Genomic DNA, 72,089 nt, shown 5'->3' with positions numbered 1-72,089 from the left:
TATTACTATGGGGAAGTACCAAATCTCCCAAAACTGGGTGGGAGAGTGCTGAGGTTCCTGCAGCATCGTGTTCAAACCTGACCAAGTAGATGCTCGGCAGAGCTGTAAAGCTGAGACACCCCGGGAAGCCGCTCAGGAAGAACCCACATACCTAATAGAGTGGGCCTGTACCTTCAGAACAGGCAAACCTGCTGATGAATAAGCCTGCTGGATAGTACGTCTGATCCAGCGAGCGATAGACTGCTTTGAAGCAGGACACCCAATTTTCCTGGGATCATAGATAACAAACAGCGATTTTCTGTGACGAGCCGTCCTCTTCATGTAGATCCTCAAACCCTCACCACATCCAGGTATTTAGAGGTAGCAGACGTGTCAGTAAACACCAGAACCACAATAGGTTGGTTGATATGAAATGCAGATACCACCTTAGGAAGAAATTGCTGTCAAGTTTTGAGTTCAGCTCTATCCTCATGAAAAATCAAATAGGGGCTTTTGTGAGACAACGCCCGAGTTCAGATACACGCCTTGCGGAAGCCAAGGCCAACAGTGTAACAGTCTTCCACGTAAGAAACTTAAGGTCCACCTCCTGTAAAGGTTCTAGCCAGTCCGATTGCAGAAAACGTAATACCACGTTAAGATCCCAAGGTGCCGTGGGAGGCACAAAGGGCGGTTGGATGTGCAGATCACCCTTTAAGAACGTCTGAACCTCAGGAAGGAAAGCCAATTGTTTCTGGAAGAAAATGGACAAGACCGAAATCTGGACTTTCAAGGAGCCCAAACGTAGACCCACATCCACACCTGACTGTAGAAAAAGGAGAAAACGTCCCAGTTGAAATTCCACTGCAGGAAATTTCCTGTTTTCACACCATGAGACATATTTTTTCCAAATATGGTGGTAATGTTTAGACGTTACCCCTTTCCTAGCCTGGATCAGGGTTGGAATAACCTTGTTTGGAATGCCTTTCTGGGCTAAAATCTGACGCTCAGCTTCCATGCCATCAAACGGCCCCTGCAGCAGAAGATCCTCTTGCAGAGGTAGAGGCCACGGGTCCTCCACGACCAACCCCAGTAGATCCACGTACCAGGCCCTTCTTGGCAAATCGGGAGCAATGAGAATTGCTTGAACCTTTTCCCTTTTTATTCTTTTAAGAATTATTGTGATCAGTGGAAGAGGTGGGAGCATGTATACCATCTGGTAAAGCCATGGAGTCACCAGAGCGGCCACCGTTTGTGGGTCCCTCGACCTGGAACAATAGCGCTTTAGGTTCTTGTTGAGACGAGAGGCCATCAGGTCTATCTGTGGAATCGCCCACCAATGTGTCAATGACTCGAACACCTGTGGGTGAAGGCCCCACTCTACTGGCTGGAGGTCGTATCTGCTGAGGAAGTCCGTTTCCCAGTTGTCTACTCCCGGAATGAAGATTGCCGACAGCGCCACCGCGTGTCTTTCTGCGCAGAGGAGAATTCTTGTTACCACTGACATCGCAGCTCTGCTCTTCATTCCTCCCTGTCAGTTTATTTATGTTACAGCCATCACGTTGTCCGACTGAACCTGTATGGCTTGATCTTGAAGAAGATGTGATGCCTGAAGAAGGGCGTTGTATATGGCCCTTAGTTCCAGAATGTTGATCGGAAGACTGGCTTCCTGACTTGACCATCTTCCTTGGAACTGCTCCCCTTGGGTGACTGCTCCCCAACCTCTGAGGCCTGCGTCGGTAGTTAGCAGAATCCAGTTTTGAATGCTGGACTGGCGACCCTTGGTCAGGTAAGATGTCTGAAGCCACCACAGAAGGGAGATCCTGGCTTTTGGTGACAGACGTATCCTCTGATGCATGTAAAGATGCGATCCAGACCATTTGTCCAACAGATCCAGCTGAAAGGGTCTTGCGTGAAACCTTCCATACTGTAGAGCCTCGTAAGAGACTACCATCCTTCCCAAGAGGCGAATCCAAAGATGCACCGAAATCCAGGACGGCTTTAGGACATCCCGTACCATTGATTGGATCACCAATGCCTTGTCCTTTGGAAGGAACACCCTCTGTGTTTCCATATCCAGAATCATTCCCAAGAACAGAAGTCTCCATGTCGGTTCCAGATTAGATTTTGGCAGGTTCAGAATCCACCCATGATTCTGGAGTAATTGAGTTGACAGGGCAATGCTGTGCAACAGCTTTTCCCTGGATGGAGCCTTGATCAGCAGGTCATCCATGTACAGAAAAATGTTTACTAGGTGCATGTGGAGGAGAAACATCATTTCTGCCATTACCTTGGTGAACAGCCTCAGTGCCGTGGAGAGGCCAAATGGCAGGGCCTGGACCTGGTAGTGACAGTCTAGTAGAGCAAACCTTAGATAAGCCGGATGAGGCGGCCAAATCGGTACATGAAGGTATGCATCCTTGATGTCCAGAGACACCAGGAATTCTCCTTCCTCCAGACCGGAGATCACCGCTCTCAGAGACTCCATCTTGAATTTGAACACCCGTAAGTACGGGTTCAATAACTTGAGGTTTAAAATGGGCCTTACCGAACAGTCCGGTTTCGGCACCACAAACAGGGTGTAATAATAACCTTGTGGTGTAGGTGAGGTGGAACTGGAACAGTGACCTGAGTCTGTACCAGTTTTTGAATTGCTGTCTGTAGGGTCAAACTGCTTCTTGAGAAGCTGGTAAGCCGGATTTAAAGAATCTGGGAGATTGAAGTTCCTGAAACTCCAGTCTGTATCCCTGTGTGATAAGATCTTTGACCCAGGGATCCTGGCAAGAAGTTGCCCAAACGTGACCGAAATAACATAACCGGGCTCCCACCTGCCTGTCTTCCAGGCAGTGTGGTCCACTGTCATGCTGAAGGCTTTGAGGAAACAGTCCCTGAGGTTTGTTCCTGAGAACCTGCAGCATCGGGTTTTCTGGGTTTACCTCTATTACCTCTGTAGGCTGTAGAGGAACCCCTGGATTTGAACGGTAGGCTTTCCATGCCCTTTCTGGACTCTGCATCCGCAGTCCATAGGTGTAGCCACAAGCCCCTGCATGCTGACACTGCCATGGCAGAGGTGCATGCGTTGAGTAAACCAACTTCTTTTAAGGCTTCCACCATAAAGTTAGCAGAATCTAAGATATGCTGCAAGAATAAAATAATATTGTCCCTGGTTAAGGAATCTAAACCATCAATCAGATTACCTGACCATTTAGCAATGGCCCGAGTGATCCATGCACAAGCAATAGTGGGTCTCTGGGCCACCCCAGCGGATGTATATAAAGATTTGAGAGTGGTCTCAATCTTGCGGTCAGCTGCGTCCTTTAAGGCCGCCGCCCCGGGAACCGGTAAGACTATCTTACGCGATAACCTGGATATAGATGCGTCCACAATTGGCAGGTTTTCCCATTTCTTCCTATCATCCGAAAGAACAGGAAAGGAAGAAACCAACCTTTTAGGGATCTGAAATTTTTTGTCAGGGCTTACCCACGCCTCTTCAAAGACAGTGTTTCATTCCTTTGAAGTGGGGAAAGTAGCTGAGGATTTCCTTTTAGTATTAAAATAAGCTTTCTCTTCCACCTCCTCTGTCTTGTCAGGAATGAGCAGGATAGTTCTGATAGCCTCAATGAGGGCCTGTATTTCCTGTGACAGGACAGCATCCCCCTCACCCGTGTCCACTTCACCCTCCTCTGGATCCGACATATCAGGATCAGTATCACCCTGCATGATTTGGGCCAGAGTACGCTTTTGCGGGCAAATGGCGAGGGCTTGGGGTGGAGGTTTGGAAGCTGGCTCTCTATTCATCAGGTCATTCATAGACTGCCATAAGAACTGTGTCTCCTTGTCATTATGAGACAGTTTAGTAGAAATATTAGAAATCATACTTTAATGGAAGCCAACCACAGGGGTTCAGCCCCACTGGACTGGGAGTGAGCACTATCCTGAGTACGGGGTAGTGAGTCCCCAGGGGATGATAGACATTCTGCTGTACAAGACACACAGTCCCTGGCAGGGCTGGATCTAGGGGGGGGGGGGGGGGGGGAGGGGGCGACCCCCCCCCCCCAACACAGTCATAACCACGCCCACTTTTGAGCCTGAAGCAGAACGATGTGCTGCAGCTTATACCACAGCAGCACAGAGGAGCCAGGAGAGCAAGGGTTACAGAGCATTTGCCCCTCACTTGCTGGTGTGTGGGTACTAGGGCTAGTAAATACAATTACCCCATAGCACAGTCACATGTACATAGTTCAATCACAAAGCTCTATCTCAGTCTCACTCAAAAAGTTCAGTCAGAATTGAGAGAGGAGGAGTTAGGATTGCAGATGGGAGGAGTTGGGACTGTAGAGGGAGGAGTCAAGATTAAACAGTAAACCCCCCCACCCCCCCCTAAAGATTAGTCTAGATCCGTCCCTGGCCCTGGACATGTTTGTAGAGGGACACACACACACACACACACACACACACACACACACGCACACACACACACACACACACACACACACACACACACACACAGAGTGACACTGGGTGAAAACAAAGTATATGTAGGCAGGATCCTCAGAGAGACACAGAAGCCAGAGCCAGCCACACAGCACCCCTTTAGCAATAGTAAAACTAAGCTGGGTCACAAGGACTAAGCACCTGAGTAGTGCTTACAGTCTTAACATTGCTCCCCCCCCTTCACTAAGACCCCCTGGTACCGCTGAGGAGACTTTGAGTCCTTGTGGAGGAACTCCGCTTCCCTGTGAGTGCTGTCTGACTGAGCTGCAAAGGGAAATGGCGCTGGAGAGCTGTGGGATCCGCTCTGAGTGAAGCCCCGCCCCCTGTAATGGTGCGCGGCTTCCCGTATTTTTTATACTGGCCCCGAGGTAAAAAGTGTGCCTAACCAGGTAAATAAACCCGTTAGGTTGTGCAGCCAGTGTGGGTATCATAGGTGGCTCAGCAAGCCCCTCACAGCGTGACCTGCCGCAGCGTGTGTCCACTGAGCCTCCCTGGAGTGCAGCCTGTGCTCAGAGCTGCGCTCCTACCCTAGTGCCCCATTCCCGCTGGCGACCCGCTAACCGGGATGTCGGAGCCGTACTCACCACTCTTCTGTCTTCAGGCTCTGTTAGGGGGTGGCGGCGTGCTGCGGGAGGGTATGCGCAACCATGTTGTATCTTGCGAATGGCTCCCTCAGGAGCTCAGTGTCCTGTCAGCAAAGAAACGGGACCATTAACTCTAAGGAAGTTGGGCCGTTCGGCCCCATAAGTCTGACGAAGCAGTCAGGCTGTTGCCTAAACAGCCCTGACTGAAAATAACAAATGTTGAAAATAAAAGTAGAAAACTCTTCAGGAGCTCTCCAAAGCGTGACCGGCTCCTCCAGGCACATTTTCTAAACTGAATCTGGTAGGAGGGGCATAGAGGGAGGAGCCAGCCCACACTATTGATTTCTTAAAGTGCCCATGGCTCCTAGTGGACCCATCTATACCCCATGGTACTAATGTGGACCCCAGTAAACTCTAGGACGTAAGAGAAATAAATGTCTGGTATGGGTCCACTTATTTTTTATCATGTTGCTTACTGTAGTCTTTCTCCAGAAACAAAAAATCCTCTAAATTGAAAACAATAAATTTTTTATGCCTATTTATGGATATATTCATCCATAAACAAAAATATCCTCAGTAGTTATAACATAAATATTTTCATTTACGTCTGAGTTTGCTTCATACTTAAAATAATTGTCTTTCACACAAACTAAATTTGACTGATTTTAAACTTTGGTGTAAAAGTTGAAGACGCACCTTGGTCACAGAGGCTCAAGGCACTGCATTCAGATTACAGATGAGCGGTCCGGATTACCTTGAGTCTGGACTGCTCCAAACAGGGTGATCCTAGCCACGTCCAAGCCTGGTTTGGGGACTTCCCGCTAGGCTTGGAATGTCAGAGCGAGGCCAAACATCATCGTCCCACGTCGGATTCTCGCAGGGCTTGGAGTGTATATAAGGCGCCATGGCCGGGACTCGCCACCATTTCAATGCATGCTCCCATGCTGCACTGTGCTCTGTGGTTTTGGGCTGTCAGTCAGAGAGTCCATCTAAGGGCCCAGGGCTGACAGTCAGAGTGTCCATCAAAGGGGCTGTCACTTGTGTAAATCTAAGGGGCTGTCAGTCAATGTGTAGTGTACATCTAATGGGCTGTCACTTGTGTACAGCTAAGGGGCTGTCAGTCAGTGTGTAGTGTACATCTAATGCTAGAGGGGGGGGGTTCATGATCTAGAGATCTGAGCTCAGCTTGTATATGACACTGCTGTGGAGCCATTGGGTGCAGTCACCTACTAACCATCATGCTGCTGTGTATTATACACTGCTCAAAAAAATAAAGGGAACACTAAAATAACACATCCTAGATCTGAATGAATGAAATATTCTTATTAAATACTTTGTTCTTTACATAGTTGAATGTGCTGACAACAAAATCACACAAAAATGATCAATGGAAATCAAATTTATTAACCCATGGAGGTCTGGATTTGGAGTACACTCAAAATTAAAGTGGAAAAACACACTACAGGCTGATCCAACTTTGATGTAATGACCTTAAAACAAGTCAAAATGAGGCTCAGTAGTGTGTGAGGCCTCCACGTGCCTGTATGACCTCCCTACAACACCTGGGCATGCTCCTGATGAGATGGCGGATGGTCTTCTGAGTGATCTCCTCCCAGACCTGGACTAAAGCATCCGCCATCTCCTGGACAGTCTGTGGTGCAACGTGGCGTTGGTGGATGGAGCGAGACATGATGTCCCAGATGTGCTCAATTGGATTCAGGTGTGGGGAACGGGCGGGCCAGTCCATAGCATCAATGCCTTTGTCTTGCAGGAATTGCTGACACACTCCAGCCACATGAGGTCTAGCATTGTCTTGCATTAGGAGGAACCCAGGGCCAACCGCACCAGCATATGGTCTCACAAGGGGTCTGAGGATCTCATCTCGGTACCTAATGGCAGTCAGGCTACCTCTGGCAAGCACATGGAGGGCTGTGCGGCCCCCCAAAGAAATGCCACCCCACACCATTACTAACCCACTGCCAAACCGGTCATGCTGGAGGATGTTGCAGGCAGCAGAACGTTCTCCTTGGCGTCTCCAGGCTCTGTCACGTCTGTCACATGTGCTCAGTGAGAACCTGCTTCCATCTGTGAAGAGCACAGGGCGCCAGTGGCGAATTTGCCAATCTTGGTGTTCTCTGGCAAATGCCAAACGTCCTGCACGGTGTTGGGCTGTAAGCACAACCCCCACCTGTGGACGTCGGGCCCTCATACCACCCTCATGGAGTCTGTTTCTGATTGTTTGAGTAGACACATGCACATTTGTGGCTTGCTGGAGGTCATTTTGTAGGGCTCTGGCAGTGCTCCTCCTGTTCTTCCTTGCACAAAGGTGGAGGTAGCGGTCCTGCTGCTGGGTTGTTGCCCTCCTACGGCCTCCTCCACGTCTCCTGATGTACTGGCCTGTCTCCTGATAGTGCCTCCATGCTCTGGACACTACTCTGACAGACACTGCAAACCTTCTTGCCACAGCTGGCATTGATGTGCCATCCTGGATGAGCTGCACTACCTGAGCCACTTGTGTGGGTTGTAGACTCCGTCTCATGCTACCACTAGAGTGAAAGCACCGCCAGCTTTCAAAAGTGACCAAAACATCAGCCAGAAAGCATAGGAGCTGAGAAGTGGTCTGTGGTCACCACCTGCAGAACAACTCCTTTATTGGGGGTGTCTTGCTAATTGCCTATAATTTCCACCTGTAGTCTATTCCATTTGCACAACAGCATGTGAAATTGATTGTCAATCAGTGTTGCTTCCTAAGTGGACAGTTTGATTTCACAGAAGTGTGATTGACTAGGAGTTACATTGTGTTGTTTAAGTGTTCCCTTTATTTTTTTGAGCAGTGTATAAACAATTTAGTGATGTGCACCGGACATTTTTCGGGTTTTGTGTTTTGGTTTTGGATTCGGTTCCGCGGCCGTGTTTTGGATTCGGACGCGTTTTGGCAAAACCTCACCGAAAATTTTTTGTCGGATTCGGGTGTGTTTTGGATTCGGGTGTTTTTTACAAAAAACCCTAAAAAACAGCTTAAATCATAGAATTTGGGGGTCATTTTGATCCCATAGTTGTATTAACCTCAATAACCATAATTTCCACTCATTTCCAGTCTATTCTGAACACCTCACAATATTATTTTTAGTCCTAAAATTTGCACCGAGGTCGCTGGATGGCTAAGCTAAGCGACACAAGTGACCGACACAAACACCTGGCCCATCTAGGAGTGGCAGTGCAGTGTCAGGCAGGATGGCACTTCAAAAAAATAGTCCCCAAACAGCACATGATGCAAAGAAAAAAAGAGGCGCACCAAGGTCGCTGTGTGACTAAGCTAAGCGACACAAGTGGCCGACACAAACACCTGGCCCATCTAGGAGTGGCACTGCAGTGTCAGGCAGGATGGCACTTCAAAAAAATAGTCCCCAAACAGCACATGATGCAAAGAAAAAAAGAGGCGCACCAAGGTCGCTGTGTGACTAAGCTAAGCGACACAAGTGGCCGACACAAACACCTGGCCCATCTAGGAGTGGCACTGCAGGGTCAGGCAGGATGGCACTTCAAAAAAATAGTCCCCAAACAGCACATGATGCAAAGAAAAAAAGAGGCGCACCAAGGTCGCTGTGTGACTAAGCTAAGCGACACAAGTGGCCGACACAAACACCTGGCCCATCTAGGAGTGGCACTGCAGTGTCAGACAGGATGGCACTTAAAAAAATTGTCCCCAAACAGCACATGATGCAAAGAAAAAAAGAGGCGCACCAAGGTCGCTGTGTGACTAAGCTAAGCGACACAAGTGGCCGACACAAACACCTGGCCCATCTAGGAGTGGCACTGTAGTGTCAGACAGGATGGCACTTCAAAAAAATTGTCCCCAAACAGCACATGATGCAAAGAAAAAAAGAGGCGCACCACAGGTATAGAATGTAGATGGATAGTATACTTAATGACGACACAGAGGTAGGTACAGCAGTGGCCTTCCGTACAGCTATATATAGTATACTGGGGGTCACTGTGTCAGCAAACTGCAAAACTAAAATGCACCACAGGTATAGAATGTAGATGGATAGTATACTTAATGACGACACAGAGGTAGGTACAGCAGTGGCCTTCCGTACTGCTATATATAGTATACTGGTAGTCACTGTGTCAGCAAACTGCAAAACTAAAATGCACCACAGGTATAGAATGTAGATGGATAGTATACTTAATAATGACACAGAGGTAGGTACAGCAGTGGCCTTCCGTACCGTACTGCTATTATATATAGTATACTGGTGGTCACTGTGTCAGCAAACTGCAAAACTAAAATGCACCACAGGTATAGAATGTAGATGAATAGTATACTTAATGACGACACAGAGGTAGGTACAGCAGTGGCCTTCCGTACCGTACTGCTATTATATATAGTATACTGGTGGTCACTGTGTCAGCAAACTGCAAAACTAAAATGCACCACAGGTATAGAATGTAGATGGATAGTATACTTAATGACGACACAGAGGTAGGTACAGCAGTGGCCTTCCGTACTGCTATATATAGTATACTGGTGGTCACTGTGTCAGCAAACTGCAAAACTAAAATGCACCACAGGTATAGAATGTAGATGGATAGTATACTTAATGACGACACAGAGGTAGGTACAGCAGTGGCCTTCCGTACTGCTATATATAGTATACTGGTGGTCACTGTGTCAGCAAACTGCAAAACTAAAATGCACCACAGGTATAGAATGTAGATAGATAGTATACTTAATGACGACACAGAGGTAGGTACAGCAGTGGCCTTCCGTACCGTAATGCTATATATTATATACTGGTGGTCACTGGTCAGCAAAACTCTGCACTGTACTCCTCCTATATAATATTATACTGGTGGTCCCCAGTCCCCACAATAAAGCAGCACACTGAGCACAGATATGGAGTGTTTTTCAGGCAGACAACGTATACTGGTGGTCACTGTCAGCAAAACTCTGCACTGTACTCCTGCTATATAATACAGCTGCTCCCCAGTCCCCACAATTAAGCAGTGTGAGCACAGATATGGAGCGTTTTTTTCAGGCAGAGAACGGATAACTGGTGGTCACTGATCAGCAAAACTCTGCACTGTACTCCTCCTATATTATACAGCTGCTCCCCAGCCCTCCCCACAATTAAGCAATAGTGCACAGCACAATCAAGTTCAACAATAACGGAGAGGACGCCAGCCACGTCCTCTCCCTAACATTTCCAATGCACGAGTGAAAGTGGCGGCGACGCGCGGCTGCTTATATAGAATCCGAATCTCGCGAGAATCCGAAAGCGGGATGATGAAGTTCGGGCGCGCTCGGGTTACCCGAGCCATACGGGAGAATCCGAGTATGGCTCGGACCCGTGTAAAAAGGGTGAAGTTCGAGGGGGTTTGGTTTCCGAGAAACCGAACCCGCTCATCACTAATAAACATAGAATTTGATCCACTTGTCCATTTAGTCTGCCTTGAGCACACGTACATGCACACTTACACACACACATACGGCACCCCCCCCCCCCTTTCACCCCACCCCCTCCCCGCGATCATCTAAAGACAAACCACCCCTTTGGACAAAAGGTTAACTATTGATTTATTACAAACCACCCATATGCTCTGCATATATCTGCACACTCATAAGGAGACCACCGGTCACAATACTGACTCCTACATCCCGCCAGCTCAAAAACCCGACAATTGGCATGACGACACCCATAGAGTGGGAATAGAACCTGTGGCAAGCGCAGCATGGCGATTCCGCAAGTAAAACAACACTGAAGCCAGTTCCTACCTTTCTTCTTGGTGAAGAATTCTGCAACATGATAAGCAACAGTTGCAATAAGAAACATAAAAACATACTTTGTAACAATATCAGATTATTGTTGATATTATTGCTGTTATAATGAGACTGCTGAACACCCTTTTCAGAACCCTTTGCATAGAATTGGGATAAGAAAAATTCATGATTTATATATCAGAACAGTAATATATAATATATTGAAGATGTTGCCAAATAAATCAACAGACGATTATTTGAGGATAAATCTGTTTAAAAAAAAATATCTTTACTTCTTCTTAACTTCTTCATTTTGTTTTTTGTTTTATTTCATTTGTGCATATACATCATTTTAAATATAATACATATTTTTTTAATGAATACAAAATAAAAATATTTTAACATTGTAGCAGACATCTTTTTGATGCCTCACTTTCTTGGAAAGTGTGTGTTGTGTTATGTTATTGAAAACATGCAGAAGTAGGCAGACACTGTCTGCCTACCTCTGCGACATCACAAGTTGGAGAGAAATTGGCTGGTCTGATGAAAATTTGGCTGGTTGGCTGGTCTAATGAAAAAAGTTGGTTAGGTGTGTGGTACAGCGCTTTAGTTGGACAAAGAATTTGTATGGTTGGTCATAGAACCTGTGGCAAGCGCAGCATGGCGAGTCCGCAAGTAAAACAACACTGAATCCAGTTCCTACCTTTCTTCTTGGTGAAGAATTCTGCAACATGATAAGCAACAGTTGCAGTGGTTGGAGGAAAGTTGGTCTGATGTATGGCTAGCTTTAGGGATTGTCAGAGTGTCCATCTAAGGGGCTGTCAGTCATTGTGTCCAGCTAGGGGGTTGTGGTGCTGTCACTGTCTCCAGTCCCCTAAGTCCATTACAGTGGTACTGCACTGACTGCGCAGGCCCCACCCTCTGCGTTCACAGTGTAACTCAATATTATTGTTTAAAAAAAATGTTTTGTATTATTTGTTTGTGCGCACTGCACTCCAGTACAGCATAGTTCCCCAGTGAATGTGTGTAAAAGTGGTAGACTCCACGCAGTGTGGGCCAAGCTGCTAGTTAAAAAAAATAAAATAATTGTATTTAAATTGTTTGTACTGTGCACTGCACCCCAGTACTGAGTACAAGTTGGCAGCTCAAGTGACACGTGGCACTACAATGTCTCTTTCAGTTTCTTCGGCAGCATCCGAGGAAAAAAACTTACCTTTCCTAGAAGACCTAGTGATGATGCAGATAAGTCAACACAACATTTTGACATCTGGTCGGGTCTAAATGAACTGCCCAGCATTTGTGACACCTGTACCATAACTACATCTGATATGGTCACCATCCAAAGAATGTTGGAGGATTATTTTCATGACATCGTAAAATTATTCTTGACACAGAGTCCCTTCGAGTACTGGAAGGAAAAAAAGGCAATTTGGAAGCCCTTGTACAAACTGGATTTGCATTAGTTAAGCTGCCCACCCTCCAGTGTGTACTCGGGGAGAGTTTTCAGCACAGCCTGCAACCCTGTCAGCGATCAGCATAGGAGGCTTCTTCCTGAAAATGTGGAAAAGATGATGTTCATCAAACTGAACTGGAAATTCCACAAGGAAGACCTTTCCGGCAATTACATCAAAGTACAGAGACTTCTGTAATGGTGGATTCCAGTGGGGATGAATTAATATCAAGTGAGGAGGAAGTACACACTGATGAGCAGGGATGGACTGGGGGCTGATATCGCCCCTGGCATGCACCTTGACAGGGGCATGCGTGCCGCTAAAGGGGGTGCGTGGACACTAGCGACAGGGGCATGATGCGAGTCAAGAGGGCGTTGAGTCGCAGCACGCCTCCATTTCCATGGAGATGTACAGGGGGCGTGGGAGCGTCCACAACAGAGAGCCAGGGGATGCGCTGAGCATGGTCTTTCTGGTACTCTGGATGACAGGACCGGCCCACCAGCCCATTGGCCCTTCTGGTATTTGCCAGAAGTGCCAGATGGGCAGTCCAGCCCTGCTAATGAGAGTGAGGATATAGATGGCAATGACGATGACATCTGGCCACTGTAAAGCTGTTGCCTTAAGCCGATTAGTAGCTTGTTTTGTGTGGCTCAAACAAACAAAGATCTTCAACCACAAATGTTGCATTCCCTGTCACTGGAGGGCTTGGTATGTTAAGTGTGCATGTTCTTTTTAATATCCAACATAAGGGTGGGTAAAAAGGATCCAAGGACAATTTCATCTTGCACCACCGGTCATTTGTCCCACTGCTGTGTGTCAGTGTTTCTTAGTTATGCTATAAACTGCTGTGTGTTTGTGCCGCTGCTCTGCTGCTTAGTAAACCAGCCACCCCGCTGCAGACTTTGGCCTAAAGTGAATGAAAATAACATTGTGAGCTGTAAAATGGTCAAAATTGTCTGCAAGTTATTAGAAATTTATGTTATTGAGGTTAATAATACTCTAGGGACAAAAAAAGCGCAAATTACAGTAAGTGATTTTAGCTTTTTTGTAAATTTTTGTAAAAAGTCCAAATTCAAAGCCAGTCACAGGGATTTGGCAAATCCAAACCCAAATCCAAAGCCAGCCGACAAATTAGAACCAAATCCAAATTTGGCAAAAATATGTACAAGCTGAATCATGGCAACTGTTAACATGTTTTGCAGCAGTAGACTTTGGCCTTTGATGTCCCACACTGAACCTGATTTCAGTGGGTACCTTGGACATGGCCCTGCACTTCAACGAAGGTAGTGTCTCACTTGGTCTTCATCTTTAACACTGCTCCATAGAAACAACATTGCTCCATAGGAACAGCATGCTCGAGCAATGGATGCTTTGAAATCAAAATAATTCTTGTCATTGAATCCAGACATCTGAATCTGCCACTAAATGGCATAACTTCTAAGATTGGTAGAGGTCCAAAGAAGAGGATCCCATGCACTAGTGATGTCAAAAACAGCTGTCCACTGTAGTGACCTCTATACATGAAAAGGTTAAAAACTAAATTATTATTACCCCCTTATTAATAATACGACAGTGTTGACTCTCTAATATTCACACTGCTGTTTGTTTGTTTATTTGTTGTTTTTGTTCTAATAGGCTATAGAACATACAAATTTAGTATTCTTATTTATGAATAAAATGGCTAATAATTCTGACTTTTTCTAGTAATTTAATGAGTGGTTTTGAACAATACAGTTTTATACATTGTACAAATTTGATGTGCAGTGTTGTAGCAAGGTGCCCCATGATAGTGAAGGAGGATAGCACAGAAGGAGAGGAAGTCAGGGATGCACCTCAGCTGTACAGGAGGGGGACTTTGCAGGATCTATCATCTGTGGTGCCTGGAAAGAGAAAAAGGATGGCACTGATGGGGAGCTGGGGAAGACCTGTTGGAGCTAGGTGGAGTGACTAAGTAGATGGTCTGAGTGCTGTGGGAAGATTGGTTTTGGTAGAAGACAAAGAGCCAGTGGAGATGCTCCATGAGAAATGTCTGCAGTTAGCAGTGGATACCCAAGAGGAGAATGATGCCATGGAAGAACTAAAGAGGTGTAGTTACTCCAGAAGATCTAAAGGATGAACGGTGGATGGCTTCTGCACTTTCTAAAGAGGAGTACCCCCAGTGGACTGAAGTAATTAGCCTGAAGAGTTCACAATAGAAAGTCAGGATTTATAAAGGAGATGTGCCCTGAACCTGTGAAAATGGAATGTGGGACTACAGTCTGTCCAGATTGGATAAACCCTCACTGTTGGGACTAACAAAGAATGTCATGAGCTTTTCAACTATATCATCATGGATTTGTAGGGACTGCAAAGGAAAAGGGGGTGCAATGTAGCAAGGTGTCCTGTGTTAGTGAGGGTACATGGCCTTCTCAGGAAGGAGAGGAAGCCCCAGGGATGTACCTTGGCTGTCTGCAGGGTGAAATCACAGGTGAAGAATCACCCATTAAGCCTGAGAAGCAGAAAAGGATGGTGCTGAAAGTGGCATGTGGGCAGATAGGTTTCGCCAAAGTCTCTTCTACGAATGGCTGGGGTCTGAACCAATTCAAGCACATGCAATTGAAATGCAACATTTTGAAAATGGAGCCATCCATGAGCCAGTCACGGCTTGCAGATGACTGGCCAATCACAGCTTTCTGTGTTATAGCACTGTCCCCTCAAGGCGGTTTGTATGAACTGTGTGGCCGAGGAGTGGCCAATTCAGGGAAGCACTGGAAGCAGAGAATAGCTCCTGAAGAAAGAAGATAGAGATGCCGTAAAATTAGGAAAATACTCACTGAAGAAAGAAGAAAATACACTGGCGAGATAAGTCACTGGCTAGAGGACAAGAAGAGAGATAGATCTGCAAAGAAGAGGAAATGCCACTTGTGAGGAAGGGTCAGGGGTAGAAGGCTCAAAAAGAAGAGTTTATGTGGAAACTCCGGTGCCAGAGGAAGTCTCTTTCTAAAGAGATGATGTTGTCTCTCCTCTGCCCATGTGAAGACTGCATCTCGCAAGCTGACAAGCTGAAAGGCCTAGCAGTGGAGCAACGAGTACTAGGCCCATGGGTACATTATAGCATTACCCTGTGCTGGTAATATTGCTGGTCTTTGTACCCAGGGCCAGTGCAAGGTTTCTAAGCACCCTAGGCAAAATTTGAGCTTTCTGCCCCCCTGAAGGGATTGAGGATCCCGGTGAAGCTGTGATACAGGACATGGGCACATGAGGGGCGACATGGGGACATGAGGCAGGTAAAAGGGGATGGAGGGACATAGAACCTAAGGATATGAGGGTGTGTGACACAGGATCTGGGCACATGAGGGAGAGGGGGGACACAGAACCTTGGGACATGGGGGGTGGTGACACCGGACAAGTACAGTACACATGAGGTGGAGGAGATGACACAGGACCTGGAACATGAGGGTATAGAGAGGGATAGGAGGGACACAGGACCTGGGGACATGGGGGAGGGGTGACGCAGGATATTGGGGGGGGGGGGGGTGACACAAGCCCTGGACACATTAGGGGGAAGGGGTGACAGTACCTGGGAACATGAGTGTGAGGGGGTGACACAGGACATGGGCACAAGATGGGGGAAAGGGAAGGAGGGACTTAGGACCTAGGGACATCAGGGGGGAGGTGGGACACAGGACCTGGGGACATGGGGAGGTGACACAGGACATTTACACATGAAGGGGAGAAGGTGACAGTACCTGGGCACATGAGGGTGGAGAGAGGGAGAGGGGGGACACAGGAACTGAGGACATGGGGGGAGGTGACACAGGACATGTACAGTACACGAGGGGGAAAGGTGACACAGGACATTGGGCACAAGACAGGGGATGGGTGAGGAGGGACATGGGACCTAGGGACATCAGAGGGGGAGGTACATAGAACCTAGGGACATCGGGGGGTGGGAGAGGTACGCAGAACCTAGGGACATCGGGGGGGGGGGGAGAGGTACATAGGACCTAGGGAAATCGGGGGGGAGGGAGAGGTACATAGGACCTAGGGAAATCAGGGGGGGGAGAGATACATAGGACCTAGGGACATCAGGGTGGGGAGAGAGGTACATTGGACCTAGGGACATTGGGGGGGAGGAGAACATAGGACCTAGGGACATGGGGGGGGAGTACATAGGACCAAGGGACATCAAGGGGGAAGAGGTACATTGGACCTAGGGACATCAGGGGGGGAGTAGTACATAGGACCTAGAGACATGGGGGGAGAGGTACATAGGACCTAGGGACATCAGGGGGGAAGAGGTACATTGGACCTAGGGACATCAGAGGGGGTGACACAGGACAAGTACAGTAGACATGAGGTGGAGGAGATGACACAGGACCTGGGACATGAGGGTAGAGAGAGGGATAGGTGGGACACAGGACCTGGGGACATGGGGGAGGGGTGACGCAGGATATTGGGGGGGGGTGACACAAGCCCTGGACACATTAGGGGGAAGGGGTGACAGTACCTGGGAACATGAGTGGGAGGGGGTGACACAGGACATGGGCACAAGATGGGGGAAAGGGAAGGAGGGACTTAGGACCTAGGGACATCAGGGGGGAGGTGGGACACAGGACCTGGGGACATGGGGAGGTGACACAGGACATTTACACATGAGGGGGAGAAGGTGACAGTACCTGGGCATATGAGGGTGGAAAGAGGGAGAGGAGGGACACAGGAACTGAGGACATGGGGGGAGGTGACACAGGACATGTACAGTACACGAGGGGGAAAGGGTGACACAGGACATTGGGCACAAGACAGGGGATGGGTGAGGAGGGACATGGGACCTAGGGACATCAGGGGGGGAGGTACATAGAACCTAGGGACATCGGGGGGTGGGAGAGGTACGCAGAACCTAGGGACATCGGGGGGGAGAGGTACATAGGACCTAGGGACATCAGTGGGGGAGGGAGAGGTACATAGGACCTAGGGAAATCGGGGGGGGGGGGGAGGTACATAGGACCTAGGGACATCAGGGGGAGGGAGAGGTACATAGGACCTAGGGACATCAGGGGGGAGGGAGAGGTACATAGGACCTAGGGAAATCAGGGGGGGGGGAGGTACATAGGACCTAGGTACATCAGGGTGGGGAGAGAGGTACATTGGACCTAGGGACATTGGGGGGGAGGAGTACATAGGACCTAGGGACATGGGGGGGAGAGGTACATAGGACCAAGGGACATCAAAGGGGAAGAGGTACATTGGACCTAGGGACATCAGGGGGGGGGGAGTACATAGGACCTAGGGACATGGGGGGAGAGGTACATAGGACCTAGGGACATCAGGGGGGAAGAGGTACATTGGACCTAGGGACATCATAGGGGGAGCTGGGACACAGGGCCTCACCTGGGAACATCGTGGAGGAGAGCCTCGTAAGGATACAAGATCCCCCACTGCATTGGCAGTTCAGTGTTGTGTATGCTGAGGGAAGATTCTTACCTCACCTTAGATTCGTTTCTCCTTCTCTGCTCGGCGACTATACTGTGCTGTGGGGGCGGCTCAGGTCAAGCGCTGTTTGTCCGTCCGTCCTTGCTGCCAAGAATTCAGGACATGCAGCTGAAAGCGCTGGCCGGGTACAGCTGCAGCTTCTGCACAAGCTCAATGCCGCTTAGACGCCTGCAGGGAACCTGGAAGTTCCGGCGGCAGGTAACGCGCTGTCCTCCTCTATCCCTGGCGCCTGCCTGTCAGCTCTGCATCCTCTCTTGCTGGCAGTGGCGCCGATCTCTATGGCTGAGAGTCACCTGTGCCTGACTCCCTGAGCAGCTGATGACACATGCGCTGCTCCTATGCCCGCCGACCCCTAATCTAAAAACAAGGGTGTCTCTATTTCAGAGACATCCTTCATTTTTCTACTAGGCAGTCTCAGCGGGCCGCCTCCTCAGGTCCCGGCACCCATAGGCAGCTGCCTAAAGCTGCCTAATGGAAGCGCCGGCTCTGTTTGTACCTGAACCTGCTATATATGGATTTTGTCACACTCCGGACTTTCTTACCGATGCAATGTCTGTCCTGGCTGGCGCAAAGGTCCGTGCGCGCTGTATCTACACATTGCTCCCAGAGGTCCACCAGCGCTGATCCAGCATGAAGTCTCCTGCAGCGGTTGCTGCTTCTGTGCATAGCACTTCACATCGCTGTCTTCCATTGTTTCAGTGTTTATTTCTCATTGTGCTTACTTTCTGGTGTTTGGGCCTAGTCAGAGTTTCCCTCCAAATTCAGACATGGGCGCTGCCATCTTGGATTCCATCAGCTGATCCTCCATTGTCCAATCCTAGAGCTCCTTTTATCAGCTGACTGCAACATCCAATGAATCCACACTGCAAGGTATAAAGGTTTCTTCCTAGGATTACCAATTACTCAGTACAACAGTCTCTATGCAGGAAGTAACAGCTCTGTGCTTAGCGCCTTCATTCCAGTGACTTTGTATGATCCAGTCCGTCCCGATTCAATTCCAGCTACCATTACTATTTGGACTTTGCCTTTCTTCAGTGTCTTTCTGCAATACTGCCAGTGTTAAGATTCCGGATCAAGGGGGTCATTCCGAGTTGTTCGCTCTGTATTTTTTTCTCGCAACGGAGCGATTAGTCGCTAATGCGCATGCGCAATGTCCGCAGTGCGACTGCGCCAAGTAAATTTGCTATGCAGTTTGGTATTTTACTCACGGCATTACGAGGTTTTTTCTTCGTTCTGGTGATCGGAGTGTGATTGACAGGAAGTGGGTGTTTCTGGGCGGAAACTGGCCGTTTTATGGGAGTGTGTGAAAAAACGCTACCGTTTCTGGGAAAAACGCGGGAGTGGCTGGAGAAACGGAGGAGTGTCTGGGCGAACGCTGGGTGTGTTTGTGACGTCAAACCAGGAACGACAAGCACTGAACTGATCGCACTGGCAGAGTAAGTCTCGAGCTACTCAGAAACTGCACAGAGAAGTATTTTCGCAATATTGCGAATCTTTCGTTCCCAATTTTGATAAGCTAAGATTCACTTCCAGTAGGCGGCGGCTTAGCGTGTGCAAAGCTGCTAAAAGCAGCTTGCGAGCGAACAACTCGGAATGACCCCCCAAGCCCGGTAAGCCCTCCAGTCTGTTTTGGTTCCATTCCGGATACTATTGTCATTTGAACTGTGTCTTACTTTAATACTGTCAAGTGTCAAGATTCTGCATCAAGCCCGGTCAGCACTACAGTCCAATCCAGTTTCATTTAGGATATTATTATTTTAACTTTGTCTTCTTCAGTCCAATCCAGTTTCATTCCAGTCATCATTCCTGTGGCTAACCTGGTATCTTCTGTACAGTAACTGCAGTGAATCATGGATGTTGTTCTTTAATAAAAGTTTTATTCTTTATTATAATTGCCTCTGGGCTTGTCACTGCTAAAACATCAATGATTCTTTAAAGTCTATGCACTGGGTTAGGCTGGTTAAAGCCTCTTCAATTCATTTATAATTCCTTTGTGTTAGCTCCAGCCACAAACACCTGTCCAAACCAAACTCAACCCTCAGGCATGACAGTTTGTACTGACCAAATGGATCCAGCCAAGGATCAGGCTTCATCTGCAGGACCAGTCCAGATCCTAGCCACACGCCTAGATCATCAAGAGGCTGCACAGGGTCAGGTGATTCATTGCCTGCAAGAATTGTCCATTCACCTAGATGTTGTTCAAGCTTTACTCAAGGGTCATGGAGCTACACTTCATTCACCTTCACATCCTCCAGCTTTTCCTCCATCTTCAGTGTCTCGGCTCCAGCTTCCTATTCCTACCAAATTTGACGGGAACCCCAAAAATTGCAGTTTTTTATTAATCAATGTGAGATTCACTTTCCAACTGGGCGTACCAAGGTGGCATATCATCTCCCTTCTCTCTGGGTCAGCCTTGGACTGGGCATCTCCATTCTGGGAAAAATCCAATGCAATATTGTCTTCATATAAAGACTTTGTAACATCTTATCGCCCGATTTTCGATGAACCTGGGAGAGTGACATCTGCTTCCACAGACATCTTATATCTCCGCCAAAGGTCTCACTCTGTTGGCCAATACCTGGTTCAATTCCAAATATTGGCTTCTGAATTAAGCAGGCATAATGAGGCACTCTATGCAGCATTTTGAAATGGTCTATCAGAGAAAATCAAAGATGAACTTGCCACTCGTAACCTTCCAGACAAGTTAGAATCCTTAGTGTCACGCACCTCGGGCAGCGGCGACCGCGCTTGTCCCTGCGGGTGGCCTGGTCTGCCCGGCGCCTCTCTTCTCCTGACGGTCTCTGGCTTCGGCGGCGGGTCGGCGCGTCCCTCCGGCGGCTTCCCGGAAGCAAGGACGCCGCCATCATAAGCGAGGGCAAGGAGGCAGAGCAGGTCTGACGTCACCTGCCTGCTCCGCCAATCAGGCTAGGGCGGGGGATTTAAAACCAGACACCAGGCAGAGATCCGGTGCCTGAGTATCTTCGTTTCTCCTGCGGAAGCTGTGATTCCAGAGCTCCCTCGTCCCTGTGATCTCCTGTGCCTCCAAGCATCCTGTGCCTCCAAGCATCCTGTGCCTCCAAGCACCCCGTGCCTCCAAGCACCCCGTGCCTCCAAGTACCTCCGTGCCTCCAAGCACCTTCGTGCCTCCAAGCACCTCATGCCTCCAAGCACCTCCGTGCCTCCAATTACCTCGTGCCTCCAAGCACCTCGTGCCTCCAAGTACCTCCGTGCCTCCAATTACCTCGTGCCTCCAAGCACCTCCCTGCCTCCAAGCACCTCGTGCCTCCAAGCACCTCGTGCCTCCAAGCACCTCCGTGCCTCCAATTACCTCGTGCCTCCAAGCACCTCCGTGCCTCCAAGCACCTCGTGCCTCCAAGCACCTCCGTGCCTCCAATTACCTCGTGCCTCCAAGCACCTCCGTGCCTCCAAGCACCTCCGTGCCTCCAATTACCTCGTGCCTCCAAGCACCTTGTGCCTCCAAGTACCTCCGTGCCTCCAATTACCTCGTGCCTCCAAGCACCTCCCTGCCTCCAAGCACCTCGTGCCTCCAAGCACCTCGTGCCTCCAAGCACCTTCGTGCCTCCAAGCACCTCCGTGCCTCCAAGCACCCTCATGCCTCCGAGTGCCTCCCAGCACTCCCTGTACTCCCAGCACCTCAGTGCCTCCAACACCACAGTGTCTCCAACACCACAGTGCCATCAATATCTCAGTACCTCAGCCTTCAGTATTTCTACAAGTTTTGTCTTTCAGGAGACCTTCAAGAATTCCTCTGTGCTTCCTGCCTGCTGTCTTAATCCTGCATGAGGAAGACCTACATCCGGCCATCTCTACTGCGACCCAGTAGCGGTTCCTCTTCCCGGTCATCGGAAGAAGCCCCGAGTCCACAACACTCCCAAACCAGGTCAGTGATAGTATACTCAGGCACATGGACCCGGGGAATCGGAACACGGACTCAAGTGCCATCCAGAACCTGGCTTCTCGAGTACAAAGTCAGGAAGCGGCACAAGGCCAGGTGATGCAGTACCTCCAGCAGTTGTCCGGGCGTCTGGATCAGATTCAGGCGTCTCTAGCCTCAGTAATTCCGGCACCTGTTCCAGTAGTCGCACCAGTCGCCGTTGCCAGCAATGTACAACCATCGGCCAGTATCACTCCACGCCTTCAGCTGCCTACTCCGTCCCGCTATAATGGGAATCCTAAAAATTGTCATGGTTTCTTGAACCAATGCGAGGTACATTTCGAGCTACTTGCACACAACTTTCCTACAGACCGGTCCAAGGTAGCATATATTATTTCTCTGCTGGAAGGTTCTGCTTTGGATTGGGTGTCTCCATTATGGGAACGATCTGATCCCATGGTTTCCAACTATACCAACTTCATCTCGTCCTTTCGAAGGATTTTCGACGAACCCGGCAGAATGACCACTGCTTCTTCCGACTTGCTCCGTGTTCGACAGGGCGCCCGTTCCGTGGGTCAGTACGTGGTTCATTTCCAGACCATTGCTTCCGAAGTACGCTGGAATAATGACGCCCTGAGAGCTGCCTTCTGGAACGGTCTTTCCGACCGGCTGAAAGATGAGCTGGTTACCAGAGATCTGCCGGATCCATTAGAAGATCTGATTTCCCTTTGCGTCAAGGTGGATCTTCGGATGCAGGAGCGTGGAAGAGAACGTAGCCGTCCGGATCGTTCCAGGTTCCGGAATCCTACTCCTAGACCGGTGGCCTCACCTAGCTCAGATGAGCCCATGCAAATTAACCGATCCCGACTGTCTCCGGAAGAACGACAGCGTCGTCGTGAGGGTAAACTCTGCCTTTACTGTGGAGCCGCGGATCATTTTCTTAAATCTTGTAAATCTCGTCTGGGAAACGGGCAGGCCTAGCTTGTTCCGGAGGAGTCAAGCTGGGGGTTACGACAAAAGCTTCTCCAACTTCGGACTGTTTGCTTCCAGTAACTCTAGTCTCCGATTCAGTCTCCAAGTCTTGTGAAGCCCTATTGGATTCCGGAGCTGCAGGGAACTTCATTTCTTCCTTCTGTGCCCAAAGCTTGGGTTTAAAGTTACGGCCTATCGAGCGGCCAATTTCACTGACGGCTATCAACGGGACTAAAATTTCCAAAGGTCTTATAATGTGGCGCACGGGGCCAGTTAAGCTGCAGGTCGGGGCTCTACATCAGGAAGATTTGGAACTCTTGGTAATCCCAGAAATGCCCCATGATCTGGTTCTTGGAATGCCTTGGCTAAAAAGTCATAATCCCCACATCGACTGGAAGTCGTCACAAATTCTGTCCTGGAGTTCCTTTTGTCACACTAATTGTCTTACTCCTGTTTGTCCGCTCCGTGTCACCTCCAAAACGGATGAAGAGCACATTCCGGAGGCATATCAAGGGTACAAGGACGTATTTTCGGAACAAGCTGCTGACCTGTTACCACCTCACAGGCCTTGGGACTGCCCTATTGACCTTGTCCCAGGGAAGACGCCACCCCGTGGTCGCACATATCCTCTGTCTCTTCCCGAGACTCAAGCCATGTCGGAGTATATTAAGTCCAATATGCTCAAGGGATTTATTCGCCCCTCTTCCTCCCCTGCTGGTGCGGGCTTCTTTTTCGTGAAGAAAAAGGACGGGGGGTTGAGACCATGCATCGACTACCGCGGCTTAAACGACATTACTATTAAGAATAAATACCCCTTGCCACTAATCACAGAATTATTTGATAAGGTTCGTGGTGCCCGCATTTTTTCCAAACTCGACTTGAGGGGAGCTTATAATCTTATACGCATCCAAGAGGGGGATGAATGGAAGACTGCCTTTAATACCCGAGATGGGCATTACGAATACTTGGTGATGCCGTTTGGTCTTAGTAATGCTCCTGCGGTTTTCCAGGGATTCGTCAATGAAATCTTTCGTGACATGCTGTATCAGAGTGTTGTGGTATATTTGGACGACATACTGATCTTTTCCAAGAATCTTGTCGAACACAGGACTCAAGTCAAAGAGGTGCTCCACCGTTTACGAGAGAATCATCTCTATGCCAAGCTTTCCAAATGTACCTTTGAAGTAACATCTATTCCGTTCCTCGGTTATATCATCTCGGGGACGGAGCTTCGCATGGATCCGGAAAAGCTGTCTGCCATTCGTGACTGGACTCAGCCTCTTTCTTTGAAAGCAATACAAAGGTTCCTGGGCTTTGCGAACTACTACAGGAAATTCATTAAGGGTTTCTCCACCATTGTTGCGCCCATGACCGCCCTGACGAGGAAGGGTTCTAATCCAAGTTTGTGGCCTCCGGAAGCCATTGTAGCTTTTTCTCACTTAAAGTTAGCTTTCATGACGGCTCCAGTTCTCCAACAACCAAATTTCGATGAACCCTTCTTCTTAGAAGTTGATGCGTCTTCAGTCGGGGTTGGGGCTGTTCTCTCCCAGTACTCCTCTGATAAGAAATTACATCCGTGTGGCTTCCATTCTCGTAAATTCTCTCCGGCCGAACGAAATTACACTATTGGAGACCAGGAACTCTTGGCTATCAAATCTGCCTTGGAAGAGTGGAGATATCTTCTGGAAGGGGCTAAACATGTGTTTACCATCTACACGGATCACAAGAATTTGCTGTACATCAAATCCGCACAATGCTTGAATCCTCGCCAGGCGAGATGGGCACTTTTCTTTTCCCGATTCTCGTTCATTATCAAGTACCGGGCCGGGACTCTCAACATTAAAGCAGATGCGCTTTCCCGTTCACAAGTTTCCACAGACGAGGATGAACCTCCTGAGCGGGGTTTAATTCTGAATCCAGTTTCTGTCTCTGCTGCTTTAACTACTCCAGCTCCACCTCCTGGAAGAATGTCCGTACCAGCTAGATTCCGGCCAGGAATACTACTGTGGGTCCATAACTCCAAGTTTTCCGGTCATCCCGGTGCCCAGAAGATGTACAAGTTTCTGCAAAGGTCTTACTGGTGGAACACCATGAGGAAGGATGTACAAGATTGCGTTAATTCTTGTCCCCAATGTACACAACATAAATCTCCTCGTCTGCCTCCTGCAGGGTTACTTCGTCCTCTGCCTATCCCTGTGAGACCCTGGACTCACATTTCCATGGACTTCATCACTGACTTGCCCTGTTCCAAGGGTTGCAACACCGTTTGGGTTATCGTTGACCGTTTTTCGAAGATGGCACACTTTGTGCCTTTGACTGGTCTCCCGACAGCACCAAAACTGGCTCTACTGTTTATCCGAGAACATTTTCGTTTGCATGGGTTGCCACAAGAGATTGTTTCTGACCGTGGAGTACAGTTCACCGCCAGGTTTTGGAAAGCCCTCTGTTCAACCCTACAAATTAAACTTAAGTTTTCGTCTGCTTATCATCCCCAAACAAATGGTCAAACGGAACAAGTCAATCAAGATCTAGAGACTTTTCTTTGTTTGTATCTCTCTCCTTCACAGGACAACTGGGTGGAGTTGTTGCCTTGGGCGGAGTTTGCCCATAACCATTTGTTTCATTCTTCCACTGGGGAATCACCATTCTTCGTCAACTACGGGTTTCATCCCCGTGTTCCAGAATTTCCAAGCCTTCCGATAGTAGAGGTTCCTGCTATAGCGTCCACTCTACAACACTTTGGACAAATTTGGAGAAAGGTTCATGCTAATCTTAAGAAGGTTTCTGTCCAGTACAAGTTCTTCGCAGATAAGAAACGGCGAGCCGCACCTCAATATAAAGTTGGGGACAGGGTATGGCTGTCCACACGTAATCTCCGGTTGAAGGTGCCCACCATGAAATTCGCTCCAAGGTTCATCGGTCCTTACCCGGTGAAACAAGTCTTAAATCCTGTGGTCTGTAAACTGGGTTTGCCTGCCCATCTTCGAATACCTAACGCCTTTCATGTTTCTCTACTCCGTCCCCTCATTCTGAATCGGTTCCACTCAGCATTCCCTAGGCCAACGTCTGTAGTGGCAGAAGCTGGAGCGGAGTTTGAAATCAAAGCTATTCTTGACTCTCGTTATCTTCATAAAAAATTACAGTACTTGGTGGACTGGAAGGGTTATGGTCCTGAGGAGAGAAGTTGGATTGAAGCTACTGAAGTAACGGCTCCTCGTCTGGTTCGGATCTTCCACTCCAGACATCCGACTAAGCCCGGGAAGTGTCCAGGGGCCACTCCTGGAGGAGGGGGTACTGTCACGCACCTCGGGCAGCGGCGACCGTGCTTGTCCCTGCGGGTGGCCTGGTCTGCCCGGCGCCTCTCTTCTCCTGACGGTCTCCGGCTTCGGCGGCGGGTCGGCGCGTCCCTCCGGCGGCTTCCCGGAAGCAAGGACGCCGCCATCATAAGCGAGGGCAAGGAGGCAGAGCAGGTCTGACGTCACCTGCCTGCTCCGCCAATCAGGCTAGGGCGGGGGATTTAAAACCAGACACCAGGCAGAGATCCGGTGCCTGAGTATCTTCGTTTCTCCTGCGGAAGCTGTGATTCCAGAGCTCCCTCGTCCCTGTGATCTCCTGTGCCTCCAAGCATCCTGTGCCTCCAAGCATCCTGTGCCTCCAAGCATCCTGTGCCTCCAAGCACCCCGTGCCTCCAAGCACCCCGTGCCTCCAAGTACCTCCGTGCCTCCAAGCACCTTCGTGCCTCCAAGCACCTCATGCCTCCAAGCACCTCCGTGCCTCCAATTACCTCGTGCCTCCAAGCACCTCGTGCCTCCAAGTACCTCCGTGCCTCCAATTACCTCGTGCCTCCAAGCACCTCCCTGCCTCCAAGCACCTCGTGCCTCCAAGCACCTCGTGCCTCCAAGCACCTCCGTGCCTCCAATTACCTCGTGCCTCCAAGCACCTCTGTGCCTCCAAGCACCTCGTGCCTCCAAGCACCTCCGTGCCTCCAATTACCTCGTGCCTCCAAGCACCTCCGTGCCTCCAAGCACCTCCGTGCCTCCAATTACCTCGTGCCTCCAAGCACCTCGTGCCTCCAAGTACCTCCGTGCCTCCAATTACCTCGTGCCTCCAAGCACCTCCCTGCCTCCAAGCACCTCGTGCCTCCAAGCACCTCGTGCCTCCAAGCACCTTCGTGCCTCCAAGCACCTCCGTGCCTCCAAGCACCCTCATGCCTCCGAGTGCCTCCCAGCACTCCCTGTACTCCCAGCACCTCAGTGCCTCCAACACCACAGTGTCTCCAACACCACAGTGCCATCAATATCTCAGTACCTCAGCCTTCAGTATTTCTACAAGTTTTGTCTTTCAGGAGACCTTCAAGAATTCCTCTGTGCTTCCTGCCTGCTGTCTTAATCCTGCATGAGGAAGACCTACATCCGGCCATCTCTACTGCGACCCAGTAGCGGTTCCTCTTCCCGGTCATCGGAAGAAGCCCCGAGTCCACAACACTCCCAAACCAGGTCAGTGATAGTATACTCAGGCACATGGACCCGGGGAATCGGAACACGGACTCAAGTGCCATCCAGAACCTGGCTTCTCGAGTACAAAGTCAGGAAGCGGCACAAGGCCAGGTGATGCAGTACCTCCAGCAGTTGTCCGGGCGTCTGGATCAGATTCAGGCGTCTCTAGCCTCAGTAATTCCGGCACCTGTTCCAGTAGTCGCACCAGTCGCCGTTGCCAGCAATGTACAACCATCGGCCAGTATCACTCCACGCCTTCAGCTGCCTACTCCGTCCCGCTATAATGGGAATCCTAAAAATTGTCATGGTTTCTTGAACCAATGCGAGGTACATTTCGAGCTACTTGCACACAACTTTCCTACAGACCGGTCCAAGGTAGCATATATTATTTCTCTGCTGGAAGGTTCTGCTTTGGATTGGGTGTCTCCATTATGGGAACGATCTGATCCCATGGTTTCCAACTATACCAACTTCATCTCGTCCTTTCGAAGGATTTTCGACGAACCCGGCAGAATGACCACTGCTTCTTCCGACTTGCTCTGTGTTCGACAGGGCGCCCGTTCCGTGGGTCAGTACGTGGTTCATTTCCAGACCATTGCTTCCGAAGTACGCTGGAATAATGACGCCCTGAGAGCTGCCTTCTGGAACGGTCTTTCCGACCGGCTGAAAGATGAGCTGGTTACCAGAGATCTGCCGGATCCATTAGAAGATCTGATTTCCCTTTGCGTCAAGGTGGATCTTCGGATGCAGGAGCGTGGAAGAGAACGTAGCCGTCCGGATCGTTCCAGGTTCCGGAATCCTACTCCTAGACCGGTGGCCTCACCTAGCTCAGATGAGCCCATGCAAATTAACCGATCCCGACTGTCTCCGGAAGAACGACAGCGTCGTCGTGAGGGTAAACTCTGCCTTTACTGTGGAGCCGCGGATCATTTTCTTAAATCTTGTAAATCTCGTCTGGGAAACGGGCAGGCCTAGCTTGTTCCGGAGGAGTCAAGCTGGGGGTTACGACAAAAGCTTCTCCAACTTCGGACTGTTTGCTTCCAGTAACTCTAGTCTCCGATTCAGTCTCCAAGTCTTGTGAAGCCCTATTGGATTCCGGAGCTGCAGGGAACTTCATTTCTTCCTTCTGTGCCCAAAGCTTGGGTTTAAAGTTACGGCCTATCGAGCGGCCAATTTCACTGACGGCTATCAACGGGACTAAAATTTCCAAAGGTCTTATAATGTGGCGCACGGGGCCAGTTAAGCTGCAGGTCGGGGCTCTACATCAGGAAGATTTGGAACTCTTGGTAATCCCAGAAATGCCCCATGATCTGGTTCTTGGAATGCCTTGGCTAAAAAGTCATAATCCCCACATCGACTGGAAGTCGTCACAAATTATGTCCTGGAGTTCCTTTTGTCACACTAATTGTCTTACTCCTGTTTGTCCGCTCCGTGTCACCTCCAAAACGGATGAAGAGCACATTCCGGAGGCATATCAAGGGTACAAGGACGTATTTTCGGAACAAGCTGCTGACCTGTTACCACCTCACAGGCCTTGGGACTGCCCTATTGACCTTGTCCCAGGGAAGACGCCACCCCGTGGTCGCACATATCCTCTGTCTCTTCCCGAGACTCAAGCCATGTCGGAGTATATTAAGTCCAATATGCTCAAGGGATTTATTCGCCCCTCTTCCTCCCCTGCTGGTGCGGGCTTCTTTTTCGTGAAGAAAAAGGACGGGGGGTTGAGACCATGCATCGACTACCGCGGCTTAAACGACATTACTATTAAGAATAAATACCCCTTGCCACTAATCACAGAATTATTTGATAAGGTTCGTGGTGCCCGCATTTTTTCCAAACTCGACTTGAGGGGAGCTTATAATCTTATACGCATCCAAGAGGGGGATGAATGGAAGACTGCCTTTAATACCCGAGATGGGCATTACGAATACTTGGTGATGCCGTTTGGTCTTAGTAATGCTCCTGCGGTTTTCCAGGGATTCGTCAATGAAATCTTTCGTGACATGCTGTATCAGAGTGTTGTGGTATATTTGGACGACATACTGATCTTTTCCAAGAATCTTGTCGAACACAGGACTCAAGTCAAAGAGGTGCTCCACCGTTTACGAGAGAATCATCTCTATGCCAAGCTTTCCAAATGTACCTTTGAAGTAACATCTATTCCGTTCCTCGGTTATATCATCTCGGGGACGGAGCTTCGCATGGATCCGGAAAAGCTGTCTGCCATTCGTGACTGGACTCAGCCTCTTTCTTTGAAAGCAATACAAAGGTTCCTGGGCTTTGCGAACTACTACAGGAAATTCATTAAGGGTTTCTCCACCATTGTTGCGCCCATGACCGCCCTGACGAGGAAGGGTTCTAATCCAAGTTTGTGGCCTCCGGAAGCCATTGTAGCTTTTTCTCACTTAAAGTTAGCTTTCATGACGGCTCCAGTTCTCCAACAACCAAATTTCGATGAACCCTTCTTCTTAGAAGTTGATGCGTCTTCAGTCGGGGTTGGGGCTGTTCTCTCCCAGTACTCCTCTGATAAGAAATTACATCCGTGTGGCTTCCATTCTCGTAAATTCTCTCCGGCCGAACGAAATTACACTATTGGAGACCAGGAACTCTTGGCTATCAAATCTGCCTTGGAAGAGTGGAGATATCTTCTGGAAGGGGCTAAACATGTGTTTACCATCTACACGGATCACAAGAATTTGCTGTACATCAAATCCGCACAATGCTTGAATCCTCGCCAGGCGAGATGGGCACTTTTCTTTTCCCGATTCTCGTTCATTATCAAGTACCGGGCCGGGACTCTCAACATTAAAGCAGATGCGCTTTCCCGTTCACAAGTTTCCACAGACGAGGATGAACCTCCTGAGCGGGGTTTAATTCTGAATCCAGTTTCTGTCTCTGCTGCTTTAACTACTCCAGCTCCACCTCCTGGAAGAATGTCCGTACCAGCTAGATTCCGGCCAGGAATACTACTGTGGGTCCATAACTCCAAGTTTTCCGGTCATCCCGGTGCCCAGAAGATGTACAAGTTTCTGCAAAGGTCTTACTGGTGGAACACCATGAGGAAGGATGTACAAGATTGCGTTAATTCTTGTCCCCAATGTACACAACATAAATCTCCTCGTCTGCCTCCTGCAGGGTTACTTCGTCCTCTGCCTATCCCTGTGAGACCCTGGACTCACATTTCCATGGACTTCATCACTGACTTGCCCTGTTCCAAGGGTTGCAACACCGTTTGGGTTATCGTTGACCGTTTTTCGAAGATGGCACACTTTGTGCCTTTGACTGGTCTCCCGACAGCACCAAAACTGGCTCTACTGTTTATCCGAGAACATTTTCGTTTGCATGGGTTGCCACAAGAGATTGTTTCTGACCGTGGAGTACAGTTCACCGCCAGGTTTTGGAAAGCCCTCTGTTCAACCCTACAAATTAAACTTAAGTTTTCGTCTGCTTATCATCCCCAAACAAATGGTCAAACGGAACAAGTCAATCAAGATCTAGAGACTTTTCTTTGTTTGTATCTCTCTCCTTCACAGGACAACTGGGTGGAGTTGTTGCCTTGGGCGGAGTTTGCCCATAACCATTTGTTTCATTCTTCCACTGGGGAATCACCATTCTTCGTCAACTACGGGTTTCATCCCCGTGTTCCAGAATTTCCAAGCCTTCCGATAGTAGAGGTTCCTGCTATAGCGTCCACTCTACAACACTTTGGACAAATTTGGAGAAAGGTTCATGCTAATCTTAAGAAGGTTTCTGTCCAGTACAAGTTCTTCGCAGATAAGAAACGGCGAGCCGCACCTCAATATAAAGTTGGGGACAGGGTATGGCTGTCCACACGTAATCTCCGGTTGAAGGTGCCCACCATGAAATTCGCTCCAAGGTTCATCGGTCCTTACCCGGTGAAACAAGTCTTAAATCCTGTGGTCTGTAAACTGGGTTTGCCTGCCCATCTTCGAATACCTAACGCCTTTCATGTTTCTCTACTCCGTCCCCTCATTCTGAATCGGTTCCACTCAGCATTCCCTAGGCCAACGTCTGTAGTGGCAGAAGCTGGAGCGGAGTTTGAAATCAAAGCTATTCTTGACTCTCGTTATCTTCATAAAAAATTACAGTACTTGGTGGACTGGAAGGGTTATGGTCCTGAGGAGAGAAGTTGGATTGAAGCTACTGAAGTAACGGCTCCTCGTCTGGTTCGGATCTTCCACTCCAGACATCCGACTAAGCCCGGGAAGTGTCCAGGGGCCACTCCTGGAGGAGGGGGTACTGTCACGCACCTCGGGCAGCGGCGACCGTGCTTGTCCCTGCGGGTGGCCTGGTCTGCCCGGCGCCTCTCTTCTCCTGACGGTCTCCGGCTTCGGCGGCGGGTCGGCGCGTCCCTCCGGCGGCTTCCCGGAAGCAAGGACGCCGCCATCATAAGCGAGGGCAAGGAGGCGGAGCAGGTCTGACGTCACCTGCCTGCTCCGCCAATCAGGCTAGGGCGGGGGATTTAAAACCAGACACCAGGCAGAGATCCGGTGCCTGAGTATCTTCGTTTCTCCTGCGGAAGCTGTGATTCCAGAGCTCCCTCGTCCCTGTGATCTCCTGTGCCTCCAAGCATCCTGTGCCTCCAAGCATCCTGTGCCTCCAAGCACCCCGTGCCTCCAAGCACCCCGTGCCTCCAAGCACCCCGTGCCTCTAAGTACCTCCGTGCCTCCAAGCACCTCCGTGCCTCCAAGCACCTCGTGCCTCCAAGCACCTCCGTGCCTCCAAGCACCTCGTGCCTCCAAGTACCTCCGTGCCTCCAATTACCTCGTGCCTCCAAGCACCTCGTGCCTCCAAGCACCTCGTGCCTCCAAGCACCTTGTGCCTCCAATTACCTCGTGCCTCCAAGCACCTCGTGCCTCCAAGCACCTCCGTGCCTCCAATTACCTCGTGCCTCCAAGCACCTCCGTGCCTCCAAGCACCTCGTGCCTCCAAGCACCTCCATGCCTCCAATTACCTCATGCCTCCAAGCACCTCATGCCTCCAAGTACCTCCGTGCCTCCAATTACCTCGTGCCTCCAAGCACCTCCCTGCCTCCAAGCACCTCGTGCCTCCAAGCACCTCCGTGCCTCCAATTACCTTGTGCCTCCAAGCACCTCCGTGCCTCCAAGCACCCTCGTGCCTCCGAGTGCCTCCCAGCACTCCCTGTACTCCCAGCACCTCAGTGCCTCCAACACCACAGTGTCTCCAACACCACAGTGCCTTCAATATCTCAGTACCTCAGCCTTCAGTATTTCTACAAGTTTTGTCTTTCAGGAGACCTTCAAGAATTCCTCTGTGCTTCCTGCCTGCTGTCTTAATCCTGCATGAGGAAGACCTACATCCGGCCATCTCTACTGCGACCCAGTAGCGGTTCCTCTTCCCGGTCATCGGAAGAAGCCCCGAGTCCACAACACTCCCAAACCAGGTCAGTGATACTTAGTCTCCCTATGTACTAAAATGGACTTACGCTTTCGGGAGCGAGCTATTGAAAGAGGAAGAACTTCTCTACCTAAGATTTCAGTGGGGTCAACTCATCCTTCCAAGGAGGAACCGATGCAAATAAACCACTCTCATCTGTCCCAGTTAGAACACCAAAGACAACATTCTGAAAATCTCTGTCACTACCGCACTGCTCCTTCACATCAAATCAACTCCTGCCCCAAGCATTCAGGAAACGCCCACTCCTAGTCAAGCAAGGAGAGGCTCGACTGGGAGAACTCAACTCCTCTCCACGGAATTCCGATTGTATTCTTTCAATTTATTTGTAAGTTGTCCAACGATTCAAGAAAGTCTCAGCTCTTCTCAACTCAACGGTGCTGCTGGAAATTTCATCACCACAGCTTTAGTCCAGCAATGGGCACTACCCTCTGAAAGACTGTCCAAACCAGTTTATTAACGGCAGTAGATGGGAGTTGCATATCAAGTAGAGATGTGCACCGGAAATTTTTCAGGTTCTGTGTTTTGGTTTTGGATTCGGTTCCGCGGCCGTGTTTTGGATTTGGATGTGTTTTGGCAAAACCTCCTGAAATTTTTTTGTCGGATTGTGGTGTGTTTTGGATTTGGGTGTTTTTTTCAAAAACACCTCAAAAACAGCTTAAATCATAGAATTTGGGGGTAATTTTGATCCTATAGTATTATTAACCTAAATAACCATAATTTCCACTCATTTCCAGTCTATTCTGAACACCTCACAATATTATTTTTAGTCCAAAAATTTGCTCCAAGGTCACTGGATGACTAAGCTAAGCGACCCAAGAGAGTGGCACAAACACCTGGCCCATCTAGGAGTGGCACTGCAGTGTCAGACAGGATGGCACTTATAAAAATTGGCCCCAAACAGCACATGATGCTAAGTTAAATAAATAAAAAAAAGGTGCAAGATGGAATTGTCCTTGGGCCCTCCCATCCACCCTTATGTTGTATAAACAGGACATGAACACTTTAACAAACCCATCATTTCAGCCACAGGGTCTACCACATGACTGTGGCTGAAATGACTGGTTGATTTGGGCCCCCACCAAAAAAGAAGCAATCAATCTCGCCTTGCTCAAACTGGCTCTACAGAGGCAAGATGTTGACCTCATCATCATCCTCTGATTCCTCACCCCTTTCACTGTGTACATCCCCCTCCTCACAGAGTATTAATTCGTCCCCACTGGAATCCACCATCACAGGTCCCTGTGTACTTTCTGGAGGCAATTGCTGGTGAATGTCTCCACGGAGGAATTGATTATAATTCATGTTTATGAACATCATCTTCTCCACATTTTGTGGAAGTAACCTCATACGCCGATCGCTGACAAGGTGACCGGCTGCACTAAACATTCTTTCGGAGTACACACTGGAGGGGGGGCAACTTAGGTAAAATAAAGCCAGTTTGTGCATGGGCCTCCAAACTGCCTCTTTTTCCTGCCAGTATACGTATAAACTGTCTGACGTGCCTACTTGGATGCGGTCACTCATATAATCCTCCACTATTCTTTCAATGGTGACAGAATCATATGCAGTGACAGTAGACGACATGTCAGTAATCGTTGGCAGGTCCTTCAGGCCGGACCAGATGTCAGCACTTGCTCCTGACTGCCCTGCATCACTGCCAGCGGGTGGGATTGGAATTCTTATCCTTGTACTCGCAGCCCCAGTTGCGGGAGAATGTGAAGGAGGAGCTGTTGACGGGTCACGTTCCGCTTGACTTGGCAATTTTCTCACCAGCAGGTCTTTGAACCTCTGCAGACTTGTGTCTGCCGGAAAGATAGAGACAACGTAGGCTTTTAACCTAGGATCGAGAACGGTGGCCAAAATGTAGTGCTCTGATTTCAACAGATTGAATCCTGGTTAAGCAAATTAAGGGCTCCATCCATAAATCCCACATGCCTAGCGGAATCGCTCCATCTTAGCTCCTCCTTCAATCTCTCCAGCTGCTTCTGCAAAAGTCTGATGAGGAGAATGACCTGACTTCATGTGTGGCAAGTTCAAAGGGTTGCAGAACCTTGCACAATGTTGAAATCATTCTTCACTGCGCTTGAGTCAGGTGCATTCCCCCTCCTTTGCCTATATCACAGGCAGATGTATATGCTTGAATGGCCTTTTGCTGCTCCTCCATCCTCTGAAGCATATAGAGGGTTGAATTCCACCTCGTTACCACCTCTTGCTTCAGCTGATGGAGGGGCAGGTCGAGGAGTGTTTGCTGGTGCTCCAGTCTTTGGCACGCGGTGGCTGAATGCCGAAAGTGGCCCGCAATTCTTCGGGCCACCGACAGCATCTCTTGCATGCCCCTGTCATTTTTTTTTAAATTCTGCACCACCAAATTAATTGAATGTGCAAAACATGGGACGTGCTGGAATTTGCCCACATGTAACGCACGCACAATATTGGTGGCGTTGTCCGATGTCACAAATCCCCAGGAGAGTCCAATTGGGGTAAGCCAATCTGTGATGATGTTACTCAGTTTCCGGAAGAGGTTGTCAGCTGTGTGCCTCTTATGGAAAGCGGTGATACAAAGCGTAGCCTGCCTAGGAACAAGTTGGCATTTGCGAGATGCTGCAACTGGTGCCGCTGCTGCTGTTGTTGCTGCCGGAGGCAATGCATCTACCCAGTGGGCTGTCACAGTCATATAGTCCTGAGTCTGCCCTGCTCCATTTGTCCACATGACCGTGGTTAAGTGGACATTGGGTACAACTGCATTTTTTAGGACACTGGTGACTCTTTCTGATGTCTGTGTACATTCTCGGTATCGCCTGCCTAGAGAAGTGGAACCTAGATGGGATTTGGTACCGGGGACACACTACCTCAAGAAATTCTCTAAGTCCCTGTGAATTAACAGTGGATACCGGACACACGTTTAACACCAACACAGCTGCCAAGGCCTGAGTTATCCGCTTTGCAGCAGGATGACTGCTGTGATATTTCATCTTCCTTGCAAAGGACTGTTGGATAGTCAATTGCTTACTGGAAGTAGTACATGTGGTATTCCGACTTCCCCTCTGGGATGACGATCGGCTCCCAGCAGCAACAACAGCAGCGCCAGCAGCAGTAGGCGTTACACTCAAGGATCCATCAGAGGAATCCCAGTTAGGAGAGGACTCGTCAGACTTGCCAGTGACATGGCCTGTAGAACTATTGGCGTTCCTGTCTAAGGAGGAAATTGACACTGAGGGAGTTGGTGGTGTGGTTTGCAGGAGCTTGGTTACAAGAGGAAGGGATTTAGTTGTCAGTGGACTGCTTCCACTGTCACCCAAAGTTTTTGAACTTGTCAATGTCTTCTGATGAATGCGCTCCAGGTGACGTATAAGGGAAGATGTTCCTAGGTGGTTAACGTCCTTACCCCTACTTATTACAGCTTGACAAAGGCAACACACGGCTTGACACCTGTTGTCCGCATTTCTGTTAAAATAATTCCACACCGAAGAGGTGATTTTTTTTGTAATTTGACAAGGTATGTCAATGGCCATATTCATCCCACGGACAACAGGTGTCTCCCCGGGTGCCTGAGTTAAACAAACCACCTCACCATCAGAATCCTCCTTGTCAATTTCCTCCTCAGCGCCAGCAACACCCATATCCTCATCCTGGTGTACTTCAACAGTGACATCTTCAATTTGACTATCAGGAACTGGACTGTGGGTGCTCCTTCCAGCACTTGCAGGGGGCGTGCAAATGGTGGAAGGAGCCACCTATTCCAGTCCAGTGTTGGGAAGGTCAGGCATCGCAACCACCGACACAATTAGACTCTCCTTGGGGATTTGTGATTTAGAAGAACGCACAGTTCTTCGCTGTGCTTTTGCCATCTTAACTCTTTTCATTATTCTAGCGGGAGGATAAGTGCTTCCATCCTCATGTGAAGCTGAACCACTAGCCATGAACATAGGTCAGAGCCTCAGCCGTTCCTTGCCACTCCGTGTCGTAAATGGCATATTGGCAAGTTTACGCTTCTCCTCAGACGCTTTTAATTTAGATTTTTGGGTCATTTTACTGAACTTTAGTTTTTTGGATTTTACATGCTCTCTACTATGACATTGGGCATCGGCCTTGGCAGATGACGTTGATGGCATTGAATCGTCTCTGCCATGACTAGTGGCAGCAGCTTCAGCACTGGGTGGAAGTGGATCTTGATCTTTCCCTATTTCACCCTCCACATTTTTGTTCTCCATTTTTTAATGTGTGGAATTATATGCCAGTAATATTATATCAATAGCAATGACCTACTGTACTGTACAACTATATACTGTTGGTCACCAAAATACTGCACTGTACTACTATATATACTGCTCATAACAATGCAGCATCAATATGGATACTTGAAGTGACACAGAGCTGCAAGATACAGCAATGGCCTTCTGTACTGTACAACTATATACTGTTGGTCACCAAAATGCTGCACTATACTACTATATATACTGCTCACAACAATGCAGCACAGATATGGATGGATACTTGCAGTGACACGGAGCTGCAAGATACAGCAATGGCCTACTGTACTGTACAACTATATACTGTTGGTCACCAAAATGCTGCACTGTACTACTATATATACTGCTCACAACAATGCAGCACAGATATGGATGAATACTTGCAGTGACACGGAGAGCTGCAAGATACAGCAATGGCCTACTGTACTGTACAACTATATACTGTTGGTCACCAAAATGCTGAACTGTACTACTATATATACTGCTCACAACAATGCAGCACAGATATGGATGAATACTTGCAGTGACACGGAGAGCTGCAAGATACAGCAATGGCCTACTGTACTGTACAACTATATACTGTTGGTCACCAAAATGCTGAACTGTACTACTATATATACTGCTCACAACAATGCAGCACAGATATGGATGGATACTTGCAGTGACATGGAGCTGCAAGATACAGCAATGGACTACTGTACTGTACAACTATATATTGTCGGTCACCAAAATGCTGCACTGTACTACTATATATACTGCTCACAACAATGCAGCACAGATATGGATGGATAATTGCAGTGACACGGAGCTGCAAGATACAGCAATGGACTACTGTACTGTACTACTATACTGGTGGTAACCAAAATGCTGCACTGTACTACTATATATATATATATATATATATATATATACATACATACTGGTCACACAACAATGCAGCAGATATTGAGCACTGATGATCAGGATACTGTCTAGAACTGAGTCTGACATGGAGCTGCAAGATACAGCAATGGCCTACTGTACTGTACTATAATACTGGTGGTCCCCACAATGCAGCACACTGATCAGATATTTGCAGCACACTGAGCACAGATATGGAGCTTTTCAGGCAGAGAACATAGATATTTTCTGCACACTGAGCACAGATATGGAGCTTTTCAGGGAGAGAACGTAGCCACGTCCTCTCCGTTCAATCTCCAATGCACAGTGAAAATGGCGGCACCGTGCAGCTCTTTATATGGAATACGAATCTCGCGAGAATCCGACAGCGGGATGATGATGTTCAGCCTCGTTCGGGTTAACCGAGCAAGGCGGGAAGATCCGAGGCTGCCTCGGACCCATGTAAAATAGGTGAAGTTCGGGGGGGGTTCGGATCTCAACGAACCGAACCCGCTCATCTCTAATATTGAGTGGTACCATTACCCACCAGACTCAATCAGGGCCAGATTAACAATGGGGCAGCTCCAGGCCTCCACATAAAAATAGGCACATCATACTGGCAGCATGATGATCACTAGCCACCAGCTGGCCACATGGTTGGCCATAAATCATAACTATTAAGATTGCATTTCGATTTTTCTCACAAAAATTATGCAACTTTTGTATTTTTACATATTTAGGGAGACATTGGAGCAGATAGTGTAGGGGTGTACACGCCCACATGGCTCTGGCCACACCCACATAGCACTGATCACACCTCCTCCATTTTTCATAATAGGTCCTTGAATATTTTCAGCTCCAGGCCCATATGGCCCTTAATCTGGCCCTGGACTCAACATCTTCAAGTCATGATTGGGGCCTTGCATTCCAAACTTGTACGTTTTCTAGTTATCCCCAGGGCATCGCATTCCATTGTTCTGGGTCTGCCTTGCCTCCACCAGTATAACCACCAAACCAATTGGGAAACCTCTCAAATCACTGCTTGGGGGTCATCGTGTTTCAAGTCCTGCCTGCAACAAGTATTACCAACATGTTCTACAGGTCCATCTCATCCGGATATTCCTCTTCATCCTTATGATGAATTTGCATACATATTCAGCAAGGCAGGTGCAGACATTCTTCCTCGTCATCGTAAATGGGATTGCCCAATAGACCTGATTCCAGGAAAAACTCCTCCTAAAGGGTGTACTTATCCACTGTCCATCCCTGAGACCCAATCCATGACAGAATACATTCGGGAGAACCTTGAGAAGGGCTTTATTAGAGCCTCTTTATCACCTGCTGGTGCTGGTTTTTTCTTTGTAAAAAAGAAGGATGGTGGATTACGTCCTTGTATTGATTATAGAGGCCTGAATGATATCATTATCAAAAATCGTTATCCTTTACCTCTAATTACAGAACTTTTTGACTGAGTCAGTGGTGCTACCATATTTATCAAAATCGACCTACGTGGGTCTTACAACTTAATCGGTATATGAGAGGGTGATGAGTGGAAGTCTGCATTTAACACCCGCAACGGTCACTATGTGTACCTCGTCATGCCCTTTGGCCTCAGTAATGCACCTGCTGTATTCCAGCATTACGTCAATGAGATTTTTTTTCGTGACCTACTGTACAAGCATGTTGTAGTATATCTAGATGACATCCTCATCTTTGCCAACAATTTGGAATATCATCGTCGTCAAGTCAAAGAGGTACTCACTCATCTCAGGACCAATCGTCTCTACTGCAGACTAGAAAAATGTGTCTTTTAAGTCAAGTCTATTCCCTTCCTTGGATACATTATCTCAGGTTGAGGTCTCAGAATGGGTTCTGTTAAGCTCCAAGCAATTCAGGAGTGGCCACTTCCCATAATTCTTAAAGCAGCTCAACGCTTTTTCGGTGGGCCAACTATTACCGCATGTTTATCAGAGACTTTTCTACCATCATAGGACCCATTACTGCTCTCACTCAGAAGGGTGCCAATCCATCTCACTGGTCAGAAGAGGCCAAAATGGCTTTCTAAGTGCTTAACCAAAAATTCATCATTGCTGCTGTACTGCACCAACCGGATGTTACTCAACCATTCATTCTGGAGGTAGATACCTCCTCTGTAGGTGTAGGTGCAGTACTCTCCCAGCATTCTAAAAATGATCATCTCCATCCTTGTGGTTTTTTCTCCTGCAAATTTCTTCCATCAGAATGTAAATACTCCAAAGGAGAACAAGAATTGCTCGCAGTCAAGTTGGCCCTGGAGTAATGGTGCTACCTACACGAGGGGGCTATTCACCCTTTTTCCATTCTGACTGATCCCATAAATCTGTTATACCTGAAGTATGCTCACTGTTTAAATCCGAGGCAATCTAGGTGGGCTTTCTTCTTTTCACGCTTCAATTTCAAATTGTCCTTTCATCTAGGGGTCCATAATAAGAAAGCTGATGCTCTCTCTCGTTGCATGGAACAGGATAACAAGACTACTTCCACTGAGAAACACCTCATCATTGATCCTGTGGCGTTTTCTGCAGTCGGAATAGTTCCCTCGCCTCCTGCAGGGAATTCCTTTGTCAAGCCTGCTCTGCACAAGAAATTGTTACATTGGGCTTATTCTTCCCATTTTGCAGGTCATGCAGGAATTCAGAAGACTTCTGAATTTATTACCAGATCCTAATGGTGGCCTTCTTTAAAGAAAGATGTACAGGACTTTATTTCTTCATGTTCCAAGTGTGCCAAGCATAAGGTCACCACATCAACTATGGTCTCATTTGTCTATGGACTTTGTTACAGACTTGCCACTTTCAAATAAATTTAACACCATCCGGGTGGTAGTTGACCCGTTCACCAAGATGGCCCACTTCATTCCTCTCACTGGTCTTCCCTCAGCATGTAAATTAGTTCAGCTTTTCATTCAGGAAATCTTTCGTCTTCATGGTCTTCCAATAGAAATTGTCTCCGACCGTAGGGTCCAATTTGTTGCCAAATTTTGGTGTTCCTTATGTTCCGCTCTACATATCCAGCTCAAATTCTTTTCAGTATACCATCCTCAGACCAATGGTGATACAGAAAAATGTAACCAGGATCTGGAGTAATTTCTTCGCTTGTACGTATCTTCTTCACAAGACAACTGGGCTGAATTACTTCCTTGGGCAGAATTTTGCCACAACAATCAATATCACTCATCTTCTGGAACTACGCCTTTCTTTTCCAACTACGGACTTCATCCTAGAGTACCAGATTTCCAGCCTCTTCCAGTATCTCAAGTTCTAGCGACTGACCAAGCTGTAAAGCAGTTTTAAAAAATCTGGAAGTTCGTTCCTCTCTCCTCAAGTCTTCTGTCAGATACAAAAAATGTGCTGAAATGAAGACAAGCAATTCCTAGTCTTAAGCCTGGGGATCTAGTATGGTTTTCTACTCTTATCAACCCAGTTTTGTACAAGCTCAAGTTACCTCCATTCTTGAAAAATTTCCAACTCATTTCACATTTCGTTGCTTAAACCACTTATTCTTAACAGGTTTCATTCCAATATGCCAAAAGCACCCAAAGTCCAAACTCAACGTGGTGTTGAATATAAAATTTCCAAGATTCTGGACTCTCAAATTCGTTATGGGAAACTTCAATACCTGCTTGATTGGAAGGGTTACGGCCCAGAAGAACACTCCTGGGCAGATGCCACTGATGTCCATGCACCAAGATTGGTTTGAGTGTTCCATGTCAAGTTTCCACGTAAGCCGAAAAGGTGTCCTGGGGCCACCCATAAAGGGAGGCGTGCTGTCACACTCCGGACTCAGCATGAAGTCTCCTGCATCGGTTGCTGCTTCTGTGCATAGCACTTCACAGCACTGTCTTCCATTGTTTCAGTGCTTATTTCTCATTGTGCTCACTTCCTGGTGTTTGGACCTAGTCAGAGTTTCCCTCCAAATTCAGATATGGGCGCTGTCATCTTGGATTCCATCAGCTGATCCTCCATTGTCCAATCCTGGAGCTCTTTTCATCAGCCGACTGCAACATCCAATGAATCCACACTGCAAGGTATAAAAGGTAACTTCCTAGGATTTCCAATTAGTCAGTACAACAGTCTATATCCAGGAAGTAACAGCTCTGTGCTGAGCTCCTTCATTCCAGTGACTTTGTATGATCCAGTCCATCCAGATTCCATTCCGGCTACCATCCATCCCGATTCCATTCTGGCTACCATTACTATTTGGACTTTGCCTTTCTTCACTGTCTTTCTGCAATACTGCCAGTGTTAAAGATTCTGGATCAAGCCTGGTGAGCACTCCAGTCCATTCTGGTTCTATTCCAGATGCTATTGTAATTTGAACGGAGTCTTTCTGCAATACTGCCAGTATTAAGATTCCGGATCAAGCATGGTGAGCACTCCAGTCCGTTCTGGTTCCATACTGGATACTATTGTCATTTGAACTGTGTTATACTTTAATACTGTCAAGTGTCAAGATTCCGCATCAAGCCCGGTCAGCACTATTGTCCAATCCAGTTTCATTTCAGATATTATTGTTATTTGAACTTTGTCTTCTTCAGTCCAATCCAGTTTCATTCCAGTCATCATTCCTGTTGCTAACCCGGTATCTTCTGTCAGCATACAGTATCTGCAGTGAATCATGGATGTTGTTCTTTAATAAAAGTTTTATTCTTTATTATAATTTCCTCTGGGCTTGTCACTGCTAAAACATCAGCAATTCTTTCAAGTCTATGCACCATACCTGGTTAAAGCCTCCTCAATTCATTTATAATTCCTGTGTGTTAGCTCCATTCACAAACGCCTGTCCAAACCAAACCCAACCCTCAGGCATGACAGATTTTTTGTTAGTGACCTGCACCACTTCTGACCATTCTGATCTCTTAATCTTAACCTCAGCTTGATTCTGGATTTATCTTTGTCAGATGCCCCCAACCCAACTTATCTCCCATTTTCTGTTATCTCCAAATCTGACTCCGGAATCTATTAGATCACTCTGCATCCCACCTGCCACAGCCAAGCTAGCTTGACTATACCTCTCCTTCCTGAATTCTTTACTTGAGTGTCCCTCTCAACCAAGCTTTGCCACACCTGGTGCTTACGTAAAGGACTGCAACCATCTCAGTGCAGCAGCAAAGATCATTTCCCCTTGCGGGATCACTGGTGAAATCCTGTGTTGCATTTAGGCTCCTTACCCTCAGAATAAGTGGTGCCAAACATAACATGGACAACTGTCACCACAATGTGTTAAATATGTGACAACTGGGTGTCTGGAATGTTTATGCCAGTGATGACGTTCACCCATTCTGGCTATTAAATTGGTGGTCTTCTTTATTTTATTGATGACTCACTGTTGTGTGTCTGTCAGGTCTGAACATCTTTTTCTCCCCTAGAGAGTGTATTGACCTTCATTCAGAACCATCTGTAACATTTCATTAGCCTGAAGGTGAGAGTGGGTGGAACGGGATATGTGTATGACTATATCTGCACGCACCACACCTTCTGCACCTCTCCAAAGTGTCCCCTGTAGTAAATGTCAAATTTTTACAAACCACATAACAAAATCATCAGCATACGTGCAGTACTGTCTTCATTAATCTGTCTTGTAGTGTTATAACCTAAGTGTTCCATGGTGTAATAATAATCTGGACTCTGAATCCAGCAGTCCGTACTCAAATGTTAATGGGACTTCATTTAATTTTGTTTATATAACTTTAATCAGTTCTCCATGAGGCAACAAATAAAAAAAAAAAAACCTGTGCCAAATTCGGACTAGCAAAAGATTAAATAAAAGCAAATATCTGAATTACAATGAGTAACATATAAACCGGTTGCCATCCAACATGTACATACCATGTGCAATTATCTTGACTTCACAGAGAAAAAAAGAGTTAAAAACTATAGCAGCTATCCATAAAAAACTGATGTAATGGTGCAGCATGTTAACAAATTAAATGAATGTTGATGGATAAATGAAGGCAGATGTAAAACCAGTGTTTTAAATGAAGTATGTTGTTTTAATTATTAAAGCACTCAGTCCCTGGCCTAGTGGTGAAGGTGATGCATTAACTGTTTGTTAGGATTGCACTGTTCAGGTGTATATCCTTACAACTAACATTTAATCGTCCTATTTTTATGGACACCTCTGAAATGTGAAAGCATAAGTTCCCCTCAATCATGACTCCATCACTGAAATCAGGAAGGTTGGGAGGTATGGCTTTGGCATGTGCTGGAACTAATTTTGTCATTATTTCCCTGTCCTCTTATTTCACTGAGGTGAGTCGGGCTTAAAGATTCGATATGCACCATCAACACTTACCGAACCACCGTGTAGGAAGCAACAGTGGTGTAGCGAGGGTGGCTCCTTCGGAGCGCGAGCTCCGGGTGCCAAAAAAGTTAGAGGGCGCGTGACGCGTCACCACCTTCCCTTCTCACGCTGCACTGTGTACTGCTGTATAGACAGCTGCAGAGCAAGAGCAGAGAGGGCTCAGAAAATACAGTAGATAGGGAACAGGACAGGCCAGAGGCAATACAGCAGAAAGCACTGACAGGCGGCACATGCCGGAGCTCTGCCCATCCTCTTTATATGTCTCACTGTCTGCTTGTAGCTGTGCAGCAGGGCTACTTCTGTCCCGCAGCACCTGGAGTGCCTTTGTTGCCCAGCTGATATAGCACCTCTCTCTGTCCCAGCTTTTGCATCATCTCTCTCTTTTCTGGAAGCTGCAGCACATGTCTATTTCAGATGCTGCAGCACCTCTATCTGCCCAGGCTTCTGCAGGACCACTCTCTGTCCCATGTAGAAGCAGATATACTGTGTTGTAATGTGTATAAGGGGCTCTACTGTATGGTGCAACGTGTATAGTGGGCTCTACTGTGTGGTGTATTGTGAACAAGGGGCTGTACTATGTAGCATAACATATATAAGGGGTACTACTGTATGATGTAAGGTGAATAATGGACACTACTGTGCTGTTTTTATTGGTACTATTCTGTGGCCACCCCATCACCATGTAGCCACACTCCTATATTTTTGATGCACCCTAAGTTCCACAAAGTCTAGAACTGGCCCTATCACCAATTTAGGATTTTTAAATGTTTTCTTTTCAAATGTAACATGTTGGCTAGGCTCTTAATTCAGTACAGTGGAGGGGGGGCGCTAAACCATACCCTTGCTCCGGGCACCATGGCACCTAGCTACACCTCTGGGAAGCAATATCTGTATCAAACAGTCCTGAAGAGTAAGTAACTATGAATTAAAACAATCCTGGAATGTTAGGTAATACATTTACTGATGAAAAACTTCAAGCAATATGGCGGTTTACTATCAACAATCTTGAGGATACAGGCTATGAATTTTTTTTGCCGTTTTGGACTGGGATTGCTTAGAGGCCTGGCTAACCATTAGCGCATGGTCTGGGACCCTTGCTAAATATATATTGTTAATACTGCTATTGCATATATGATAATGTATCAGATTAATAACAGCAATGAACTGTATAAGATACACCGTACTGTACTCCTGTGCAGTATAGTGTAACATATGCATAAAGTAAAATTCAAGTACACAGTCTGGGCAGGGGGGCCCACCAGAGCTTTCCCCTGTACACGTGGGCCAGTTCCGACCTTGTTTTTTGGAGTGATATAAGAATGGGGAATGCTGGTATCAGCACCCACTAATTAGTCTACAGCACAGGTTCTCAAACTCGGTCCTCAGGACCCCACACAGTGCATGTTTTGCAGGTCTCCTCACAGAATCACAAGTGAAATAATTAGCTCCACCTGTTGACCTTTTAAAATGTGTTAGTGAGTAATTAATACACCTGTTCACCTGCTGGGTGACCTGCAAAACATGCACTGTGTGGGGTCCTGAGGACCTAGTTTGAGAACTACTGGTCTACAGTATGTGACTAATGCAGACCTCACAACATTTGGGAGTTGACAGTAGAACTTGTGTGCATAAAAAAAAGGGGGCTTGCAAAATGATTGCTAACTAGGTGATTCATTGCGCCCTACAGGAGCTCTTCACACCGTCGTAAGGGGCTACGCCACCTTAACCCTTGCACGCCCTTGTGACATGCAGTATTTTTATACATGGAGTATTACCTCCAATCATAATTGTCTGAGTGATTAAATATTGCACGGACTGAGGGTGTGCAATGGTTAAGGCGTGAACAGCGCACGCAGGGCCTGATGAATCATCTAGTAGGAGCTGTGGTTGGGGGAGTGACGGGTGCTGGGGAGAAGCGGATGGAGTCCGGGGGGGTGCCGCGGGTGGGGGAGGGCCGTTACGGGGGGGTGGCGTGGGTGGGGGAGGTGCTGGTGTGGTGGTGCCGCGGGTGGGATAGGGGGTCTGGAGCCACCACGGGTGGGGGAGGAGCGGTTGTAGGGATGCCACGGGTGGGAAAGGGGTGGATATGTGTCAGGTCCGGGTGTTTTTGTGAATCCGTTAACCCGGGACCAACCACAGGTGTAGGTGCTGGGCTATGAAGAAAGCAGGGAGGACGAAGAAAGTTCCGCTTCATATATTTATTCAAAATAACAATTCAGTAAAGAGTTAACTGACAAGTTGTTAATCATCATATTATACTGAAGTATAGCAGGAATAATATGCAAGAGAAAACTCAAAAATAAATAAAAGAAATGTTCATGGAAACATATGCAAAACAAGCTGATGAATAAATGTTGGATTGTCCAAATATAAACAAGCTTTGATGCTGAACTGCAGAATGTGATTAACTGGATAATGCAGACATGAAGAGATAACTGTAAGGATTTGCAATGGAGTTTTGAGAGTTAACTGAGAGACTGTGAAGAATTATCCTTGTTATGACAACATAGCAAATATAAACAAGCTTTGATGTTGAACTGCAGAATGTTATTAACTGGATAATGCAGACATGAAGAGATAACTGTAAGGATTTGCAATGGAGTTTTGAGAGTTAACTGAGAGACTGAAGAATTATCCTTGTTATGACAACATAGCAAATATAAACAAGCTTTGATGCTGAACTGCAGATTGTGTTTAACTGGTTAATGCAGACATGGAGAATTAACTGTAAGAATTGGCAATGGAGCTTTGAGAGTTAACTGAGAGACTGTGATGAATTATCCTTGTAATGACAACATAGCAAATAAAAGTACTGAATTGGGTTACTTGCGGGTTCCGGAGATCACTGTGAAACTGTAGTAGAAGACAAGGTGATGAATGGGTTAAATGCAGAGTTGAACAAACGAACAGCTGAGAGAAACAGAATCCTCCAGACTTTGAATGATAGGCAGACTGACAAGGTAACCTCATGCAGGACACTGGGAATCCAACTATTTCCAATAGGAGTGCAATTAACTGACAGCACAGCAGAGAGCCGGTGGATCTTTCAGCAGTGAAGGCTGCAGACGGACCTCTGGGAACGGAGGCGATATCTGGACCACGGGAATCACACAGGAATGCACGGAGAGAGCTCAGAGCTAGAGCACAGCTTTGATACAACAAAGCACTGGCTCAGAGTAACATAATCCCAGCCTACTTAAAGGCAGCACAAGCACGGGATTGGCTTACACCTGCCCACAGGTGTTTTCACAAGTGCTCTGTATTAGCTATTTGGTCTCCAACATGGCCACCTCCTATACAGCAGACACACCGCAGTGCCTTAGGCCATTTGGTCCCCGCACTCACAGTTCCCAGACTCTGCATTACCTGTGCCATTGATCACGCCGTGTCCCCACACGGGCGCACAGCACCGCGAGCAACCGCACTGGCAACGGATGAACCCCAGAACCCGCAGAGGTAAGAGACCGGTTCGTGACAGTACCCCCTCCTCTAAGGGTGGTCTCCGAACACCTTTGAAACTTATCAAGATTTTTGGAGAAGTATTTCTGTACCAGTCTTGGAGCATGAACATCTTCAGAGAAAACCCAGGATCTTTCCTCTGGACCGTAACCCTTCCAGTCGACCAGAAACTGTAAACGTCCATATCGGGAACGTGAGTCCACAATCTCTTTAACTTCAAATTCCTCATTCTGCAAAGAGTGAACTTTAGGAGATTTGGACTGGGTAGTACGGAACTTATTGAGAATCAAAGGCTTCAGTAAAGATGTATGAAAGGCGTTAGGAATTCTCAAAGACGGTGGCAACTTGACTTTGTATGACACAGGGTTGAGTACCTTAACAATGGGAAATGGACCAATAAACTTGGGAGCAAATTTCTTAGAAGGAACTTTGAACTTGAGATTGAGCGCAGAAATCCAAACTTGGTCTCCCACTTTGTAACTCGGTACAGCTTTACGTTTTCTATCTGCAAAAGATTTATAACGAGCGGAAGTTTTGACCAAGGACTTACGTACACAACTCCAGATGCTAGATAGACGTTGAAGCTCTTGATCTGCTGCTGGAACCTCTAGGGCTGGCAATGGATGAAACTCTGGTGGAGAACTTCTTGGACTCTTATGTTGGGCACATTTAGGACATGCTGCTATAAACTCTTGGACATCGGCTTTGAGACGTGGCCACCAATAAGACTGTTGAATAAATTTGAGAGTCTTTTAGAACCCCAGGATGACCCATGAAGGAAGAGGAGTGAGCCCAGGTAAGCAGCCGTTTTCGAAGACTTGTGGCGACAAAGGTCTTGCCAGGCGGAGGAACTGGAGAGGTTCGAGTCATTAAGAAGGACGTAGGATTCACAATGGCTTGATTCGTGGTAGCATCATTTAATTCAGAAGAAGCAAAGGACCGGGAAAGGGCATCTGCCTTTTTGTTCTGAGACCCTGGACGATAGGTGAGTTTGAAATCAAATCGTGAGAAGAAAAGCGCCCATCGAGCTTGTCGTGGATTCAAACACTGAGCTGACTGCAGATACAGAAGATTCTTATGATCAGTATAAACTGTAATGCGATGTTGAGCTCCTTCTAGAAGGTATCTCCACTCCTCAAATGCCAACTTGATGGCAAGTAACTCTTGCTCACCGATTGCATAATTACGTTCTGCCGGGAGGAACTTACGGGAGAAATATCCGCAGGGATGGACCTTCTTATCTTCAAAGACTTGTGACAACACAGCTCCTACTGCTTCTGTAGATGCATGCACCTCTAGTAGAAAGGGACGATTCAAATCAGGCTGTCGAAGAATGGGGGCTGACACAAAGGCTTGCTTTAAATCAGAGAAGGCTTTGATTGCTTCAGAAGACCAGTTCGTAGGATTTGCTCCCTTGCGAGTTAGGGCTGTGATAGGAGCAGCTAACGTAGAATAATTCTTAATGAATCTCCTATAGAAATTAGCAAAGCCAAGAAATCGCTGAATCCCCTTGAGAGTTGTAGGAGTGGACCAATCCTGGATAGCTCGCGTCTCTGAGATGGATAGCGGATGAATTTGTCCCCTAGGAGGGGTCTTGCCCGGAACCAGGACGACTGGGCAGTCCCATTCACGGTGAGGAGGTAGAGAGTCTGCTGCTTGCTTACTGGAAACATCCGCAAGGGATTGATACACCGGAGGTAGATCGGAAAGGCTAATTGACCGAAGAGGTACAATTGTAGCTACACAGTCCTTGGTACAAGATTCACCCCATGAAAGGACTTCCATGGTTTGCCAATTAAGTTGAGGATTATGTTTCTGCAGCCAAGGTAAACCAAGTATCACATCTTGAGAGGCTTTGGGAATCACGTAGAAGGAGAGGTATTCGGAATGGAGCTCACCAACTTTCATCTTGAGACATACGGTTCGATGAGTAATTATACCATCTGGAATTCGACTTCCATCCACTGCTGTAACAGCAACTGCTGCTTCCAGGGGCATGGTTTGAACTTTAGACCGTATGACAAAGGCTGAGGAGATGAAGTTCTTGGCTGCCCCGGAATCTAGGAGGGCTGAAACTTTCACTGTAGAACTTGGAACTTCTAATTGAATAGACAAGGTTGGCTCTTTCCCAGAACGTGATTCTAAAGTAACTCCTAGCTTAACCTCTCTTGAATAAGCTAGGAGGCGAGAGTTTCCCGGTCGGAGTTTGCAGAATTTAACTAAATGTTCGGAGGACCCACAGTACATGCAGAGGTTACCCTGTCGACGACGAAGTCGTTCCTCCTCTGTGAGGCGAGAGTGCCCAATCTGCATAGGTTCTTCAGTCATTACTGGAGACTGTGATGAAGAATCTTGTCGAGGTCTAGGATGATCACGTGGACTGGATCGCTCTGCCCTGGATTTCTCTAAACATCGCTCCCTGTAACGTAGATCAAGTTTGTTACAGAGAGAAATCAATTCATCCAGTTTAATTGGCACATCCCGGATAGTTAAATCATCCTTGATTCTTTCTGAAAGTCCATTCCAAAACGCGGCGATCAGGGCCTCCTCATTCCAGTTTAACTCTGAAGACAACGTGCGAAACTGAATAATATATTGACTGACAGGACGTAAACCTTGACGTAGACGGAGAATCTCCAAGGATGCTGAGGTGGTCCTGCCTGGTTCGTCAAAGATTCTCCGGAAGGAAGATACGAACTCTTTGTAATTAGAGAGGATAGGATCACCTCTCTCCCATAATGGTGATGCCCACTCCAGAGCCTGACCGGAGAGGAGGGCAATAATATATGCAACCTTAGAACGAGCTGATGGGAAACTGGCAGAACTGGATCTCGCATTGATTCAGGAATCCTCTGCAAAGTTTTGGAGTTCCGTCAAACTTACTCGGAGAGGGTAACTGCAAGCGGGACGTAGGCAGCGTCACAGGAGAAGCTGTAGTGGTAACTGGGACATCTGGGGTTGGAATCTGGACTTGGAGCGTTTTAATAGCCGTATGAAGAGTCTCTAAACGGTCTGCCATAGTTTGCATAAACTGCACTATTTGTGTCTGTATAGACTCCTGGTTTTCCAGACGGGAAAGGATATCTGACATAGCACCGCCTCCTGCGAATTGGTCACTTGACGGATCCATGTGGCCAGTGCTTACTGTCAGGTCCGGGTGTTTTTGTGAATCCGTTAACCCGGGACCAACCACAGGTGTAGGTGCTGGGCTATGAAGAAAGCAGGGAGGACGAAGAAAGTTCTGCTTCATATATTTATTCAAAATAACAATTCAGTAAAGAGTTAACTGACAAGTTGTTAATCATCATATTATACTGAAGTATAGCAGGAATAATATGCAAGAGAAAACTCAAAAATAAATAAAAGAAATGTTCATGGAAACATATGCAAAACAAGCTGATGAATAAATGTTGGATTGTCCAAATATAAACAAGCTTTGATGCTGAACTGCAGAATGTGATTAACTGGATAATGCAGACATGAAGAGATAACTGTAAGGATTTGCAATGGAGTTTTGAGAGTTAACTGAGAGACTGTGAAGAATTATCCTTGTTATGACAACATAGCAAATATAAACAAGCTTTGATGTTGAACTGCAGAATGTTATTAACTGGATAATGCAGACATGAAGAGATAACTGTAAGGATTTGCAATGGAGTTTTGAGAGTTAACTGAGAGACTGAAGAATTATCCTTGTTATGACAACATAGCAAATATAAACAAGCTTTGATGCTGAACTGCAGATTGTGTTTAACTGGTTAATGCAGACATGGAGAATTAACTGTAAGAATTGGCAATGGAGCTTTGAGAGTTAACTGAGAGACTGTGATGAATTATCCTTGTAATGACAACATAGCAAATAAAAGTACTGAATTGGGTTACTTGCGGGTTCCGGAGATCACTGTGAAACTGTAGTAGAAGACAAGGTGATGAATGGGTTAAATGCAGAGTTGAACAAACGAACAGCTGAGAGAAACAGAATCCTCCAGACTTTGAATGATAGGCAGACTGACAAGGTAACCTCATGCAGGACACTGGGAATCCAACTATTTCCAATAGGAGTGCAATTAACTGACAGCACAGCAGAGAGCCGGTGGATCTTTCAGCAGTGAAGGCTGCAGACGGACCTCTGGGAACGGAGGCGATATCTGGACCACGGGAATCACACAGGAATGCACGGAGAGAGCTCAGAGCTAGAGCACAGCTTTGATACAACAAAGCACTGGCTCAGAGTAACATAATCCCAGCCTACTTAAAGGCAGCACAAGCACGGGATTGGCTTACACCTGCCCACAGGTGTTTTCACAAGTGCTCTGTATTAGCTATTTGGTCTCCAACATGGCCACCTCCTATACAGCAGACACACCGCAGTGCCTTAGGCCATTTGGTCCCCGCACTCACAGTTCCCAGACTCTGCATTACCTGTGCCATTGATCACGCCGTGTCCCCACACGGGCGCACAGCACCGCGAGCAACCGCACTGGCAACGGATGAACCCCAGAACCCGCAGAGGTAAGAGACCGGTTCGTGACAATATGGAGGTGCCGCCGGTGGGGGAGGGGCAAGTGCGGGGGTGCTGTGGGTGAGGGAGAGGGTCTGGAGCCACCACAGGTTGTGGAGGGGGGCATGGGGGTACCGCGGATGGGGCCCGGAGGTACTGCGAGTGGGGGAGGTTAGGGTAATGCTTCTCCTCCTGGAAGCAGCTAAGCTGCTGTCCTCCCAGAGACTCGCACAGCAGCCAGTCACTATTGCTAGTGCCAGTGTCCCAATGCGCCGCATTACAGGGAAGAAGATGCACTCACTAAACAACAGCTCCCAGCAGCCCTTAGCACCGGAATGCTCCTGCGCTGAGGGCTGCAGGGAACTGTAGTTTATTTAGTGCGTCTACTTCCCTGTAATGCGGCGCTTTGGGACACCGGTGCTAACGATAGTGACTGGCTGGCAGAACTGACTGACTCGCTGAATCAATGTGAGAGTGCTCTGCAGTGTCAGTGACACTGCACACCCACTGCACTGCACAGCAGTGTCACCTTTTACATTGATTCAGCATCCAGACAATACCCTCCGCGATATCACCCACTCTATCTGTTACTTTAGCCATCTCGGGGCTTCCAGGCTGGCAGCCAGGTGCTGTGTTACGGAGTCAAGGCCTCTGGGGATCTGGGCGCGGCTGTGGAGGGGAGGCACTTCTGTGACATCATGCGCAGAGGAGGCTCCGGGGCTCCGAGAGTATGCGGCGCAGGAAGGGCTATGAAAGCCTTCCGCTGCACCGCTTTCATACACATCTATGCCAGTGGCCGCAGCAGCTTTTGTTCCACTTGTGCCGTGGCTAGGGGGTGGGGATTGTTGATGCCGGAGGGGGCAGGCGGACTGGCAGCAGGACATAGGACACTGCAGTAAAATGAATTTTTTTCCCCCTATCTACAGTGCAGAGACTTGCTGCAGATGCAGTGGCATACCCTCCAGCTGTACCTTTATGGCAGGTGCAGTAGCTTTTGTGTATTGTCTGTACCGATTTCTGGTTCTCCAAACTTCCATTGAATGTATAGGAAAAGGGGCTTGGTCAAGTCCCTTTACCCGTGGCCACGCCCCTTTTTTTGAATTTGTAGCGATTTTAATTTGTAAATTGTTGGAGGGTATGTTGCTGCAGATGCACTGGGCCTATTTTGGGGTGTGGACCTGGAGCTGTAGCTCCATCAGCCCCATTGTTAATGGGAACACACAGCAGCCAAAGGGAAGAGCCTCCCATTGGATGTAACCTGTGTGGGAGGGCGTTTCTTGCTCAATCAGCTGTGGACTGGGTGTGATAGACCTGCTGCTAACCCAATAAGAGCTTCTATCCACGTCCAGCGTTATCCACACAGTCACAGAGTGAAAGATCTAGGCCAGTGGTTCTCAAACTCGGTCCTCAGGACCCCACACAGTGCATGTTTTGCAGGTAACCCAGCAAGTGCAAAGGTGTATTAATTACTCACTGACCCATTTTAAAAGGTCCACAGGTGCAGTTAATTATATCACTTGTGATTCTGTGAGGAGACCTGCAAAACATGCACCGTGTGGAGTCCTGAGGACCGAGTTTGAGAACCTGTGATCTAGGCTATTATATAGGCCAGGGATGGGGAACCTTCGGCCCTCCAGCTGTTGTTGAACTACACATCCCAGCATGCCTTGCTAAAGTTTTGCTATTTGGCCATACTAAAACTGTTGCAGAGCATGCTGGGATGTGTAGTTCAACAACAGCTGGAGGGCCAAAGGTTCCCCATCCCCATACTTGCCTACCTGACCCTCTCCATGAGGGAGAAAATGTTCTGTTCCTGGACTTTCCTGGTAATGTATGATTGCCATCACCTGTGGTGAGCTAGTTAATTGATAAGAAAGGTGTTTTACCACAGGTGATGGCAATCATACATTACCAGGAAAGTCCAGGAACAGAGCATTTTCTCCCTCATGGAGAGGGTCAGGTAGGCAAGTATGCCCATCCCTGATATAGGCTATCATCTCACCCCTGCTCCCAGAGTTGATCCTTCTGAACCAGGTGAGCTTTGTCCACGGTAGACAAGCATCTGATAACATATGCATAGTCTTTGACTTATAGTGGAAATCATTATGAAATGTCACAAGGAGTTTGTTCTCCTTTCTTTAGATGCAGAAAAGGCATTTAATTGCCTTCATTGGTGATTCTTTAGAGATACACTGAAGCATTTTGGCTTTCAGGGTGTAATAATGCGGCCGATTGTAGCACTGTATAGTTGCCCTACTGCTAGAGTTTTCAGCAATGGTTTCTTGTCATCTCCCTTTCCCATTACAAAAGGGCAAAAAAGTGGGTATTGCCACAAGTTACGGGTTGTGGCCTTTCATCATACCCACCCATTTTTTGTCACTCTAGGGGTAAGCGTGGTTACGCAATTTTTATTTTTATATATGGGGATTTGTTTTTGCTTACGGAGCTTTTGTAGTTTCAGTGGTGTTTAATAGTGAATGTGTTTGTTGCATATGAATAAAATGGTAAGTATCTGTGACGTGTTCCTGGTGTAAAACAGATGCATATTGTACAGTTGCTAAGTCGAATGTCCTTCAAGCTCTGCATATAATCAGACATATTTTGGCACATACTGTACATGCAATTTACACCCATTTTGCAACCAACGCTGCACCAGCCCCAACAATGTAGAGGAGCGTCACTCTGTAGGAAGCCTCCTCTGCTCGTCCTGATGCAACCAGTCTGACCAAAAGGAGATCATTTATTGCTGTGTGGAGAACCCCCGATCCCACACAGTCCTCTTCTGCGGCGGGAGGCAATCACGAGACCGTCCGTTGGTCACAATGCCGACGCCGGAATCCTGACAGACGGTGAAATGCCGCCGCCAGAATTTCAGTGCAACAGGCTTTTCTCCCTCTGTGGGTGTCCCCTGTCAGGATTACAATCATCTGGGGTGCTGTGGCCGGTATTCTGACCACCGACATCCCAACCACCGGCGTTGTTATCCTAACCAGCTGCCAATGACTACCAATAAACTTAAATACAAACAGGAGACAGAAGAAAGTGATTGTCTTGGGGTGGTGCTCAAAATGACATTAAATGTCAAATATTGGTGTGTTTCATACTAATAAATTAATGAAAAAACAAACAAAATATTTAGAGAAGCATAGATTGGGAAATGTGTCTTGTTTGGGGCCAGTGGTATGCCCTGTTCTACTGCATTCATAATTGCTTACTTTCCTGGAAAGGCTGGGAGGCTCTCAAAAATCAGCCACCCAGAACAGTGGGCAAGTCTCCCGGAGCCAGCTGCCAGGCCTGCCAGAATTTAGTGCACTGATGTGTGGCAAAATTTATTGGGGACACCGCTGTATAGCAGAAAAAGAACTTGGGGCACAGATGTGTGGCCTAATTATGTATTGAGACACTGATGTATTGGTGGCACAGTTTTGTAGCATATAAAATTTTGGGGGAACTGATGTGTAGCATAATGTCTTAGGGGCACAGGCAGCTCTGTGGCATATAAAGTATTTGGGCCACATATATGTGGCCTATGTATTTGGGGCATTGTGTGTCATCATAATTATGAATAAGGGGCACTGCTACTGTATGTTGCGTACAATAAATTTGTGCCAGAGCTGTGTGGCATGTTATGTATTGGGGCACATATTTGTTGCATATTATGTATTGGAGGCATTGATGTGTAGCACAATTAAGAATAGGAGATTCAGCTGTGTAGGATATAATGTCTTTCTGGCACAGATGTGTGGCAAATTATGAATAAGGGGCACATTATTATTTTGGGGCTATGCCGTGTGGCATATGAGATTGTTCATCTTAATACAGTATAACATGAGTTTGGGACACTGTTGTGTGGCATATTATAAATAGGGGACACTGATGCATGGCATATTATGAATTGGAGGGAGTAGAGATGTTGCACAAGGCGTCCAACACCTTGCGCTAGCTCTGCCCTTATGGGGCCTACTTATTAATATTTCTCTCTACCTAATAAAAGTAGCGATCACAGAATACAACATGAAACACTATATTTCCTAATCACATTTTTTTTTCAATTAACTAACACAGCAAGCAAACAAATGACATCTGGGTTCTTTGGCAAAATGTAACAGGATGGTAGTGGAAAGAGCTGTTACAAAATGAATGCTTATTTACCTAAAGCTTGGTGTATTTGCAGAAGTGTACTTTGGGGGTATTCCCATTGCTCAGAAACTCCTCTTCCATGTTTGAATCATGGACCGCAGGGGATGTGATTACCCGCCAATCACAAATCAGAACTCTTGCATTAGAGATCTGCTGAAGGTCTGATTGTTGATTAGATAGTGAACATAGCAGGGTGGATTTACACCAGTAGAGGAAGGGCTTATGAAGGTCTTATGCGCCTTACTAGATACTGCTGCCCCATGTTCTGCCTGGCTCTCTGCCTATAGCCATTTCAAAGAATGGCATGAAGTATAAAAAAATGAGCCTTGCACCTGGAGGATTTTAAGAGGACATTCTTCTTTGTGGCAGGAGGTATGAGATTTTAATTAACAGTATGTAGTGATGTGCGTTAAAGTGATGCAAGGAGGTAAAAGCACACCTACCCCCACCCCCCTCAGTTTGTTGTGACCACTCCCATTTTCTAGCACCTGATAAGTATCTCCAGAGTGATTGAGCTGCTATCACTGTTTGTTTGCCTGCATGAAGGTGAGGAAGAGCCTTTCCTGTCATACTCCAGTATATTTCAGAGTTTTCACTATATATATTTATATATAAAAATTACAAAATATATTATAAATATGTTCTTTGAATTATTCTAATTATTTTTATAGAAACAAAAAATGGATTGAAACAATAACTTGCGCCCTAGCTTCAGCTCGGCAGATCCCCAAAAGAGGAGCACCACTCCTCTATGAATACAATATACACGACAAAAGAGGTGATCTCCCAGCGATGCTATGTATGACTTCCTGATCCGTATATGTTCCTGTTCCTCAGAGAGAAAACACAATACGCAATATGTCCATTAGCATATGGTTGTACTTTGATGGACTTCTAAAGTCACTCCTCATAGTGACTGACCTGGGTTAAATGAGATGCATTCACGTAACAGTTTCTTTAATACTGCATGCACTTGACCTTCATCAGCTTATCTACACCAGGCTTACCTTTCTTATAAGCCCTATGTGCGTTGAAAGGTATCTTTTCCGGTCTTTATATCCACATCTTTGTTGTCTCCACTCAAAAGGATCCCAAATGACAGCGAATAGTAAAAAGTGTATTTATTAAAAAATATTTGTACCCACCAACTTTGTGGGACGTAAAAAGACTCGTACAATACAACACAAAACAGTTTTACACGGTACCCTCTCTCTAAGACCAAAAAACCACTTCCAATAATACCGGTAGGATGGATATGGGTAGATGTTCTCAATTTTTGGCAATTTGGCAATAAAGAAAAAATTACCCACAAAGTACCGCCAACCACCGTGGAAGGGTCAGGTCCAGGGTTCCCTTATAGAATGCCAACGCGTTTCGGATTCAATCCTTCCTCAGGGCATATATTGGAAGTGGTCTCCTCGCCCTTTTATCCCTGACTGACCATGCCACATATCGGCCCTGGCCAATCGGGTTCCACTATTCTCAATAATATAATAAAAAACATGATCTTCTTTCACATTTGCCATATAGTTATAATACATGACTGTATAGTCCTATTCAGCTGTCAATTTATATAAATAATTACCAAATAACATAAAAAAAACATTAATTTCATTAAATTGGTATTAATGAAAGTCCGGAATGGACTACAGGAATAGTTCATTCCAGATAATGTCCATTGTAAATCCCGAGTGTCCATGTCCACAAAGTCCCGGTTAGCAGATGGTCATGTGACCCCGCGCATTGTCGTCAACCGGATGTCCGTATTCGTGATGTAAATAGGTCTCCTTGGAGACCGTTTGTTGATCTTCCGATTCGTCCGCGGCCCGTCCTAACCGGATGTTGTTATCACCTGATGCGTCTTACTTCCGGTTGTTGGACCGCAAACGCGGAAGTTCATACTTATCATGTTGAACCGCATATCGGAAACGTTACGTGTCCATACAGGAAAAAAACAAAGACGTATATCAGTACATTTATATTCAATCATAATGCTCATTTCTAGTCACTCCACCTTTTTACACTTATCCAATGATCTTAAAATACCAATAAGTTTGTCTCTAACCCGTAATTACCTTTTATCATTAATACACAGATTTTTTTATAAGTTATATGCAATTTACATCCTTAAAATTTTTTTTATATAACATGATTTATAATGGGTGCAATCCGATCATTCTCATGCATATATTTAATAGTTTAAAAAACAAGGGGGAATTTATAAAAACCACTTGGTTTCAAAATCTAAGTTTAAACCTTTAGGATGGAGTGTTTTTAATTCATAAATTTTTCTCATTTTCGCCCTTGCCAGCCTATCTTCATCATCATTCTTTCGCCAATTAGATTGAATACTTAAAATGGCACAGAAACTCACCAGATGGTTAATATTACACTCATGTTTATTTTTAAAATGTTGAGACACGCTGTGAGTTTCAAGGCCTTTCTTAATATTTCGGACGTGTTCTGCCATCCTTACCTTAAGTGCCCTTGTTGTGCGTCCCACATACTGTGTACCGCATCGGCACTCTAGCAAATATACACAGTTTTTAGTAGAACACGTAAGAAACTGTCTAATTGGGTACACCACATTTGTTTGTATGGACTTATATTCCGTTATTTTGCTTCCATTCCCCTTACAATGACGGCACATGATGCACATGCCGCATCTGAAAAAACCTTTTGATTTTATCCTGGTCTGCATTTTTGGGGCCATCACCACACTATTCACCACATTTTCTTTTAGATTTTTTGCTTTTCTATATATGAAGCTCGGCCGGTCTGATATATGTTCCCTTAGTAAAGGATCTCTATTTAGGATATCCCAATGTCGTCTGACAATCTTTTCAATCTGACCATATTGGCTATTGAAATCAGTGACAAAAGATATTCCTCTCGTGCCACGATTATCTTTCTGTTTATTTTTATTTACATTCAAACAGGCCTCCCTATCTAACTGTGTGCCTTGATCTCTAGCTTTGCTTATTATCACCTTATCATATCCTTTTTGTTGTAATTGATCCTGTAGGATATCAGCATGTTTGTCATATTCCCTAATGTCTGTACAGTTCCGCCGAATACGGTGGAACTGACTTTTGGGGATACTCTGCAGCCAATTGTGGTGGTGATTGCTGGTGTAATCAATAAAGGAATTACAATCGGTCTTTTTGGTGTAATTACTGGTCTTCAACATACCATCTTCTGCATAGACCCGTAAGTCAAGGAAATTTACCTCAATTTCACTTATTTCAAAGGTAAGTTTAATGTTGTATGGATTATTATTTAGGTGGGTGCAAAAAACCTCCAAACTATCATGATCACCGTTCCACATGAAAATGATGTCATCGATATAGCGATTCCAAGACACCAGACTGGCGCCCAGCTGGTGGCCATCCCACACCGCCTGCTCCTCCCAATATGCCATGAATAAATTGGCATAACTGGGCGCCAGTCTGGTGCCCATCGCTGTACCGGTGAGTTGTAAAAAGAAACTGTCCTGGAACCAAAAAAAGTTATTTTTTAAAATAAGGGAAATACCATCTAAAATGAATCCCTTCTCCTTTTCATTGGTCCCTGTTCTATCCAGAAAAAACTCTGTGGCAGTTAGCCCATGTTCATGCTCGATGATGGTATACAGCGACTGTACATCTGCTGTGACCATCAAAAGACCTGGTTGCCAGTTAATTTCCCTTAATTTATTAATGATGCTTATGGTGTCTCTTAAATACGACTGAGTTGATTGAACCATTGGTTGTAGAAAACCATCAATTACTTGGGATAAATTGGAGAGACATGAATCTGTACCGGCCACAATAGGGCGTCCAGGAGGTTTTTCACTATTTTTATGGATCTTGGGGAGGATATAGAGCACCGGTATTGATGGGTTCTCTATAATAATGGACTTAATATCCTCCTCCCCAACGACCCCCATGGACAAGTACAGTGCCAGAAAGGTTTTTAATTTATCCATCACACCACTACCGGGGTTGGTTCGAAGTTTTTTATATGTGTCTTCTTCCCCCAATTGCCTGCACACCTCCATATTGTAGTCATCAAGGTTCATGATGACCACACTCCCCCCCTTATCGGCGGGTTTTATGACTATGTCCCTGTTCTCCCTAAGGGATTTTATGGCCTTTCTTTCCTCCTTGTTTAGATTCATTTTCCTATTTGGTTTTAGTTCTATGCTTTCCAGATCATTTTTAACAGCCTTTTCAAAAAAAAAAAAAAAAAAAAATTTTTTAAGGATGTAAATTGCATATAACTTATAAAAAAATCTGTGTATTAATGATAAAAGGTAATTACGGGTTAGAGACAAACTTATTGGTATTTTAAGATCATTGGATAAGTGTAAAAAGGTGGAGTGACTAGAAATGAGCATTATGATTGAATATAAATGTACTGATATACGTCTTTGTTTTTTTCCTGTATGGACACGTAACGTTTCCGATATGCGGTTCAACATGATAAGTATGAACTTCCGCGTTTGCGGTCCAACAACCGGAAGTAAGACGCATCAGGTGATAACAACATCCGGTTAGGACGGGCCGCGGACGAATCGGAAGATCAACAAACGGTCTCCAAGGAGACCTATTTACATCACGAATACGGACATCCGGTTGACGACAATGCGCGGGGTCACATGACCATCTGCTAACCGGGACTTTGTGGACATGGACACTCGGGATTTACAATGGACATTATCTGGAATGAACTATTCCTGTAGTCCATTCCGGACTTTCATTAATACCAATTTAATGAAATTAATGTTTTTTTTATGTTATTTGGTAATTATTTATATAAATTGACAGCTGAATAGGACTATACAGTCATGTATTATAACTATATGGCAAATGTGAAAGAAGATCATGTTTTTTATTATATTATTGAGAATAGTGGAACCCGATTGGCCAGGGCCGATATGTGGCATGGTCAGTCAGGGATAAAAGGGCGAGGAGACCACTTCCAATATATGCCCTGAGGAAGGATTGAATCCGAAACGCGTTGGAATTCTATAAGGGAACCCTGGACCTGACCCTTCCACGGTGGTTGGCGGTACTTTGTGGGTAATTTTTTCTTTATTGCCAAATTGCCAAAAATTGAGAACATCTACCCATATCCATCCTACCGGTATTATTGGAAGTGGTTTTTTGGTCTTAGAGAGAGGGTACCGTGTAAAACTGTTTTGTGTTGTATTGTACGAGTCTTTTTACGTCCCACAAAGTTGGTGGGTACAAATATTTTTTAATAAATACACTTTTTACTATTCGCTGTCATTTGGGATCCTTTTGAGTGGAGACAACAAAGATGTGGATATAAAGACCGGAAAAGATACCTTTCAACGCACATAGGGCTTATAAGAAAGGTAAGCCTGGTGTAGATAAGCTGATGAAGGTCAAGTGCATGCAGTATTAAAGAAACTGTTACGTGAATGCATCTCATTTAACCCAGGTCAGTCACTATGAGGAGTGACTTTAGAAGTCCATCAAAGTACAACCATATGCTAATGGACATATTGCGTATTGTGTTTTCTCTCTGAGGAACAGGAACATATACGGATCAGGAAGTCATACATAGCATCGCTGGGAGATCACCTCTTTTGTCGTGTAATTATTTTTATAGTCAAACCTCTGAAATAAAAAGTCTATGCCAGGTAATGCAGTGTCTGCCTTTTCTGCACATCTCTGATCAAAACTCACCAAATTTCCAGCTGCATCCGTGTATAATGCCCACATGAACTCTTAGGGCAGGATGTATTAAGATGTTATGCTGCACTGAGCTGCATTGCACTGCGCTAATAACCCTCTTACTGCTTTGAAGCATGTTAGAATACTCCTCAGCCTCCTGGTTCTGTCATTCTTTCCAAGCAGTTTCTGCGTCACATGATCTGTATGCACTACCCAATGGTACCTGTGGAGGACCACTAGGCAGCCAATGGAGTCAGGTAACGTGATGAAGGGATCATGTGATGCGGAAACTGCTTGGAAAGAATGACAGCGCCGGGAGGCTGAGGAGTTTTCTAATATGCTTTGGAGCTGTAAGAGGGCTATTTGCGCAGTGCAACGCAGCTCAGCGCAGCATATCATATTAGTCCATCCTGCCCTTAGGCACATATATTGGACGATATTCAAATGATATATCATGCCCAATCTCCTTTCTAAAGTGATCCCTGTTATCATGCATATCGCTCCCATAGTAATCAGGTTTAGCTGTGTAAAGGGTTGGGTACCTCTCTACCCCGGGTGCAGCGAGCTGAAATGATGATACCATGCCTTTCAGCAGAAACAACAGTTGTTCAAGGGGGCTATTTACTTCACCGCACATCAGTGGTATTAAATAATGAATATAAATTAAAAGGCAAGCAGGAAAAAAAAACAGAAGTCTGTCCTTGCCACGATTATGTAGTCTTATTTAGGGTCACCATCAGAGAGCAATAGTGACTTAAATAGGGAACTTAGCGGGATTCAAAACTGTAATGGGACCTGGACACAGGGCTGTTTTTAGACAATGTGGCTACTAGTGCAAGCAGTAAAAAAAATGTGCCCCCCACTCATAGATATTCTAAATTGCGCCCTCCTCCTCCCCGGCTAGGGGTCATGGACTCACTAAAATGGACGTGGCCTCACAGAAAAAGACTATCTTACACCACAGTTTTTGCACCAACAGCCCTTGGCCACCACAGGAAAACAACAAACATTCCACTATATTAAGCCCCACACAGTAATGCCCCTTGCACCATATTGTGTCACACACCTCAATGCCCGTGATACATTATGCTCTACAGTAAAGCTTCTAATTACTTTTAAATTACCTGTTCATTGTCAGGGGTTTCATGCACTGGGAATCATGCTCGTTGCCAGGGGTTTCATGCGCTGGGTGTCATCCTCATTGCCAGGGGTGTGTGATGCTCATTGCCAAGGGTTTCATGCTCTAGCTCTGTGTGTTATGCTCATTCCCAGGGGCAGTGCCAGATTAAGGTCCTGATGGGCCTGGAGCTGACATTTATAAAGGGCCTATTGTGGGCTGCCGCAGGGGGTGTGACTACTGACATGGGGGTGTGGTCTGTGCCGTGAGGTGCAACTAGCACCAAGGAGGGCATAGCTACCCACCTTCCTTTACCCACTTCAATCTCCTTCTCCTCTTTTCTTAAATTAAGCATATACCTGTCTAAAGTAAAACAACACAAAAAACACAAACTATGATTTATTAATAAAATTAAATGAATGTTATTGAGGTTAGTAATACTCTGGGAACAAAAAAAATGCCCAAATTATGTGATTCTAGTTTTTGTCAATTTTTAGAAAAATGACAAAACCAAAACCAGTCACAGCGTTTTCGGCACACCTCAGTATTTTACCAACATGCTCTGGTGCCCGTCCAATGACTCAAACAGCATATGGAAGTGGTGGTGTCACTCAGTCTGTCAATCAGGCAGAAGTAACAGCAGATTCAGAGTTGTAAGCAAAGGCAAAAAGAACACAACTGGGCAAAACCATGTGGGGCTGACACAACATGTGCAGAGAGATTTAGATTTGGGTGTATACCACTAATACTGGACAGCTTCATTTCTACACTGCAGTTTAGATTATAGTGGTAAAGGTATTACCCTCCATTATGGAGGAGAAGCGGAATCAGCGCACATTATAGCTCAGATAGAGCCCTGTCCATATCGGCACTGCTATCTAACAGTTTCGACAACTGCAGGTGGCGATACACCGCAGCTGGGATAGAGTTGTCCCTGGCTGTGGTGGGTGCCGGCTCCGGACTGCGTAAGGGATCACGTGTGAGTATGAGATATCGCGCATGTACAGTGGAGCCGGTCGGGCAGGGAGACACAGCGCGTCAGCACTGAGCTGATGCGCTGTGTGCTCAGTGGAACATCGCTGGAGGAGGGAGCACTAGGCAGACAAGATGTTAATACATCTTGTTGATGTCACTTCCTGCGTCGCCTCGTTAATCATGTGAAGCAGGAAGTGTTAGAGTGGCATGTATAATACATTTAGCCATCAGTTTGGACACACCTCACACTTCCCTACTAAAAAACAGTCGGATCGGCAAATCAGGTATTTTTTTAACATGTAATTTCCCCGATTTCTCAATGGATCGCTGATCGGCAGATCGGCGGTGCCGACGGTTTGGAGAATTGCAGCCTTGATGTATGGGGGGCAGTAACTTGCAGGAACAGTGTGATGCTGCTCAAATAATAGGGCTGTTCTAATCCGAGTGTGACCGCATGACCGAAGTCTGCTGGGAGGGATCAGTCTGTGTGGTCACATTCAGAATAGGAAGCCCCTTGTAACCAATAGCTCCAGTTCACATGGCGCTGACTGCGGGAGGTCTCAGTCTGTTTGTGGTATGGTAACCTCAGCGGCTGAGTCAAGACTGAGTGGTTTTAAATGAAAAGAAATGAGTGTGGTGTGCTGCGCTCCTTTACTGGATAATTATTTGGGCCAGATGTACTAAGCCTTGAAAAGTTATACATTTCACGGTGATAAAGTACCAACCAATTAGCTCCTGTCATTTCTCAATCCCAGCCTGTAACATGGCAGTTAGCAGATAATTGGCTGGTACATTATCACCATGAAATGTATCACTTTTCAAGGCTTAGTAGATCTCCCCCATCCCTGTGTGTAGATAGATTTATTTATGACAGCGCCCAGCGACGTTCGTTACTTTCATTAAACCGACATCCCTACCCCACATTACACCGCACAGCGGCATCCCTACCCCACATTACACCGCACAGCGGCATCCCTACCCCACATTACACCGCACAGCGGCATCCCTACCCCACATTACACCGCACAGCGGCATCCCTACCCCACATTACACCGCACAGCGGCATCCCTACCCCACATTACACAGCACAGCGGCATCCCTACCCCACATTACACAGCACAGCGGCATCCCTACCCCACATTACACCGCACAGCGGCATCCCTACCCCACATTACACAGCACAGCGGCATCCCTACCCCACATTACACCGCACAGCGGCATCGCGGCATCCCTACCCCACATTACACCGCACAGCGGCATCCCTACCCCACATTACACCGCACAGCGGCATCCCTACCCCACATTACACAGCACAGAGGCATCCCTACCCCACATTACACCACACAGAGGCATCCCTACCCCACATTACACCACACAGAGGCATCCCTACCCCACATTACACCACACAGAGGCATCCCTACCCCACATTACACCACACAGAGGCATCCATTACTCACATTATACCACACAGAGGCGTCCATTACTCACATTATACCACACAGAGGCATCCATTACTCACATTATACCACACAGAGGCATCCATTACTCACATTATACCACACAGAGGCATCCATTACTCACATTACACTCCACAGAGGAGTCCATTACTCACATTACAACGCACAGCAGTGTCTGTTACTCACAGGCGGTGGTGATGTGGGGGGGGGGGGGGGGGGGAGTGATAGTACTGCTCTATCACAAGAGCACTTCGTTTGCAGGCAGAGGTCAGAGAGATTAGAAAAGACTTCTACTCACCAATCCTGCTGGATCCACCGCGGCCGCACCGTCTCTTCCTCCAAGGTCCGCGCGATGACGTCAGCAGAGTTTGGCATGCAAACCTCTTCCTTTTCCTGACAGCCGGGTGGTGTGGGGGCAGGACCTCTTCTCCTGTTAGCGGGCGGCCGCACCACACTAGGCAAAGTACATTAAGTTAGGACGCGTGGGTGGGGTAGATGGGGCCACAGATGACAAGCGGCCCCACACACCAATCATACACCGGTCCTCTCCTTGGGAGAAGAGGATGAAACTACAGAGCCACAATTAATTTGCACTTTGCAGTACTGCTCAATAGAGTTCCTGTCCTGGCAGCAGGGCTTTTGCTGGGAAGCCTGAAGAAGCTCCTTCAGTTATGACTAAAAATAATGTTGTCTCCATCTCCCTTTCTGCCACTGGGGTACCTGCCAGCAGCAGGACGCAGATCGCGGGCATAATGCCGCAAGGGGGCGTGGCCTAATGCCGCGAGGGGGCGGAGCTACAGTTGTGGGCTCTGAACATGAAAAAGACTTGGTTTCTCAGCTTCCCCGCATGTGCCACTGATCGGCACTGCGGCTGGGGGCTGAGGGGGGTCCGGCTGTTGTTGGTGATGCCAGAGGGGGCGGGCCGTGGGGGGCGCTGGAGGCTGCGGTAGCAGGAAAACACCTTTTTCCTGTTTACAGCAGCATAGACATTTGCAGATGCTGTGGGCCTATTTTTGATTGTGGGCTTGGAGCTGCAGCTCCATCAGCCCCATTGTTAATCCGGCCCTGCCCAGGGGTGGGTAATGCTCATTGCTATGGGTAGTGCTCATTGCCAAAAGTGTAGCAGTCCTGGTGCCAGCACTGCTATCCTGCTTCCCCTATTCCCGCCCATAATACTTCGCTCGTGGGTGTAGTTTCGCGGAATGACGCGGTTGCAAGAGTACCTTATACCCCAGTTTTGCAACCTGCTCCTTACACAATATGCCCCACAGCATAATTCCAAATTACACATTATCATTGTGCCACACACCATAATACCCCTTACACATTATGCTACACACCATAATACCCATTACACAATATGCCACACACCGTAATACCCCTGACACATTATGCCACACACCGTAATACCTGTGACACATTATGCCACACACCGTAATACCTGTGACACATTATGCCACACACCGTAATACCTGTGACACATTATGCCGCACACCGCAATGCCCGTGATACATTAAGCCACACACTACAATGCCCATGACACATTATGTGACAAACCACAATGCCCATTATACTTTATGCCATATACCGCAATGCCCGTTATACATTATGCCACACACTGCAATGCCCTAATACATTATGCCAAACACCGCAATGCCCATGATACATTAAGCCACACACTGCAATGTCTGTAATACATTATTTCACACACCACAATGCCCATGATACATTATGCCACACACACCACAATGCCCATTACACATTATCCTCCACACAGTAAGTCTTCTAATTACTTTTTACATTTCCTGCTCATTGCCAAGGCTTTCATGCTCTGTGTTCAATGCTCGTTACCAGGGGTTTCATGCTCATTGCAATGGGTGTATAATTCTGCCACCAGTGCTACGCGCTCCTTGAACTTCCCTACTCTATCAAGCATGACCTCTAGCATCTGTCTCCTCCAAGGAAGTGCCCATTTTAGGAGGAACATTTAGCAGATTGACAGGCGGATGGCTAGTCTACATGGAATTCTGCACTTAAACAGCGGCAGCACCCACCCCAGCCTTGCGCCTCCAAGCCTACACAGTGGTTGTAATTACACTACTGGATCTACACCAATTAAATATAAACAGTCAGTAGGCAGGATCGGCTCTTGCCACGGGCAAGCAGGCTTTTTGCCCAGGACGCCGCAGTCCTGAGGGCGCTGCCGCCGCCTTACCCTCCCACATACTCCCTGACCCTCCCACATACTCCCACATGCTGCCATGAGCACCACAATGCTGCACACCGCACGGCATTGTGGGAGCGGCCTCAGACGCTAGAGGTCATAAGTGTCTGTGTGGCGCTATGGGAGAGATGTCATGATGTCTCTACCATAGATCCGAGGAGCATTGGCCAGAGACAGAGGACGGCACCAGCGGTCAGGAAGCAGGAGCGGGGCTGGTGAGTATTTTTAATTTTTTTTGTGAGCGACGCTACTAGGGGCACATATACTGAGGGCACAGCTACTGAGGGCACTACTACAGGGAGCACAACTACTGAGGGCACAGCTACAGTAGAGTTGTGCCCCCAGTAGAGTTGTGCCCCCTGCACAATACTATTGGGGGCACAACTCTACTGGGGGCACAGCTACAGGGGGCATAACTGTGGCCACGCTCCTTCCCTGTTTTGCCTATCGTGGGGGGCAGGTTCAAAAGGTTGACAAGGTTAAAAGGTCAACATGGAAAAGGTTGACACAGAAAAGGTAACTTGTTAATGCCACATGTCCATTTCACAGTCTGTGACCACAATTACTGCAAATGTAGACCCTTACGGGATCATTACATTTTGCATGCTTTGGGCAGGTTACTATTACCAATCGTAGTCCACGTGGATGGTAAATGAAGCTATTTTTTTTTTAAAAGTGTATGTCAACCTTTTGACCATGTTGACCTTTTAACCATGTAGACATAATGCATGTCGACTCTATAGTAACATAGTAACATAGTATTTGAGGTTGAATAGAGGCAAATTGCCCATCGTGTTCAACCTGTTTTAAGTTGTGATGATTCTACATACTTGCTAAATAATGTTTTATGACTAGTTAGCTACTATAACTCATGTTACCCCCGGATTAACCACGTTGATATGTTAAGTATTATAACCTTGGATAGCTTTTTCAGTCAGAAATGTATCCATTCCTTTTTTAAATCCAATTACAGAGCCCCCCATTACCACCTTCCCTGGCAGGGAATCCCACATCCTGATTGCCCTAACAGTGAAGAACCCTTTCCTCCGTTGCGTTCGGAACTTTCCTCCAGTCACAGCGAGTGCCCACGTGTCCTAAACTGTGCTCTTTTAATAAATAATTCCTCTGATAACTCTTTGTGATGTCCCTTTACATATTTGAAGATATTAATAATATCTCCTCTTAGGCGCCTCTTTTCTAGTGTATACATATTGAGCCTAGTAAGACTTTCCTTATAGTCCAGTCCTTCTAGGCCTTTAATCAATTTAGTAGCTCGCGTTTGAACACTTTCGAGTTTACTGATGTCTTTTTTATACAATGGTGCCCAAAACTGAACACAATATTCCAGGTGTGGACGTACCAATGCCTTATACAGCGGTATGATTACATCCGAGTCCCTTGTCTCAGTTCCCCTTTTTATGCATGCTAGCACCTTACTTGCCTTCTTTACTGCGTTTTGACATTGTGTACGGTTATTAAGCCTATTATCAATGAATACCCCCAAATCTTTTTCCAACTCTGTTTCCCCTATGCGTTCCCCATTTAATATGTAGGATGCAAGTTTGTTTTTAGTCCCAAAATGCATAACCTTGCATTTGTCTGTATTGAACCTCATATTCCATTTAGACGCCCAGAGTTCAAGTTTAGATAGATCATTCTCCACATGGAGAATTCTGAACTAATTACCTTACACAGTTTAGTATCATCTGCAAAGATTGACACTGTGCTTTCAAGGCCTATTTCCTCCGGTACCATGCCTGATCTAACTGAACTATTGAAAATCAAGTATAGGAGTCGTGCTAGTTGTGAACTAAGCTCCAGAAGAACCCTCGGGTGAAGTCCATCAGGACCAGTTGATTTATTCATCTTAATTTTGCTTAGTCTCTCCCGGACTACTATATGGGGTAGACTTATGGACTGTGTAACTAGAAACGGTCTATCTATACATTGGAAGCCATTCTCCACAAAGGATGAAATCACTTTGACACAAAACATCTGAAGTGATATCCATCGCAGTGAGCTATTCCAGATTAATTTTGAGCAACATAAATTCTAACTAGAGATGTGCGGCGGACACTTTTCGGGTTTTGGATCTGGATCTCCGTTTGTGTTTTGGATCTGGATTGGTTTTGCCAAAACCACCCTTTTGGGTTTTGGTTTTGGATCTGGATTTTTTTGAAAACAAAACAAAACATAAAAACAGCTAAAATCACAGAATTTGGGGGTAATTTTGATCCTGCGGTATTATTAACCTCAATAATTTCCATTCACATTTAGTCTATTCTGAACACCTCACACATCACAATATTGTTTTTAGGCCAAAAGGTTGCATCGAGGTTGCTGGATGACTAAGCTAAACGACACAAGTGGGCGGCACAAACACATGGCCCATCTAGGAGTGGCACTGCAGTGGCTGACAGGATGACAGTTTTAAAAACTAGGCCCCAAAGAGCACATAATGCAATGAAGAAAAAGAGGTGCAAGATGGACCCTTATGTTGTATAAACAGGACATGCCCACTGTAACAAACCAATCGCGACAGGGTCTGCCACATGACTGTGGCTGAAATGATTGGTTTGTTTGAGCCCCCACCAAAAAAGAAGCAATTAATCCCCCCACCGAAAAAGAAGCAATTCATCTCTTCTTGCACAAACTGCTTCTACAGAGGCAAGATGTCATCCTCATCCTCCGATTCCTCACACCGTTCAGTGTGTACATCCTCCTCCTCACGGAGTATTAATTTGTCCCCACTGGAATACACCATCACAGGTCCCTGTGTACTTTCTGGAGGCAATTGTTGTTAAAGGTCTTCCTGGAGGAATTTATAATTCATTTTAATGATCATCACCTTCTCCACATTTTTTGAAAGTAACTTCCTACGCCGATTGCTGACAAGGTTATCGGCTGCACTAAACACTCTTTCGGAGTACACACTGGAGGGGGGGGGGGCAACATAGGTAAAATAAAGCCAGATTGTGCAAGTGGCCCCCAATTGCCTCTTTTACCTTCCAGTATACATACGGACTATCTGACATGCCTACTTGGATGCTGTATCTCATATAATCCTCCACCATTCTTTCAATGGTGACAGCATCATATGCAGTGACAGTAGACATGTTAGTAATTGTTGGCAGCTCCTTCAATCCGGACCAAATGTCAACACTTGCTCCTGACTGCCCTGCATCACTGCCAGCGGGTGAGCTAAGAAATTTTATGGGAGAAAAAGAAGGAGGAGCTGTTGACAGGTCATGTTCCGCTTGAGTTGACAATTTTCTCACCAACAGGCCTTTGCACTTTTGCAGACTTGTGTCTGCCGGAAAGAGAGATACAACGTAGGCTTTCAACCTAGGATAGAGCATGGTGGCCAAAATGTAGTGCTCTGATTTAAACAGATTGACCACCCTTGAATCCTGGCAAAGCGAATAAAGGGCTCTATCCACAAGTCCCACATACTTAGCGGAATCGCTCCGTCTTAGCACCTCCTTCAATTTCTCCAGCTGTTTCTGCAAAAGCCTGATGAGGGGAATGACCTGACTCAAGCTGGCAGTGTCTGAACTGACTTCACGTGTGGCAAGTTCAAAGGGTTGGAGAACCTTGCACAATCATTCTCCACTGCGCTTGAGTCAGGTACATTACCCCTCATTTGCCTATATAGCAGGAGGATGTATAGGCTTGACTGGCAGTTTGCTGCTCCTCTATCCCCTGAAGCATATAGAGTGTTGAATTCCACCTCGTTGCCACCTCTTGCTTCAGGTGATGGCAGGGCAGGTTCAAGACTGCTGGTGCTCCAGTCTTTGGCACGCAGTCGCTGAATGTTGATACTGACCTGCTATTTTTCGGACCACTGACAGCATCTCCTGCATGACCCTGTCATTTTTCAAAAAATTCTGCACCACCAAATTAATTGTATGTGCAAAACATGGGATGTGCTGGAATTTGCCAAGATGTAATGCATGCACAATATTGGTGGCATTGTCAGATATCACAAATCCCCAGGAGAGTCTAAGTGGGGTAAGCCATTGTGCGATGATGTCCCTCAGTTTCTGTAAGAGGTTGTCGGCAGTGTGCCTCTTACGGAAACCGGTGATACACAGCGTAGACTGCCTAGGAACTAGTTGCCGTTTGTGAGATGCTGCTGCTGGTGCCGTTGCTGCTGTTTCTGCAGAAGGGCTGTGGGCTGTCACAGTCATGTAGTCCTTAGTTTGCCCTGCTCCACTTGTCCGTGGTTAAGTGGGCACTGGGTACAACCGCATTTTTCAGGACACTAAGGACACTTTTCTTAATGTCCCCGTACAGTCTGGGAATCGCTTGCCTAGTGAAGTGGAATCTAGACGGGATTTGGTACCGGGGACACAGTACCTCCATCATCTGTCTAAATCCCACTGCAGTAATGGCGGATACCGGATGCACGTCTAACACCAGCCTAGTTGTTATGGCCTCAGTAATCCGCTTTGCAACAGGGTGACTGCTGTCATATTTCATCTTCCTCGCAAAGGACTGCTGGACATTCAGTTGCTT

At 46.9% G+C, this 72,089-nt stretch overlaps 1 protein-coding gene across 1 annotated transcript; it reads left to right on the top strand.

The window, feature by feature from the left end:
- Positions 1-19,785: 19,785 nt before the first annotated feature.
- Positions 19,786-29,737, top strand: LOC134968698 (uncharacterized; the record flags this gene model as incomplete). The annotated part of the gene is made up of 3 exons (XM_063944210.1): positions 19,786-20,088; positions 23,271-24,275; positions 28,733-29,737. Coding segments are annotated over exons 1-3 (2,313 nt in total), but the record flags the coding sequence as incomplete, so codon positions are not given.
- Positions 29,738-72,089: the final 42,352 nt, after the last annotated feature.

Source organism: Pseudophryne corroboree, chromosome 11 (genome assembly GCF_028390025.1).
Source record: "Pseudophryne corroboree isolate aPseCor3 chromosome 11, aPseCor3.hap2, whole genome shotgun sequence".
Taxonomy (NCBI): Eukaryota; Metazoa; Chordata; class Amphibia; order Anura; family Myobatrachidae; genus Pseudophryne; species Pseudophryne corroboree.
This window is presented reverse-complemented; position numbering and strand designations above follow the sequence as displayed.